This window comes from Antennarius striatus, chromosome 22 (genome assembly GCF_040054535.1).
Source record: "Antennarius striatus isolate MH-2024 chromosome 22, ASM4005453v1, whole genome shotgun sequence".
NCBI lineage: Eukaryota > Metazoa > Chordata > Actinopteri > Lophiiformes > Antennariidae > Antennarius > Antennarius striatus.
The window spans coordinates 2,254,506-2,315,453 of record NC_090797.1 but is presented as its reverse complement, the minus strand read 5'-3'; the positions used below and the strand labels follow the sequence as shown (position 1 = coordinate 2,315,453).

Genomic DNA, 60,948 nt, shown 5'->3' with positions numbered 1-60,948 from the left:
GCCACACACACACACACACACACACACACACACTCTTGACACCCTCATTGAGATTCAAACTGAATCTACCATGACCAATAGGTTGCCCATTAGCTCGTCTGTATTCCGAGAGCGCTTCCTGGCGTTCCACAGGGTGCTCCAGGAACGTGGCGGCGACCCTTTGAATCATGTCCGCTGGTCATTTAGTCGTAACAACTCTTTTTTTTTTTCTTTCCACTTTACCATATCATGTCCCATGAGGGGTCAGAAAACAACAGCATTTTTCATAAAGGCAGACACTTCCACTTCCACTTCCTCCCTCGATGACTGCGTCAACCTCCTGTTATCTCGTCAGCAATGGCGTTCCGCGGCATTAACTAGCTCGCGAGGCGCTCTTCTTCTTCTTCCGCGCTATTTATGCACTTGGAAGTGTTTGTGAATTCAAGTGAGGGATCGCATACGGAGCGCAACAAGGGCCGCTGTGTACTACACAACATCAGAGGGAGCGCCGACATTAAAGTGCGAGAGCGCCTGCTATAGACCCTTCTTTCAAAAGCCATGAAATAATAATGGCTTGTGGTTAGAGAGGTATCCGTGAGTCACACTGGCTGCTTTTCATAAAGTGGAGTTATTTACAGTACAATGAATAAAAGAAAGGGTAGCTGGTGGAGCAGGCCGTTTCCACATGAGTGGTGGTGGTGGTGGTGGTGGTGGTGGTGGGGGGGGGGGGTAGAAGTCCCTCTAATATACAGTGGCGGCGCAGAACTCCACTTCCAGTACGACACGACCGGATGAGAAGCTGGGAAACTGAATGCGACCGAAATTGCGATAATTTCTTCTGAGTGTTTTAAAAGCTTTAATGGAAGGGGAAAAAGCTATAATCCTTCGTGTTCTCCTATTTTGCAGTCTTTATGCTAAAGCTAAGCTAACTGATTGCTAGTTGAAGTTACATCCTGAAGACTGTAAAGGGCGAAATAGCCGGTTTGATTTTGCACGAGTGTTTAAAAAAAGGCCCTTAAACCTTAGAGTTTTCTCCACATGCGGTCTTTGTGCTAAGCTAAACTAGCTGGTTTCAAGTTGAAGTTACATCCTGAACACTTAGCATAGCTTTGCATTTAAAAAAACTGGAAAAGGGGAGAACAGCTGGATTTTTTCAGTGTCACGGTTTAAAAATAACTATTCTTTATGCTAAGCTAAGCTAACTGGTCGCTAGTTAAAGATACACCCTGAAGGCTTCGCTTAGCCTTGCATAAAAAGAGGGAATAAAGAAAGTGGAAACTAGCTGGCTTGACTTGGTAACAAGTTTTTTAAAACTCTCAGTTTCCCTCCTTTTCATGCTAAGCTAAGCTAACTGGTTGCTCCGGAAACAGTTTACGGGAATCCCGAAGTATTTCTTGAGCCTCTTTGGACTGAAATAGGTCTCAAACTATTGTATCTGAAGGAGGTCAAATTAGATTGGCATTGTCTGAATTACACTCGGCGTCCGGGCGTCATTTCCATCTCCAGCGCTGACCAATTGCGTCAATTTAAAAGCGGCCCCCGTCTTGGGATTGGGTGGCACACATCTCCCAGTCTTCCAGTTTATTGATTAAGAACGCTGTCCCTCTCTGTCTCTTCCTTTTCCTCCCTCCACCCCACCTGAACTGATGATGCATGTCGGCTCCCGAGAAGACCCTCGCCTCCAGGCTGCAAAATTGCCTGCTAAATAGTCCGAGGCGATGGCAACGCTAATTGAGATCATCATTATTATAATTACAAGCCCTGAAAAGCGCGTCTTAAATAATTTGCATTGCTCTCAAGTTGATATTGGACGAGGTGCAAAAATAATTGCATAGCTCCGAGGCATGATGCTCTGGTTCGGTGGTGGGCGAGGGGACGCGCTCCCCACTCCACCCAGCTCCTGTAACCACCCAGCCGGTGCCAATTTGGGCGCCACAAGGCGTTGGCGCTCCGCATCAGATGCCATCAGAGGAGTTTTTCGTTTTCATCTCATCAGCAGCGACGTGGGCTTCGGTCCAGACCCCTGGGAGTCAGGGAATCTGATCTCAGATGGGAATAAAACTTCCCATGAGGTCAGACTCCTTCACCTCCGCTCCTAGTGTTGTTTTTTCCGCCGATCATTCGGGTTCTAACGTTCCCCAACTCACCTGCTCTGCGTCTGATTTTCCACTTTGTCGTAGGACTTGCTGAGATAGACAAAAAACACGGAAAAACCGGTGACGTCAGTGCTGAAGACTTCACTCGTCATTACATCAGGAGGTCTTGATGTAAAGGTACGTTTCATTTTGTGCGGATGCGATGCGCTGGTGCCAGCCTGGGTAATATATGCGAGAGAAATGCCTCCTTCTCAGAGTGAAACAAGGGATTAGCTCAACAAAATGGTGAGAAACTGCTGATATTCATGAATTCTCGCCCGTGGCGTTATCTACCACTACTACACACATTCTAGGCCTGCCCCCACTTCACTTCCTGTCTCACACGCAGACACTCACACTAATGAATGCGGTAGGTTTACATGATGCAGCTCATTATTTGTTTGTCGGATATACCAACAAGAACATCGACCCTAGCACATCAAACGGCGAAATTGAGATTAGCTAAATCCTCTTAGAAGCAACACACCCCTCTTCTTTTTCCTCACACCGTACGTACGTCTCTTTCGCTTCACGTATGTCGATGATAAACCGGTTTCAGGTGGACGTCATGCAGGTGGAACAAAAAATAAAAAAAACTACAGTATCATCTTTAATTTTCACCTCTGCCTTAATCGCCAATTCATAATGGAATTTATATTTGAGTGATTTCAATTACCCAGCACCATTGGCGTCGCTGACTTCCGCAATTAATTTAAGACAATGCAATTGTACATCTTTGTCTCAACTTTTAAATATTTTTTAAAGTGTGGCGCCATTTTTTTATGTTTTTTTGTTTGTGAAACTTCTGAAGGAGAAGTTTGATCTTGGCCTCGTGGAAAAAAAAAAGTAAGATGTCTTTTAAAAAAAAAAAAAAAAAAAAAGACGAGGAAAACCTTGGGAGTTGATCATGCGGGAGTTTGGGTGGAGGGGGGGGGGGTAGAAGAAAAAAGAAATATCTAGCATTAGTGAGGAATGGTGGGTTAAATCACTTACTGAAGATTTTTAATGACATTTCAGTGTTCCTCGTATAATTACTCTTCATCCGAGATGGGCCGTAATGCTGTTGGACAGTCGCGGTTCAGGCTCGCTAGCTCGCTTCATTAGCGTGTCATTCCTATTTCACATCAGAGGCTTTAATTGTAATGCTGAATATGCACAGCTCTCCACAGAAGCCTAATCAAAGTGGATCCACTTGTATTATTAATATCAGAAATCAGCCCGCTTGCTATTTTTTTTATAAATAAAAGAATACAGACGCATAAATCAGCTGTCATTTATTAGCATGGCCCTGGCATATCCGCCAGACATGCAAGAGGAAGCGACCCCACCCCACATCCTCCGGTTCCATCCCCGGCATCACTCATCAAGATTTAAAAAGAATAAAAGACAGAGAGAGGAGAGAAGAAGAAGAAAAAAACTGCATTAAATATACATACTAATTCAAACATGAAGTAATCTGATTACAATGCAGGTGACACTGGGTGCAAAAAAAAAAAAAAATAGAAAAGAATAAAAGAAATCAAAAATTGGACAGTTGGTAATAATGAGGGGCTGGAGAGGTTCACTTGGGGGGGAAAGGAGAACAGACGAGGAAGGATGGAGGGAAAAGAAAAGAGGAAAAGGTGAGGATGAAGGATTTACATTCAAAAAGCAAAGAGAGAGAAAGGGGCAACGGCGCAGAGGGAATGTCTTTGGGAGGAAGAAGAAGAAGAGGAAGTGTGTTGATGTCCAGGAAGTGCTGACTAGCCCAAAAAAAGAAAAAGAAAAAGAAACCCCCAGCTGTGATTTGAATCCCGTGGCGGCGAAAGTCAAAGTGGCGCGAACCGCTAATCCACATCAGTGGAGGGCTTTGGTGCTGATGGAGGAGGCACAGGCGCAGGATACCTGCTCCGTCTCTGGAAAGAGATACGGACGCTTTGGGAACTTAACCTTCACTTGGTGGGTTTTCCTTCTGATGAGTCGTGAATTTATTTATTTTTTAATTCGGGAATAAAGAGAGTCACGTGGAATAATTGGGCGTGTTTGTTTTCAGCAGACGAGAGTTAATTTAAAGAAGTTCTTTTACTTAGAAGAAGAAGAACTTGTCGTTTTTTATGCAGTTTGTACTTTGGTCTGGGTCAAACTGAAGGTTCAGGTCCATTTCAGATTAAAAAAAAAAGATAAAACCTCCCTCAAACAAACCTCCCAAATGCTTTTGGACTCGTCTCTGATCTTCCTTTTTGCGCGTAATCAATCAGATCATGTTACCTGTTCTAGTCTCAAACGGTTCCTCGATTGAAATCGCCTCTGAAGTTTTAGGGAGGCAAATCTGTCTCCTCCAGAACCGCCAACACGCGGCGGATGTCTGAAATGTGACAAGAGGACCTGATTAAACACTGATTAAAAAAACGCCCAAAAAGATCTGAGGCGGTTGGTTTCATCTGTAACGATAAGCTCCAAATGAAAAGTCGCTGGCAAAAAAAAAAAAATATTATGTATGTATGAGCTTCAAATCTTTCTCCAAGTTCTTGTATGTTGGATGAAACACGTGATCGACGGATTTAAAAAAACAACTTTTTGTGACTTACGAACTCTGAGAACGCAATATCAGGAAATAAATATCCAGCTTAAAATTATTCATTACCATGACGATATGATGCAGCAAAACATCACACCTCATGTTGGGATACGAGAGATGTTCTGACGGCTTCAGGTGGACAAAATGGACATGAATAATTAAATATACGTTAATTAGTTGTTAATTAAACGTTAATTAGACATTAATTAGACGTTAATTAGAAGTTAATTAGACATTACAGTGGAGTCGAGCCTCATCATCTCCTCTTACATCCACCCATGGAACTGAATGCAACCCGGATGTTCTCACCTTACTTAAACAGTCGATACGTCGCCCCCTATCGATTTTGGTGGTATTACACCATTCCCGCCATCTCTTCCGTATCCTTAAAATCTTGGAGAACGGGCCCGATCATTTACAGAATGAATGCAGACGATGGAAAGACTTCATCCGTATCTCTACCTGGAGGAGAAGTTAGCCTTACGAGGGAAAGAAAAGCTTTTCTAGATGGCTGGAGAGAAACAGAAAGGGAAGGGAGGCCCCCGCCAGGATTGCTTTTCAGCATACTGTACATGCAATAATCTGGGGAAATGATAGCGGCGGCGGGGCGGGGGGGGGTGGGCAATGATCAAGTACAGGTCAGCTCATTTACCCGGGTCCGGCATGTCTGCCTCGCATCCCGAACATACGTATATAACCCCGACTTGATGATATTCTCTCCCAGTCTGTCTCGTTTCCATTCCAAACCTCTTTGATCTGTGATTTGCATTTTATCGCCCACGGGGTGAAAATTATTTGGATGAGATTTTTTTTTTTTGCTGCCCCCCCCCCCCCCCCCGCTGCCTTCTTTTCTGCATCTTCCCCACTCGCCCATTCATCGTACCTGGGGCACGTAAACTCATCTCCCCCTCTTTCCCTTCCCATCATCCTCCTCTCATCCTCACCAATGCCGCCGCCGCCGCCGCCGCTAAGGATCTGCTTTTAATATGCCTCCGAATGAAACAAACATTTGTCCGGTTCCTCACCCGAATGGGCGATCCTCACGGGGAAGGGTTGACAGATGCATCATGGGAAGGTGACGATGATGCTACACCAAATACAAAAACAAGAACTTTTATTTAAAGTCAGGCGTTTACTTCTCATCCACTTTATTCACTTTACTTTTACTCTGGTGAGGCAGACGAACTCTAACGCAGACGAACTCTGACCTCAGCATCCCGCCTTTTTAGCTAAAAAACCTGCCTCCGCCTCCGAAGCAGCAGCCCCTTTGCCCCCTAGTCTCCACGAGTCTTCCTCACGCTTCCGGCTCATTCTCCGATGATTCAAACAATTTATTTTTGTTATCATATCAAAGGGGGGGGGCGTGCAACTATCAAACGCGTGAGGTACACTCTCACCCCCCACCTTCCTTATTCTATTTTATCTCTTGGTTTTTGACTAATGTCAGTAACAGCTAGCAGTAATAAAATGCTTGTTAGACTTTGCGCCTGTGCCTCAGAGCGCCGGCTTTGGATCCTTGTCGGGCCGTTTTCCCCCGTGTTTCCTGATTACCTCGCCACCAACTGCATGTTTATTGATTGGGAGTTAATAAAGCAGCACACACACACACACACACACACACACACACACACACACACACACACACACACAACTTTTTTTTTAGCTAAAGGTGAGGCTTCCTTTGATGTGGAGGAGATACTTTGTCAGGTAAAACGCATTTTGTTGTAGCGTCAGCGTCGCTCCTAGCGCCCTTTTTTTCCCGTCTTGCGCGTGCGACGGCGTGTTGTGATTTTTCACTTTGAGTGTTTTTATGTCATTGTCGGAGATAAATTGAAGGTGTAAGGAAAAACAAACGGTGCCAATTGCTTACTTTTTTCCTGGGTGACTGTATTTTCCTGCCTGTAATGCTGACATGTGATTCCGCCAGGCTGTCTTTACGTGCCTTCATGTTGGGATTGTCACCGCCAGCCTGTCATCTCTTGACTTAATTACCCGCCGGCTTCCGTATCTCCGCCCAACCCTCCTCCTGTACCGTTACATCCTGTCTCCACCATACTCCATCCTTTCCTTGTTTCCTTTTGTCCCCGTCCTTCATTCCCCGCCTGCCCCTTCCCTAGACGCCAAACCGCCTCGTGCGATCTCCCGTCCAAACGCCGCCTGAGCCGCCAGTCGTGTCAAATCAAACATAACATCTTTAAAAATTCCGTCAACATTCCCCCATACAAACAGCGAGGGGCCTCCTTGTTTGGCTATTCATGTATTCAGGTGTACATCGTATCGCGGTTGCAGGTTGCATTCGACGGCGATCCCATCAAAATTTCATGTATTCATCCGCCGTCGCTCGTAAACTCCGTTTGTTTGCAGACGACTGCGATGTTTACCTGAGTCTGGGGTACGGACACGTGCAGATCGGTTTCTTATCAGGCAAAAGGCGGCCTTGCAACTGCTGGTCATGTCCGCCCCGATAGGTCCCCGATGCAGGAGTCGGAGGGGTCGGTCCATCTCCTGGTCGCTCTATCTTGATGGGTTCTTGCATTTCTTTCGTTGGCTTCACTTTCTCGGGGTCAAACCAAAACGGCGCCGCCTCAGCCATGTTTGTTGATCACTTTCACCGCCTATCCATTACAAGAAGACACCCAACAGCTTGATCTGTGATAATATGTAAATAGACGGGGGTATAGACGCCGCTTTAGCCTCCAATCTGGCTTCCGCCGCGGTTTTTCCCTGGAACGCTCCCAAAATCTCATCGTGTCAAAACGGGTTACGAGCATCACAACATTTCTGTTTACAACATCGCAGTCGTGTCAATTAAATCAGATAAATTATTCAAACATTTACCCCCCCCCCCCCCCCCCACTGTGCCTGGGGAATTTTTAATCAAGCCTCCTATTTGCTTTAAATTAGCAGCGCCGAGTGTGCATGAGTGTAAAATCCCTGGTATCATTAAAGATTTATCAATCAGGAATCTGTTTGGGTTGATTTGACTGTTAATTGGCGAGGAGGCGCCTCAGCTTCGTTTGCAACAAGTGTCCTCCGGGTCGGCGCGACGAAACGTTTCCGTCATTTCGGAATAAAACCTTTCATTGGCGCTCGAAATGGCGTCGCATGGAAACGTCGCTCGACTTCCTGTTGGACTCGTCAGTTTGTAACGTCGGAAAGTCGTCTGTTTGATCTACTAGCGTGTGTTTTACTTTGAAAAAAACTCCAGCTGGCCCCGCCCCCTTCACGCGGGGTGGCGACCACATGTCTGCTTAGAGGTCAGACGGAGGTCAAGCAGCAGATCTGTGACACGCAAACCTCACGCGAGTGTATTTTGCCCTCCTTTCCTCCCCTATCCATCCCTCCTTTTCTTCTCTTATTACTTTTAATATATTTCCAGGCGGCTGCCGCGGTCCGGCGGCGGCGGCGGTTCCATGCCCTGCTCTCGTCTTCGCGTTTTGAGTTTTTCCTCGCAGGTTTTTTTTTTTTGTGTTTTTTTTTTTCGGCCTCTTTGAACCAGTTTTTGAAGCCCTATCAGAGTTGACATGTTTTGTGCATATTCTCAGGCGGTTTCCGTCTCCGCCGTAAACGACTGTGACTCCGTCAATAAGCCGAACGGCGGCGCGGCGCTGAAGGGTCCGCGCAGTTCTGACTGCTGTGACGGATGGTAATATTAACCGCCAGCGATGCAGGTTGTTTTAGGGCTTCGGTGACTCACTTCACCTACACACACACACACACACACACACACACACACACACACACACACACACACATCTTCCTCCTCCTCCTGCCAGGTGTTCGTCCGCAGCTCCTCTTCACCTCCAGGCCGCCCGACCGACGCTGATGTTATTGCATCAGAGGAAAAAGTAGCCTAAGAAAGAGAGTGTGTGTGTGTGTGTGTGTGTGTGTGTGTGTGTGTGTGTGTGCGTGTGCATGCATGACCCCCCCACCCCCCCAGAGACATGAAGCAGTTCTGTAGCGCCGCCGCTGCGTGCTTTTAGCGGAGGTGTTGTGAGGGCAATCTCAATTAATGTATTCATGATATTTATATATTTAAATATATTTATAAGGGGTTAAACCCACAGGGGGGGGGTGACTTTTCATTTTCCTAATGACATGCAAATGGGGTGTAATGTTTTGTTCTACCTTTCCGGCGGTTTGAGGAATGTCCGCGATGCGTTCGAACCCTCGCCGACGTTCGAGTTTGTTAGGATTTAAATAAAGTTTTCATGTATTGGATAATCTCAAAACGTACGTAAGGTGAGCTTTAAAGAACTACAAATCTGATTTGATCAATAAATAAATCTAAACACGATTCCATATCATGATATCATTATATTTATTGCCCATAGGTAGGTAAATGCTGCAACCGCTGCAGCGCGTCACTCAACTTGTCTAATTTCCCGCGCAGCGAAGGAGCTGATTGGTCGAGTATTTCCTATTTGTTCCGTCATGAAGCAAACAACAAACATTAATTTAATCGTGGGAGATTGCGGCGCATCGATTCCCCGGAGTTTTGATTAAAGTGTTAGATTAAATTAATTTCCCCTCCCGATGTGACTAACCTGCGGCGCCGTGATGAGACGATAGCGTATCAAATTATTGAATCAGAGGGAAAAAAGCCTCCCGCTGTTAAAGATCTAATTATTGCAAACATGATAAACAGCTTGATTGTTTTTAACGTTTGCCGCCGCCGCGGCAATTCTGCAACATGACACCGGTGCTGTGCTCCAGTCTGAAAACGTGTGTCATTCTGCGTTCTGCATGATTTTTTAAAAAATTTTGCAGCATATCTGCACATTTTAATGTGCATTTTATAAAGATGTTTATTTAAAAATACGGAAAAATAGAAGGTATTTTCAGGACAATTGTTTAAATCTTGCAAAATTTGGTGCAAAATCAACTTATTTTTTTGTGTTTTTTGCAAAAAAAACTAATGGGAACTAAAGTTTTTGAATTTAAAAGAATTGAACTGAATTAAATTGAATTGAATTTAACTGAATTGAATTGAATTGAATTAAGACAAACTTTCACTTTTTGTGCATAAAAACTCCTGTTTCAAGGATTTGATGATGACATCAGGCCCTAAGAAAGGTCACGACCTTTCAGTCAAACCCTTTGCCGTTGCAGTGACAACATCGGACGAGTCATATCTTCCTTTAAATGAACGTTCAGACCTATTTGAGACAAACGTTCCACCGACTCGCGTCTTATTAATTCCGTTCTTCTCCTTTTACGTTCCTGATTTCCACAAACGAGCGACGGAATCTTTGCCGACTCAGCGAAATACAGCATTAATCTGGCCACGAAAATTGATTCTTGATATTAATTCATGTGTTCACTCTTGAAGTGTTCCCGTGATTTAAGCCGTGCCTCTTTTGTACGCCTAACTTAAATTAATTAATGTCATCTCCGTCGCTGCGGTCCGACTGATTGGTCGGCTCATCGCTTACCGTCCTCCCCCTCTCTCCAAATCTCTCTGACATTTGGAGAATTCTTGATTAACATAATTAGACAACATTGATGGGAGATTTACCCCCCACCCCCCTTCTTTACTCCCATCCTGACTTGTTTCCATGCATGTCTCCAGATCTTCGTGTTAATGCTACGCATCTGCGGATTAGATGTCAGACATAAAAATTACCGAACATCACTTTGCGTGTGCGGATTTCTGATTTTTGCGCAAAAAAACAGACGTAAAAAAAAACAAAAACAGACAAGCCGACTCTGGCAGGCTGTTGTTTCTCTATCAGAAAAGGCTTCAACTGTTTATTGATTTTCACAAACCGCTCTCATCGCTATCCCAGGATGCTCAGCGGCGATCTTTAGACACGCAGCACCTCAGGCTGTGATCCCCCCCCCTCCATTCAAACCCATTCATACCCATTTACACCTCCAAACAGGAAGTACCAGGCAGCCAATGGTCTTTGAAGACTATTGGAGGAGTGAACTTGCTTTTCTAGAGAATGAGGAAGAGGAGGAGGAGACTGAAGATCAACAAACCAAACTCAGTTACTTCACTTTTTCCGATGCTTTAAAGTTAAAGTAGTTGGAGTCGGATGTTTAGCCGGTTCACGCTAACAGGAAATAGCAATCGTTTTATCACATGACTCACAAAGGGGAAAAAAAAAAAAAAAGCACCTCTATGTCCACCGTCGTGAAGCGATGTCTCGGCCGCCGCTCACCTTTAGCTCGGGTTTGTCTTTAATTATTGTCGGGGAAGGGGAAAACGCGGCAGCGGCTCATCAACTGGATAAATATTTGACCGCTGCTCCATAAATTGGCATCGTGGGTTTATTCAAACGACGCCTTCCTGTCCGAGCCAGACAGCATGCGTCGAGCGCCGAGCGTCGAATTGGCTCGCCGTAGGTGACCGCCGCTCGTCTCGGCGTGAGGTAAATTAAAACTGCCCGTTTCTGCCGGGGAAAAAGGAGTGATTCCGTACACTTCCTGAATTGGTCTAATCTAATTATAACCTGCGTGGACGCTAATCTAGAAAGCGTATTCAAGGCGTCCAATTAATCAAGAAATAGGTTTGTTGGTGAATTGTGCAGGAGCGTGCACAGAATGCGTGAATATGCAAGCATGGCAGCGCTTTGTTTGTGTGCATATTTGTGTGTCTTCCGTGCAAATGTGGGTGGCTATGATGAAATGTGATCTTGCAACCCAGGGGGGGGTGTCGCTAACAGGACTCGGGGGTACGTGCCGGCGCCACGTGAGGAAGCTCAAAGCAGGACGGGCGGCCTCACGAGGCGCCAACGCCTTAACAAATAAGCATCCCACTGTGATTTTTTTTTTTTTTAGCCCGTGTTGGTTTAGCTTGGCTTATGGTTTATGCTAATCGCTAATCTGCGACGGATCATAGAAATCCAAACAGTCGGATGGCTTTTTTTTTTTTTTTTATCATCCTCCACGCTGGACAACAAAGACGGCAAAGGACACAGAAGACGCCCAACTTCTGAGGAGAAAAACTTTTTGGATGTTTGCTCGTGAACTAATGATTGGTTCAAACGTTGAGCTCCTGATTGGTCGATGTCACAAACTGACACAACTACTTTCTACATCCAAGTTTCAAACAGATTCTAAATCCTCCACATATCTTCAACATATGTAGACAAGGAGCCTGAATAATGAGTCAAATGCAATGTCTGTCTCTGTCCCTTGGGGTGGTTGTCGATAAAGTTTAACTCATTGCAGATGGACGTCAGCTTGACTCTTCCCCAACTTCGTGTGACCCGAGTTATTGTGACAACCACCGACTGTCCGAATGTGGCAGTTTGTTTTCACCAACAGTCTCAACCAATCATCAATCATCTGTATTTCCCTTTCTTTATCTGAAGGATTGATATTTATGAATCCTGGTGTTTTTTCTTTGAAGACTTGCGGCTGCTTTTGAGCGTCTTCTTTCAAAACTTCCAGGTGTGCAGCTGTACAAATAAAGGATTGCCATCATTCCGCTCCCGGAGTCATCGTTCCTCTGAGAATCAGATTGTTAGCACTGAAATGCTAATCGATTGCAACGACAGGTTTGGTTCTGATGGTCGGGCGGTATATCTTTAATGAGTTCATCAGTTTAGAGCCCATTTCTTATCCATTCCTGGCCAGGCAGGCTGATTGAACCTGAAAACACACAAAGTCTGGACCAATGAAAGGTTGAATGTTTTGATCAGACGGCCTCAAACAATCCTTTTCTTGGAGAAAAAGAAAGACTCATCGTGACGCTATTAATCTTTTGAGGGCATCGGGGTCCAGATGGAGTCAAAGTCAACTTCAAACAGTCTTGCTTGTGAAGTCTTGCTCCGTCTGCGATGGACTTGTGGGTAAAATCTTTGAAGACTCCGTCGGCCACAGGTTCCGGTTCTCTCGGTTTAAAGCGACACCTTGACTCTTTCGTCTGTGCATTGAAGTCGACGTGATTGGCCGACGCTGGCCGACTTTCGCAGCCCGCGGACGAATCGACTCGTTAGAGATAATTATGGGTGTTGTCTCGTTTCCAATTCTTGGTTCTAGAGACGTTTTTTGAAGGTGCTAAAGGCTCTGAATGTTAGCACCAGTAAACTAGTCTGGAGATGTGGAGGAAGGTAACCGCCCAAGATCTGGATCACGAAGACTGTCTTCAGTCCTACGAAACTAAGAATCCAGGAAGCACCTTATAGATGATTCGTGCTTTAGGACCGCTTACAGGAAGTGACAGCAGGAAGTGACAACCAAACAATAAAATAGACTACTATGCGAAATCACCCTTAGATTTTGTTACCTGTGGACAAAGTCACAGCTTTTCCCTTCACGTCTGGCCTTTATTGCTAAGTTAGGCTAACAGGAAGCCAGTTCCAGCTACATACGTACTTGTCTGACTCTGCAAGGAAACAGAAATCTCCAACTTTTCGCCTCAAACCATTTTTGAGTTCGTCAAATTTACTGGAGAAAAGTCAACCAAGACTTCCAGCTCTTGGATTCCAGCTTGGGAGCGAGTGGCGGGTTCTATTTCGTTGGGAAATACGTGTTTGTTTGGGGGTTGGGGGGTGGGGGAGGCGATTCCTAAGACGGATTACGCCTGACAGCGGTGCATTCGCCGCGCCGCCTGAGCCGGCTGTATCCCATCGCGGCGTGCGCTCCGGCAATCAGGCGGGCTGCCAAACAAACAGATGAAGTCAACAGAGAGACGCTTCCTGGAATCTTGCGAGACGCGACTGCAACAGACGCAACGCCGACACCGACGCTTGACACGCCGTGACAGCCTACTGTGTCTACACAGCCGGCGCCACTTTGACTTATTTTGAAGGAGGGGTGGTGGCAGTGGCGGAGGAAGACAAGGAAAGGGGGGGGGGTGACACTAAGCACATGATCACACACAAGATAATGTTTGTCAGCAGCGACGGCCATGTTGCCATGTAAGCGAGACAAACGGGGGTTGATTTCACGGTGCGTGTGTCGTCCCTCAAAAGATTACCATATGTTAAGAGTGTGTGTGCAAGGTAGAGGAGGGGGGGGGGGGTCACAGTCAGCTTTTTTGAGGTGCTGGCTTTGATTTGCTCTGTGCATGATTCAATCTCCTAGGTGAACTGTGCGCTATTACGCACCGCAAGGTCAAAATCCCATTACTTAAACGCAATTTTATCCCTGATTTTTTTTCTCGCAGGCCTCATCTCTCAAATCTATCTCCCCCGTTGCCACCCATATAGGCCGGCTGTAAGCGCTGCATGCTGGTTAACAGAGTTCTTGGCTTGGAGCAGCTCTAGGGGATGGAGTGAGGGAGTGTCTGTATCCAGGTAATTACAGTCTGAGGGGGCACAGAGGTCCTCTGTGATTACACATCAGCGCTGTAATGGATTCAACACTTATATACGGAGAGAGAGAGAGAGAGACGCCTTCCTTACCTTCCCCAGCCGTGAAGGCAGGAGGACAGGCGGGTGAGAACAGGCGATGGCGGGGTTGGGGTAGGTAGGTATATCTGCAAGATGGATTACGTGGGGTTTGCCGAGTTCAACATTGACACAGATTCATCGTAAATCATTATGCCGGGGACCCGGAGTGATTTCTGCATTAGGAGCAGAAAATGGAGTTCAGCCAGTCAATGAGGGAGGGCATATTTCACATCAATCACCCCCACACTCGTGTTACCCAGGCTTAAATCTCACTTACGCCGTTAGCAACAGGGTTCAATGGCTGCGATGGCAATCAGCAAGACACCGGACTAAACAACGCTCCGCAAGGGGGGACGCGGCGCCGGGCCGCTATTTATTCAAAGTGAATTATGGGTGAATTCTATAAGAAGAGATACAGATGATAATTCTCTTAGTCGGTCCAACTTTTAACTCACGTTGGCTAAATTTTAAAGAAGTTTTTGAAGGTGTTTCACTTCTATCAGATCATGTTGTTCCACCTTTTAATGTAGGATGTGAAGCAAAAAGGGGAATGGGGTGGGGTGTATTCTCTGGAGCATAACTCAAAAACTATTTCACATTTCCTCACCAGACTTCCTACACACGGGAATCAAACATTGAGGCAGTCGATTTTGCAATTTGGGAACTTTTGGTGTAATTTTTCAGTTTCTGTGTTGACTTTAATCTCGGTTCATTCTGGGTGTGGATTTTGTTTCTTTATTTTACTTATTTTTTATTTTTTTTTAATTTTTTTGCTATTGAACATATTATTATTAAATAAATAAAATGGTTTTATCCTATTCTTTTGGTGAGATTTTATTTTATTTTTTTTTAAATGCAGTGTAGAATAACAAGGAAGGAAGGAGTTGAACTTCTTTCTAACTCCCTTTTCTGGGTGAAACGCGCCATGACGCGCGATCCCGTTAGTTTCACGCTCGTTAAATATAATCGTTAAGTTTCCCCCTAACTTTATTTTTTTGCGGACACAAGTTCAGGGAGGTGTTTGTTCGCGTCTCCGAGTCGCGGGGAGCGCGGAGCGCCTTGACTGGCTGCGCTGCAGGAATCCGGATATGATGAAAACGTTTCGGACGCGACAATAAGCGCAAACACCGCCGCGGAACTCCTGGGGAAGTCGCTCGGATCGTTGTTGATGTGTGTTTCTACATAAAACAACACCTGGATTCACTTTGAAACGGACCAAAAAGTTACTGAAAAACTTTCTGGGGGGGGTTTCCCCGGAGCGTCTCTCCCCCCCCCTCCTCCTCCATTCCTTCTCGGAATCGGTGGAAAGAAGAAGGAAGGAAGGATGGGGATAAATCACTTTTGAAGCGGATTGAGTTGTCATGTTTGGACGGTAGGTTGAGCCGCGTAAACATCTTATCCGCTTCGGTATAAATGTCCCAAACGCGCCGCGTTTTGATAGAGAAGCGGCGGGTGTGCGCACGGCTGGGGCGCACATGGAGAGATTTGCGTGAAAAAGCCAGAGAAGGGAAATTTCCACTAAGTTTTACTGCGCCTCGACGTCACCTTCCTTCTCCTCGGTGTGTGAAAGCTGTGGACTTTCTCAAGTCCACATCCATCCACACGGTGTGGCTTTTTAGCTCCCAGTCTGTGCTGATGGTCACACTGTGGTTCTTCCACAGAGCTGAGGGCTGAGGAAAGGGAGGATCTTCTTGTTGTGTCCCCCAAAAGAGACGATCCTCTCATGTCCAAGGAGACCGTCTGTCCTCCGGAGGGCCCAGAGAGGGGCCCTCCACAAGAGAGGAGCCTCCTCCTGCTGCCGGCGTCTCAAGGTGAGGAATAAAGCAGGTATTTCTTCACTGCATATCAGAGGAAAAGTTCAATCTAACATTGAAATTGTTGCATTTAAAATTGTTGAATGTGTTCAAATTCACTTCATCTGGAAAAAAACAAAAAAACAATTAAAATGTTTGTTTTTTTTAAAAAAAAGTTCTGACCCGTAAACAGTCATCAACGACGACTCTGCGTCGAAAATGAGTTTAAAATTCAATTTCCAGCCCCTCCCGGAAGTAGGGGGCAAAATATATCACCAATGCATATCAGCGTTAATCGTCCATTTTAAAACTGGTCATGTGACCACTCATCCTGCCACTAACCGCGCTCTTGATAAAAAATTTTTTTTTTTTGCATTTTTTGTCCTTAATAAAGTCTGAAGTTACGCCCTGGTGACTATTAACAGCAACGACAGCCAATTATAGTTTTTAATTAACTTTCTAGTTGCCCCCAAGATTATCACATGTAAAGTAAGCTTACCCCACCAACACCCCACCCCCACACACACACACACACATCCTTTTTTCATTTTTCTTCAAACAAACCAATGAACTGTTAACCATCCTATTTATACGGAGCATCATTATGGGCACTGTCAAAAAATAGCAAAGTAGGACAAAGTAAGCAATCACTGGGGCTTCTGGATCGCCGATGGATTTTCTCTGGACCTTCAAAAGGCTCTGGCGGTTAAGACTGGATTTGCCCTCTCGTGGGACTGTGAATGTACTGAGAACAGGCCAATTTATTTCTAACTGCGATCACTAAATAGTGCGATGCATCACGCGGCAGCGGCCGCGCCGCTCAGCCGCCATACATCAGCTCCCAGTTGAGGCAATCTATCTTGGGGCAAAACCGCCGGCTAAAGGGAGAGTCTAGCATCGCAACTAACGCAACGAGGTTTGCTAAACACAATTGGGAGGGTTTTTTTTTTTTTGGTTTTTTTTTGTTGAATCACCTCTTGCCGAGTTGCAAAGAAAGTGTTGAGGAGAACTCGAGGAAAATTCTGGCGCCGAAACGAGCGAATGTCGTCATGGCGGAAGGTTTTATTTGTTGAACAAAGCGGAGACTGTGCGACCAGCAAAACGTCAGCGAGTGGAGAAGCCAGAGGACACGGATTAGAGGGAGATGAGTGAAGCTGTCTCGTGTTTTTTTTGTGTGCAGCTATCAGCCCTGGAGTTTTCTGCCCAAAGGACTCTTTCCAATTTAGATGAATGCAGCCTTTATGGCAGAGAAAAGGAGCTTGGCAGGTAGAGCGAACCCGGGATCACAAGGAGAGAAAATGAGATCCAGAGCTCTGGCAAGGCCTTCACCTGAACCCCCCTCCCAACCCCATCTCCATACACTCCCCCCTCCCTCTCTGAACTGTGTTGTTGGACCGTTTGCCAGCGGTCTCTGCTTATTCTGGCACCCCCGTCTCCTCCAGCAGTCTCCATTTTGGCGGTAGAAGTTGTCGCGTTTCTGCAACAGGCGTTCATTTAGCTCGTGATAGCTTAGCATTAAAGTAAACAAGCCAAGTCGTCCCCGGTTACTGCTTAAAATTAGCATCCGACAGGTTTAACGTTTAACTTTTAATGCTTTAACACTAGACTCCTGCAATGGGGAACCAACCGAACCAACGCCGTCACCCAGGAAGTCGGCCAATGAGGGACAGAATTGCTCAACGGAGGAGCAGCTGAATTGTCGGCAAACCGTAAGAAGTAAGTTTTAACCACCCGGGATAGTCGCACTGGGGGGTATGCTGGTGTTGTTTTGAACAATAACAACCACAATGTGCCGTTTCATTGGTGAGACTGCACTCCGTTGGGCGGTTGCGCATTTTAAAGTGTTTTATTCGACACCCAGAAACATCCTCTTTTTTTTTTTATGAGCGCTCCAGACTGTCAGGACCCGTTGTTATTGTGACAGTGGCGCGGCGTACATGTGAGAGGCGGGGTCAGCTGGCCAACTAAAATATTAGCTGTAGTGTTTCCAATTAAAATAAGATAGCAGCGAGGTCTCTTGGCAAGTCGGCGGCAGCATGCCTGCTCCCTCATTCCGCTATAATGACTGGAACTTGGCTCATTTCTCCAATTTGCTTCTGCTTCCAAGCCTCAAGTAGGGAAATCCTGTTTGTGGGTTTGGACGCACTGATTGCGTCTTTGCTGCAATGTTGTTTTCCAAACATTTACCTATTAGAAAGGACGTGTGTGCTGCAGCTAAAGGCATGTTTCGGTTCTACTCGCTGTCATTCAACTTTCAGAGTAAGACCCAGTAAGACCCAGTTTACTGCAAATGGAAAAGTTTTTTCTTTGCATTTTCAAAATAAAAGTTCACACAGTAGCTTTTTAGAAGGGATCCACGAAGTTCTGGAAAAAAAAAATAGTTGGAAAAAGTTGTAGTGTGCATGCCAGGACAGTAGGTGGCGGTGTGATTGTTCAAAATCAAGAGCACAGAAAAAGATTATAGCAGTTCACGAAATGCACGTGAATAAAACCCAAAAAAGTCTGCAGCACGAACCGAACGGAACCCCAATTAGTCAAAGTCAGCTTTATTGTCAAGTGTACCATATATGCATGACATACAGCACAGATGAAAAAGCAGTCCTCTCAGACCCATGGTTAGCAGGCAGTACAACACAGGCAGTACAACAGACAGTACAACACAGGCAGTACAACAGGTAGTACAACAGGTAGTACAACACAGGCAGCACAACAGGCAGTACAACACAGGCAGCACCACATAGACAGTACAACACAGGCAGTATAACAGGCAGTACAACACAAGCAGTAAGTAGTGTCCGTGACGTGGTGCAGTGTCGTAGTTTTGTTTTGCCTGTTTCGGGCATCGACATCGAAATATTTGCTGTTTGTCACAAATGTCTTCAGATAGGGTGGATTTACTCGATAGAAACCAGCTAAAAGTTTTGTCTGAGTGAGTTTTGTCGTTCTTAAGATGGATAAACGTATTAGCTAAGGCTACTAGCCCCTGATTGGTTCCATCCATTGCTGTAATAGCGATGGTGTTCGACACAACAGGTCTTTTGTTTCAAGGTTTTCCAGAGTGAATGTTTTTTTTTTTGGAATAAAGTTTAATGACCTGCCGCTGGGTTGTTTACTGAATCAGTGACAAGTCGCTATCTAACACACACATGCACACACAGTCACACACGCTGTCAGTTGAAAGGGAATTTTAGTCTTTTACGAAAGCATAAAACAGTCATTTCCAAGACAGCGCCTCAAATTTCACATCGTTTTGTCATTTCCTGTTAGAAAGGCGACATTCCAATGCTTCACCAGGAAACAGGAATTTGTTGTAACTCGAACAGATAATGTCCACTCTGTTTCAGATTTTCTTCTTCACACCCCATGTCCTTGTCTTCCACCCAATCTAGCATTATAGTCATTGCGCCACCTGCTGGCAACAGGAAGTAAGCGCTTTATGACAGTATTAGTTGCACGAGTACATATCACCAATGTGCAGATTCAGTGCTCCCTGCTGCTGTAATTCTAAATCCTATTTGTACATTAAGCACAGAATAAACCGCATAATTCATCATTTTCGACCTATAAAATTATGAACTTTCATAAAGTCACACGATGGGGAAAAACGTTCCGGCGGTTTTCCCGATGGCCGCGGTTACTAATAAAGTACATTCCTGCCCTTCCTCTACGGCTGCCTTCAGTGAACGGATCCTCTGTGGTGCCGCCGTCCTCCAGGGGGGTGGAGGGTGAGTCTTATGTGGGAGGTAGACATTCCTCAAGAGACCGTTCTGGGTTTTCAAGCAGCTGATATCTCCTGCAAACAGGGCCTCGGCTCTCCAGAATAAATTGCTACCACCCAGCGCCACTTTTAGGACTTAAGTCTTTACATTATTCACCGGATTGTCAAATACATCCTTTTTTTTTTTTAAATGCTCCTCTTGTTGATAAAGATGACCTCACTACCTCTCTGGGAACAGGTCTGTTTTTTCTTTCATTTTTTTTTTTTTTTTTTTTATCTCGGTGAAATTCTGTAGTGAGAATGGAAGGTCAAATAACACGACTCCTTCTTTTTTTAAAGAAAGACATTCTTCCGGCCGTTTTGTGAATCTCTGATTGGGCTCTTTAGCGGCACTCCTTCAAAGTTATTACCCGTTGGTGGGATTGACCTTTCGGAAGTGAATTTTTGAACCCTGGTAAAAGCAGTAAAAGGGATTGTTTGAATGGAGATTGTCTCGCATTTGCAAGAAAAAAAAATGCTTGACGGTGCAACAATTAAGACGATCAGCTCTGAAATATTTTTAAACACCTAGTATTTCATACATACTGTATTTAAGACTTTAAAGCCTCTTCTTCTAGGTATAAGTCCTTCTTGGCGATTGTTGTTCTGCAAGATCCATATCTTTATTTTAATCTTAGAGCTCTGTAGAAATAATGCATCTAAAGCGCAGACCTATTATAAACTGAACCATAATTTTCAAGTGATTACTTACCAGTGGGTCATGGAATCAAAAACTGTATAAATAGGGTGAAATGCTAGTGTAGGGGTTGATTAAAATGGCCATTGTAATTCTACCTCTGTTGTAATTATTTTCTCATTGTCTTGCTGCAGATAGATTTCATATGGGAAATTTCAAGTGTGTTAATTTGCATATTTTACCCAATTTGCCTGAGCCAATTCATTGTTAATTTTTTTTTTCATGGAGATATTCAAAATAGTCCACGCAGATGATTAGATAGACCTCAATCCGTGGATTGCAGGCCTCTAAGGGGGTTTGTGTTGCATGTATGGATCATGATTGTGGAGGAAGGATGAATTTTTGACTCTGGTTATAAAGGGAAAGTTTGACTTTATTACATAATCGCCTCATCTCTGTTACCATCATTAGAAACGGCTGGATGAAGGAAAACTCTCGCACGATTGGCCACCATTAATGGCTTCAACGGGTTGCGCTTATTTTGCCACGAGTGCTAAAGACTGGACTCTCACACTCAATCAATCAGCATCTATTGATTAGCAGCAGATCCAAACGTAGCCAAATAAACGATAACCTGTAGGAATCAATTTCATGAATTTGCATTAAAAAACTATTTGAAACCACCGATGGATCCAGCGGCGTATCCGATTGGCTACGACTGCGACTGTTTACCGCTGCCGTGTGCGATGGGGTCGATGGTTTTCTGAGAGACTAAAAAAAAAAAATCATCCAGTTCAAATGAGAGCGGCGGAGGGGGATTACTTCACCTCTAACAGGGTTTTGACTCCAACATTAAGGTTAAAACCCTTTTCTATTACCCAGACCTCTACTGCTGTTGCCCCCCCGCACCTGCCTTGAACCCCTTGAGCTCCTTGCCCCCTTTCGTGTTTGCAGGTTCAGTGCCTCTCCGGTAGGTCATTCTGTCTGACCCCCCCCTGATCACTAGAGGGTGACCAGGGACCAGGGGGGCTATGGCTCCCTTCCAGACTCCCCTCTCCTCCCCCATCCTCCCCTCCATCGTTCAGGCGAGAGCTAAAATCGATCGGGGCATCTCTGTGTTTAAAAAGCCACTCACAGGCAAACGAGCGCTTCTGTCCCGGCGACTGATCTCTCAGCTTAAGGCCCTGATTGGCATCCCGACGGCGGGGGCGCTGACCCACAGCTGTCCCATTAGTGGGGGGTTAATGCTGAGATTGATGCCGAGCAAATAAAGGAACTCAGTGTAAGGGTATTTTGATAGACTTGCCTGCCCCCTCTGACCCAGAGACGGGCCTCTGCTGTAGTTGGACTTTTTAGGGAGCGGTGGCATATTTGCCAGATCCTCTCGCGTGGGCGAGACTCCGCCTGCCGTAGTGTGTGTGTGTGTGTGTGTGTGTGTGTGTGTGTGTGTGTGTGTGACGTCGCATTTCAAACATGTGAGTTTCCTGTGGAACTTCTACTTCAGCGAGGAGATTTTTTTTTAAGCCGGTGGAATATTTGAGTCATTGATTTAACCGAAACTGAAAATACCCCCCCCCCCACACTCCTGTTAACTCTTCCTCTGTTGCTCTGGTTTTGTTTTGAGTCATCAGCGAGGGTGGAGCACATTTTTTTGGGGGGGGGGACTGGCAGGTCTCTCAGGCCTCCTCTGAGTCACCTCATAATTGATCTTCCTAGAAGTTGCGGTCGCTCGCCGTGTAACGTCTAAATCCGTGCAAGATGTGCAGCTTTCTAAAGATACTCTACTCGTTTGCCTATTTTTGTTACGACGCTCTTCCTCCCTTTTTGGATTGGCGGGGAGCAGATGAGGGAGAATAAAAAAGGCGCTTAATGCGGAAACAAGCTCGTGCAAATTTGGCTACTCCCACGGAAGCTAGTTTGCCTAACTTTAAGTGCTCTTCCACGTTCTTATGTTCTGCTACATTAGTGGTGCTCGAATTAGCACCATGCCAAATTCCACACAACAGTGGGGAGACCAGAGTCTTCTGTGGTCAGATATCAGCGTTGGGTTGGGTTGGGGGGGGGTTGGTGTAATGAGTGCGAATGACTTTCCCTCGACATGATTCATGCAGGAGAAAAACGGCATCTCATTGGGAGTTTCGGTGATTTAGATCGCAGTCAGACATATTAATCTGAGAAAATGTTCCATTTTGAAATCAAAGGATAATTGATGACCCCCTCTCTCCGGCGTTCGTGCGCACCTTGGCCGGCCTCGGCGCGGCGCTGAGAGGTTTGTCGTCAAATCAAACTCTTGTCTTTCAAGTTGCCTTCGCGACTGTAAAATGTAATTAAGCAGAACAAGGTCCAAGGGGGTTATTTTTCCACTCAATCAGCAGCGAAATTTGAAATTAGTAAATCCCTGACGCCTTGTTGGGTGGAGGCGGCGCCGGTAAGGAGTAGAGGAGGGGGGTAGTTTCGAAGTAATATTAAGCTCCGTTTTGACGTCTCCCCTCCCCCCACCCAAGAGCAGGTTGGAGGAGACAAATGTGAATGACTGTCACAGACGATTAAAACGAGCTGAATATAAGTCTGTCGCCGCGGGAAACCCAACCGAACGGTACCGAAAGACGGACCGGTCCAGGAACGGGACGGAAAAACCGACCAAAAAAATTTGATGTCTCCCCGTTTAAATGAGATGCTATACGATATTATCAGACCTGACAGGTGAGACCGCTAATGGAGTTCTGTTGTGGGTTCTCACACACACACACACCCACACACACACACACACACACACACACACACACACACACACACACACACACACATGTCACTTCTGCTGATGAGGATCCAATATCAGAGCAGGTAATTTAGCTATCCTCAGCGGTCATCAGCATCCACCACCACCGCCGCCTTCGCTGTCGTCATTGCTTTATCTCGGGTAAATACACAACGCTGTGGCGTGTGTGTGTGTGTGTGTGTGTGTGTGTATGCAAACTGACAGGACCAGGATTGCCATGTGATGTCACATTTAAAAAAAAAAAAAAAACAAACTCGACTGTTGGAACAAGTGACATTTCTGTTAGCTTGCCCCTTCTGTGCAAAGTTTGCTCAACGCCAACGCCGCCCAATCTCTCGCTCGAACGTTCACCCGATTGGCTCTTATTTCTCGCTAAAATCCATCTGCGTTAAATCAATGTTAATGAGTTGTGGTGTGTTTTGTTGTGGAATGATGATCCCAGACTTATTTTTTCTCACTTCATCTATTCCCTCCTTGAAAATGAAGGAAGTCCTTGTCCCGTAGTTTGGAAGGTCAAACGGTAAACGAAGCTTTGATACGCCCAAGGAAATTTTCAATCAGAGCCCTTTTGTAATAACATTCATTCCGCCATCTTCCCTCCCTTTTCTCGCTCTCTCTCTTTCCGGGATAATTCCCCTGGTTTTGCGTCTATAAATATGGACAGGGAAGATGTATAATTTCTAATGAGAAAATATATCCCTTTGGATTGAAAGGCAGGGGCTGTTCCACATGTTTGTTGGGAGGAGAGATGATACCTCAGGCTGTTTTGGCGGAGGGGGGGAGGACGACGGCGGTGGTAAGAGGAGTCTGGCTAGGGCATTGCACATTTACAAATTAGCATTTCAATCATGCAGGTAACACGGGCAGCCGAGCAGAAAATATACATGTTATTTTTTTTTTTATATAATGCAAAGTGGAGAAGATAAACAAGCCAAAGCATTTTTCAGTTTCCTCTTCGCTTCTTCTTCTTCTTCTTCTTCATCTACTTCTTCCAAACCACGTGGTGTTAAATCCGGAGCCCGTGGCATTCTGTAATAACGGCTATTAGGAGATAAATGCAAGATGTGGATTGTGGTGTTTATTTGGGTGACATGACGTGATGTTGGAATAACTGTTCGCTGCCTGTGATGGGCGTTCTAATAAGACTATGCAAACACCTTTCCTCTGTCTTCTCCTTCTTTCTCCTCTGTCTCGGGGGCATTAATATTAAAAAGAGCTTGTGTTTTTCTTCTTCCTCTTCTTCTTCGTCTCCCCCCCCCCGTTTTATCTGCAAAGCGGCAAACGAGAGTCTCCGCTCTGACCCGTTTGACCTCTACGATATATTTTTACGTTCTTTACTATTTTAAAATCCTTGTTTATACGGATCCGTTTCACGTGTGCATATCCCATCATCCTAATTTCCAGGTGACGTGTCGGTGTGTGTGTGTATATATATTTATATATAGACATATATAAATGCTCCTCCTCTTCTTTCTTTTGTCTTTTGGGTGCAACTTCCCGCTCCCTCCTGTAGGACCAATTTTCCGGAGATGTTTATACGCTCTCGGTTTTACATACGGAGCGATCTCCTGCACGGCCCCGGCGCTCTCCAGGCGCTCCCGGTACTCGGTTCCCCCCGTGTGGCGCATCCACTGAAGACTCTGTGACAAATGGCAATTATATTTGTGTGTTCTTCATGAATCCATCAAACACTGGCCTTTTAAAAATGCTCCCCAGATATTTGAGGCTGTCAGCTACTAGTGGCTAGGACCAAATTGGGATGCTGCTTAGACAGTCAAGAACCACTCACCCCCTAGTTTCCCTTGTGATGTGTGTGACAGCGTGTGCAGGGGAGTACCATGTTTTATTCAACTATAAATGTACACTCTCAACAGTTGTTGATGTGCTCCAAATAGGGAGGTTACAAGTCTAATTTGAAGTGTGTGTGTGTGCGACTCTTCCTCCTTAACGCGGCGTTTTAATGCAACCTGTCCGGAACACCTGTCCCGCTTGTCTCCTCAATCTCGCGGCGCGATGTACGTACGAAACTTTGCCCGGTGTTGTTAAAACCGTGTTCCCTGCATCCTGTTTTTTTCATCTACTTGCACATGTCGCGTTTGGTTCTACAATCGGATCGTCTTATCTCGTGAAAATTGGCTCAAGGAAAAGACGAACCTCTGCGAAAAGTTTTCCGATCGTGCAAGAAGGTTGAAATAAGATGCCCTGATGGGATCTTTGTCACGATGGAAGGAGCCATATTGTATGTAATGAGAAATCGTCGTGTTCACTGGTCAAATATGTTATATTATTGTAGATTATAAGGCTGAATCTGCTTTTTTGTAAAAGAGTATAGAACCCAATTTAGAAAAGATACTGCTAAAAGTTCACACATGGTTGTAGTAACATAAAAGTGTGGTAAACAGAATTAAAATACACAATGGGTGAATGAAATAACCAAATAATCAATCTTGAGTGATTAGTGATGACAAGAAAAGAAGGCAGAGCTTCAGCTACCCGTTTCTTTTCGTGCAGTGAAAGTTCCCGTCTTCATGCTTCCTCTCTTTATGTCTTCATTCGTCTCCTGCCGATGTCTGTCACGGCCGTCTTTGACAGGACGGTCATTACCGTGATCAATGATTATGAATATTACTCCTCTGCGTCCATCCGTCTCCGTCGTCCTGTTCATCAGGGTAAAAATAAAGACTGTCCAAAAAAAACCCGGAATCTCGCCTCTCTGCCGACTCCAACGCCAGACTGGCGGCGTGTCGGTTGCCGTTCATGTGACCCTTGTTCTCCACGGTGGTTTCTTAATAACTATATATACTTCAGTAAATTGAAAGGTCTACTTCCTCAAAAGGAAATGTAATTATGGGTTGACTTTGGCTTTCTTGTTCATGAATACTCTATATGTGTGTGACTTTGTTTGTGCGTGGACAAGTCGATGTGGCTAGCTGTTTTTTTTTGTATACATGAGCTGCAATGAATGATTAATTTGTGATGGAGCTGTCATCCCTGAACCGGACAATTCTAGAGGTGGTAGCGTGGGGCCGCTAGTTGTGTGTTTTTGTGCATTTGTGTGTGCAAAACCAGTTCGGACAAGCTAATCATTGGCTAGGGAAAGTGACTTCCTCTTGAACTAGATGAGTGTCAATCAAAGGGTTGGGTACCAACACGCTGTACTGAACACGATCCAGGTTTAACGCAGCCGACGAGCACTGCTGTCAGCAACCTAGTCGACAAAACTGATCAACCGGAGAGACGATGCAGAATTTGTCATATGGCAGTGAAGAAAAAGTCCCGTTTGGTACTGAATCCCTTAAAAAATAAAAGATATTGCATCGTCAATTTTTTATTTTAATTGAAAAGAACTTTATCGACGCGCCCGTCTCCCTGCGTTTCCCACGTTGAGCACAACTCTCTCGGCTTTAGTAATTCTCAGCAAATCTCGCCGCCGTTTCCTAACATAATAATATCGATCACATGGCAAACATTTCAAACCGAGGCGACGTTGGCTGCGGCGACGGTGGGGAAAAGCTCAGAGAGAGATACCGGGAACCTCGTATGTGACAGGTTCACAAAAAGCCAGCGTCGTCAGGCAGACGAGTCGTTTGCCGTTTGCCTACCCCAGGTGAGTTGAGACGGTTGGCGGGAAAAGACAGATTAATGCAGTCAAAAGGGAACGGCAGCCTGTGATACTGTGCATATACAAAATAGCTGCTGTCTGCAACAGTAATGATCTCCTTTCCTCTGAAAGCTCACAGATGGCCTCAACTAGTCTTTCTAAGTGCGTATGTGACAGCCACAGAAAAGTCAGGAGACAGCGACCTGTCTGATAAGAAAGGAGGCGACGGATGTGAGTGAGCAAAGGAGGTGGCAAGAACACCTGCACATTCAGCTCTACTGGGAGTTACTCCAACATTACCTTCCCTCCACTTCAGAGCCATCGTGCATGTGCACGAAGCGCCGGTGCATGGTTAACTTGAGAGTTGGTGAATTATTCATCTCTTTTTAAGTCTGTCTGAGTGAACCGTACTTATTCATTTCCTCCCATCCTACACTTTCTTTATATACTTCGAACAGGAGATGGCATAGTCGCGGAATTCCTGTCGACCCCTGTTGACGTGGGTTCCTTTTTTTTTTTTTTTTGCGAACGCACAAATAAACTCATTTACCAAATTGGATGCAAACGTAATATAGAAGTCGGTAATTTCTCTCCATCCCTGTTTTGCTGTCAACTCACCAACAAGTGCAATTACAGTTAACAAGAGAGTGCTGAAATAAGAGGCCTGGCTTTTTTTTTAAACATCATATCACCATGGGAGAGGTCGGATGTGAATGCGGATGTGAAACAAAGCAATTAAATACAAACGCCGGGTTCTGTCTTCTCCTCATTCGGGCTCCTTTTCATGCTGCTCCGATAAACAAATATAGACTACAGGGATCAGGATTCCGTGCAATTTGAATTAGACAACTGGGTAGCACACGATAGAATTCATTATGCAGTGATTTAAGACCAGGTTGATGGATTTTCCTCTCCAAAAGACAAAAGCCTCACAGCCTGCCTATGACAACCAACGTTTGGGGGGGGGGGGGGGGGGGGGGGGGGGCGAAGACTTGCTAACAAGGAGGCTCGGCAGAGGCTACATCTGTTGTTTCTTCGCTTTTACCCCTGACAGCGTCAACAGGCCAAAATTTTCACTCCTTTTTTTAATAAATGCGATCTGCATTTGTATTCTCCATAACACTTACCAAATCTTTATAATAAAGGAAGCTGAGAACGACGCAACCGTAGCAGGGTTGGACAATGTTGACACAGCGAGCCTTGCTTTTTCATTTTGGTGGTCAAGGTTGTAGAGTTATTTTAATGACTTTTTTTTTAAATTTAAAGTCTTTGAATTTACCTCCCAAAAACCAATCAGGCTAACATTTAATATTTATACCATTGGGAGAAGTTGCCAATGCTTTAAAAAAGTTGCGTTGACCGCCAAACTCCACCACATCCGTCTGTTTCCAGTTTTATGTGATTTTTGTGTATTAGCTGGCTAAGCCTTACCTTCCTCCAACTCCCATTAAAAACCAGTTAAAATAATTGCGCTAAACTAGCTCATAACTCCTTACAAATTAAATCCCCTCCCTTCGTTTTTTCCCTCCAGTTCAACCTCAGCCGGAGTCTCATCCGTCGTCTTCGAACGCCGCCAACGGAGACGCCGCCAAGGACCAGAACGGCTTCCGCCACAACAACGCCGGCGTGCCCGTGCTGAGTAACGGCAATGGAATCCAACCTGGCGCTGTTGGGTCGACACGCACGTGCTCCTGCGGCGCCCTGATTGGCACGGGCGAGACGGGCGGCAGGAAGTCATCGGCGCCGATGGCGACGGAGCAGCCCGGGAAGCAGCCACCGATGCCCGTGTCGCAAAGAGTGCAGCGGAAACTGAAGTCTAGCTTGTCGGTCAACAGTGACAGCAGCCGACGCAGCAAATGCAGTTCCAACGGGTCGCAGAAGCCGCCGTTACCGGAGGGTGAGTGTCGACACGCGAGGCGGTAATCCAGACGACCATACATGTCTAACACGCTTGCTTGCATATTTGTTTTCATCTTCTGTTGCTTATGCACCCAATACTTTTGCAATCTCTGCAAGGCATGCTAGTCGTTCTGTAAAACCTCACATTTTATGTCAAAAATTTGAAATTAACAAGTTAAAGCAGTTTAAAAAGTATAAAAATTTCAGCATTTAATCCAAAATTCAAACAAAAAAATGTACATTCTATACCCTTGAGCTATATTTTGGAGGAAAATGCAAATATAAAACCTAACTCGATCAAAATGAGGACAAAGGCACAGTCGAAAGTCATTTTCCCCGGTCTTCAGAGGTGCCGCTGAAATGTCTTCTCGATATCGATAATAAATTCTTACCTTCTCTCACCTTTTAATGACCAGAGTGCATGACCTCTCATATTTATCACCCCCGTCAAGCAAATGACATCCTGACTCACCCCCGTGGACTTTATTTTCTTTAACAACAAGTCAAAGAGTCCGTTCGCCATGCAGGGTAGCCGTCATTTTGTCAGGTGCAATGCCGATGTGAGTCCATTAATGAAGGTGGTCCACTGGTCCTTTTCCATTGGGGGAGATAGGTGTGACCGTCTAACGAGGACTGAGAGCGCGGGGTGCCTATTAAAAAACGTGACCAGCTATCTTCGGGCCCGGCACGGCCCCTCACACCTCTACGGGCCCCTTTCTGGCTCTCCCTGCATCCCGTCAGCACCACCCTGGCCTTCATTAACAGGACTCCGTCGTGTCCCATCCCTCCACCCATGCCTGAGGTCGTGAACATAGTTGTATTCCCTCCGTGTTCCGTAGCCATACATAGAAAGTACCTTGGTTCAAGCATGTCACGTTCAAGTTGAAGGCCTGAGATATGATCACAAAGTACAGGTTTGATTGGACTCTAGTTGCTTAAGCGGTCACTCCTTCATTGTCTGGTCTGGAATTTTAGACTCAGTTTGATCTGGATTTAAAATCTTGCGAAACTTCCTCCCAATCCCAACACCTCGTCTTTAGTCTTGACAAAAAGAGGCAGTGTTGATCTCAATCAAAATGAACCGTTTGTTCACAGTGTTGAGCGCGTAATTGGACGGAGCTATGAGATCTGAATGTGAAGGTGTGGGAGACGCAGACCACTTAGATGACAACAACAGGAAGTAGGAATGCGAGGAAAAGTAGGAAAACGTAGGAAAAACCTGATCCTGCTGCACATAAAGTCATTTTATCGTGTTAAAAAAATTCCGTCCTTCAAATCTGAGAAGTTGTCAGTCAAGATACATTTCCAGGACTGAAGAGGTGAAAAACTCTGAAATATGTTAAGCTTGAGCATTCACAACTGTCAGGTTGAGACATGAGTATAAATAAAGGAAAAACAGGGGGCAGACGAGTGTCTGCTTGATGATGCCTTACTCGGAATTTTCAGCGCTTCCACAAAGCGCCTCTCGGGTGAGAGGTTAGACGAGTCTGCCGGAGACACCCCAGCCTCCTGGACGTGTTTCTAACATCGTAATTGCTAAAGAACCGAAGAAGAGAGGCGGCGCTGCTCCAATGAAACAACAGCAGCTCAACAAGTCTGTGCCCCGACTCGCGTGTTGCTTATTTGCGGATGCGAGCGCTCTCAGAATAAATATGTTCGCTCTCGACTGTTTATTTCCCTCCGGAAAAAGGAGCCAAGATGTGAGTGTTTACATGGATTAACATAATCTGTTTGCCTGTGAAATTAGCCCCCTAAACAGCCCCCTGAACACAGGAAATAAAAGGCATAAGCTAGCGCTAGCTGTAACTCTGGGGGGGACCCTGCGCTCTCCGGGTTTCTTGGCACGTGTTGTTGGCGCCGGAGCCAATCCCCGATAACACCGCAGCTTCTGGGGAGTGATTTGCCACGCTGCCTTTGTTTAACGCGGCGGATTGTCTCATCTGTTGTCATCTCGGTTGTGTTTATTTTGTTGTTTCATTAGTTGAGCGTAATCAGTTTAACCCTTCGAAGGTGATAAGAATTTACCAACAAGACCGACCTAAGCTGGAAACCTCAATGTTTGTCTTTTTGTGTGTTTGCGTAGCTGCATCCCCTCCAGCTTTTGCTTTGCTCATCAGTCATGGATTAAGTGTGTGTGGTCGATCTCCCGTATCCCGCCCACATCCGCCGCCGTCTTTACCCGTGTTGCTCCTTTCTGTGCATTCCCACAGTCGCCCAGGGTTTTCCTGATCAATCTCTCTCTTTCTTTATCTTTGCAAGTTTGAATGTTTTGCTTTGAGGCCCATCCGGCTTGTTTTTTTGTGTCACGCCGCTTCCCCCTTTTTCATTTCTATCCTTGATGTTAGCTTTCCAGATGTCTCAGACCATTTCCTTGGAGGCGCCGCTCGCTGACATTAAACAGGATCGTCGTCCAGCGTCCGCCGTAGAGTCTGTCCGTTGCTTGGTTTCTCTCGGAGACTCTGTCCGCCCATCCGTCTGCCTCGCTTTCTGTTTTCATGGAGATGCGCCTCGAGTCCGGCTCTCATGTGTACACTACACGACCCCCACCATCACCTCCCTTCCCTCCTTCGTTCCGGCTTCTCTAAGATCCAGGCTAATCGCTGGTGTTGAATTATACATCCAAGTGAATAGCTGAGATGGCTAGCCGCTGCTCAATGTTTGTATCCCATTCACAGCCGGCTGGAACATTCTGAACGTTTTCACGCCTATAAAACCCAACGGGTCCCTTAAAGTCGGGATATTTGTGCGCAAAAAACTGTGTCCGGGGCAACGGGCATTGTTCTCCTTGGCATTTTTCAATGCTGAGAAGACTGTACAAAATGCCACCAAGGGTAATTTACAGCATCTGCATGTCAGATATTTGGTAATGAAGGGTTTATTCTCATGCATCTTCCGTCCCTGACCCCCCAGATAAGGATAATAAGATGCATTCAAACTTCAGGCACCTTTTTCTCACACTCGTTTCATGTCTCGGCTATCTTGTTTGTATCACAGTCGGCTAACTGCTTCTGGTCAGCGTTGCAGCCCCACCCCCCCACCCCCGAGCGCTTCAGCTAAAAAAAAAAAAACGGAATAAAAAAAAAAAACTTTGATTAATCAAACATGAGCATCCAGCGCTCCACAGCTTGCTTTCCCCATGCCGTCCTCCACGCTCTCCTTCTTTTTTTCTCCTCACTTTTTTCCTCTAACCCAATCAGTAACACACTCTTCTGACAGCTCAAGATGGGCTGATGAAAGTTATGCAAATGCGTCCTGTTTGTAATGCTATTTTTCTGCATACATCCACATCATGTCTGCTTTAACACACCAAAGCAGCGGCGCCGGGACTCAGTTCAGAAACCAGACAGCTGCACGCAGTGTGTGCATGTGTGTGTGTGTGTGTGTGTGTGTGTGTGCCAGGTGCACTTACTGCACGATAGTTGGCGTGATTTAGTGACTCGGATGCAACTACACAAGCTTTCCGTGTGCATCCGGCTTCGTTTACGACAAGATAAATTGCATACATTTATCCTTTATTAGCAGAGGCATCTCTTCTTGTGTTCTTCCCTCTTTTAACCCGCTCATTCTAAATTTAAATACGGCCGGCTTCAGCTTTTATTACATGACAGATGGGTTCAGATTAATGAAGTAATTGTGTGTATTTTTTTTTTATATATAAAGCTTGGGTGTCACTTTGCAGTATGACAACATTTAAATATAAGTTCCTTAGGAAAAATGTAATTCCTTTCTCTTAACATATTCGACACCGAAGCGACTAATTTACTGATTTATGACAGGTAAGGGGCGTGTTGGTAATTTCAAGCGGATTTCTTTATTGCAGCAAAACAACAATCCAGTGTTTTTCTTCCCCAAAGAGGGTCTGTGAGAAGGTTAAATGTTGATCAGAGGTGTGAGCGTCGCCGGCATCAATCCACCTATTTACCGGGGAGAGATTCTTTGACCTCGCTAATCATCTTTGCGTGGTCAAACTGACGTTTTGCATGATAATGACACAATTATTTAACAGTCCTTTAATCAGAGCTGCAGGAGAGTACTTCATTGCTTTGAATTTCTCTCTTTTCGCCGTGTCCTTGCTCGCTTCCTAAGTTGCTTGCATTCCTCCATCAAACCACCTTTAAATCGTATATATCTGTGTTTTATTCCATCTTTTTTTGCCCCCGATTGATTTTATTCGTTTTTGCAACCTCCCGGTCCGGTTTTTCCCGCCCAGACTGCTGCGTCCACTGCATCCTGGCTTGCCTGTTCTGCGAGTTCCTGACGCTGTGCAACATGGTGGCGACTCAGGCCTCGTGCGGCGCCTGCACCTCGGAGGCGTGCTGCTGCTGCTGCTGCGGCGCCGACGACCTGGGCGACGACTGCAACTGCCCCTGCGACATGGACTGCGGCATCATGGACGCCTGCTGCGAGTCGTCGGACTGCCTGGAAATCTGCATGGAGTGCTGCGGAATCTGCTTCCCCACATAGGGGGAGGGCGAGCATCTCTCGTTTTCCTAAAAAACGTGTCGTTCCGGGTCTTCAGGGATAACTGGATGTCGGACGGAGGGATGGAAGGAAATTGCTGTCGTTTTGAATTCAGCAGAAGACAGGAAACAAGTGTGTGTGCATGTGTGTGTGTGTGTGTGTGTGTGAGAAATGATTGACATATGGTGAGGTTGAGTAAAACATGCTTTGAAACATGTATTTTTGACACTGGGCTTCTCCATCAAAAGCAGCTCAGGAGGGGCTGGAAGTAACTCCACATATACGAGCATGTCCCTCAAATAATTATAAATATTAATAATTAATAAAATAGCTTTGGGTTCACTCAGTATTCTATTCTTTGTGTAAAAAATATAACAGTAAAGATTTAAATGTAACATCAGGAATGCTGTTTAATTTTAGGCCCGGTTCACACATTAGCCGCGGCGCTACATGCTATTATATACATGCAGATGTGGCTAAATTTGCTAACAAAGTTACAGACGAGTATATGCATTAAAACAAAAATCATTCACACACACACACACACACAAAGAACAAACTGCTAACTGTTAAGCTAACGCTGCACGCAAACTTGCAGATCCCTTGCAGACTAGAAAATCAGGGAAGGTCACGCATCGACCGATCGGAGTGTAAAAGGTTTATGTGACGCGTTCCGAGTCGCATTCGCTTACATTCACACATATCTACTGTAGAACCGTTCAAAACTGGTGAAATACTGAAGGTGAATCGAGAACGCCGCGGAATTTACCCGATAAAACCGACGGTTTTTACCTTATTTCTTTCATTTTTTTTTTTAACCAAACCTGCACAAAAATGCTTGTAAATATTTGCAAAAATCTAACAGTATTTGAAATTTACTGGAAAATTAAGTGCATATTTACACGTTTCTATCCTGAACAGAACTATTGTCGCTGTTCGTCTAGCGTTCGCCATCAACAATGAGGCTTTGTTGCATGTGAGTGTGTGTGTGTGGTACAAATCTTTTCCTGTGATGCTGTTATTACATGCACACACACACACGGTGTGAACGGGTGTGCACGAGGAGCGTGATAAGGATTTTTTTTTAAAAGGGGTGACCCTTGTCGCCGCGTAATCCGCTTTTGGGGTATCAAACCGACTCACAATACAAGAAAAGGAATGACATGAAGTGTCATGAAATGGTAAACTAGTGCAGGGCAAAGTACCCCCCCACCCCTTTTAATTCTGTGCATCTTCAGATGAATTTGTAGTGAATCACCGACGGGAGTCATCCCCCCCCCCACCCACCCACCGTCTGGGAGATCCGCTTTGATGCTGTTGTGAGAAATGATGCTTTAATTCTAGGCCCTCATTAGCGGCGCGTGCTAAACGCTAACAGAGGCTCAGATAATGTGCTGTCACGTGTGTCCGGTATTAACGGCGCCGCCGTCATCCCGTCTGAGGGACGCCGGACAGCAGATAATGTGCAGAAAAAGCAAAAACCTCATTTTCACGTTTTTGAAGCGCCGGGAGTGTAGAGAGAACACTTTCTAGAGATAATGTGAAGACTTCATCCAAACAGAACCATAGAAATATGTAGCACGTGTAGCCGTCGTTGCTTTTATTATTATACTGTTATGTGTGTTTTTACATTTTTTTATATATTTTTTTTAAATTTCCTGTCTTACACTTGATTCCGTGCTCGTTTTCATCTCATCATATCGGAAACTTCTGTTTATTTCCAAATCTCAAAGAGAACGGATTTGTAAAAAAAAATAAAAAATAAAAATATTATCAAAAAAATACTATTATTGTTTGGTATGTTTTTATCACGCCATGCTTTTAACAGGAAGTTCCCAGGTAGGACAGGAAGGCGGAGTTGCTCCCCCTGGCTCCGCCTCCTTCCTCACCTGGCAACAGCGCCAGTGTTAACGCGGTGGTGGGGGGACCTCCTGCTGGCTGGAACAGCGGTCTGACCTTCAGCCGACACCACCCTCTGCTCACCCCTCAATTAACCTCCACGTCGCCCCCCCTGCTGGGAGAGGAGAGCCGACTCCCCCCCCCCACCACCACCTCCACCATCACGACCCATTTCTTTTAAATTCTATAATTTCTTTTTATCATTTTCTGCGTGGATTCACCCTCAGCCCCTCGGAAATTACCGCCTTATTTCACTGATGCGTTGGGGAAAATACCGCCGTCCAGAAAGTCTCTAATCAGGCAGGAGTCGTCCTCCTTCATCCTCCCTTCCTTTCACTTTTCTTTCCATCAGGAGGACGTTTAAAAACTCCGGCGTTCACTGACCTTTTCCCCAACTTGTCCACCTTTTCCACTCCTTCAATCAATCGCCGTCCGATTGCATCGCCGTGTGCCGGATTGTAATGTCACAATTAGGGACGGCTCCGTTGTTTCTGTTTGCCGTCTGAGAGGGGGGGGTTGGAGGAATTCGCCACCTCTCTGATGTCAAGGCCATTTCTCTTACATGATTAAATAAATCAGGAGGGTGGCGGCGACGGCCTGCTCCCCTGACCGACCATCCTTCCTCTACTCGCTTTGGAGTGGGTGAAACTCTTCGAGGGAAAGTTTCCTGCGACAAATCACTGCTCTCCTCAGAGAATCGCATCAGAACCTTGTTGTAATTACATTTAACGTAATAATAATGCGTTATAAATCTATGTATTTGCTGTTTTCCCCAAATGCAACGTCAACATTCTTTTTCGTAAACATTTTTTCCCCCATTTGCTCCAAGGAATCCACAATAGCATCCATTACCAGGATGTTAGCATTAAGATGTTTTAATAATGGTATGATTAAAGTTGTCAGCATGCAGGTTCCTGAACGCATCATAAATAACATCAGGTGTTGCATTGTGGGTAGTGAACATAAGGACAGGAAGTTTGTTGTTTTCACTCCACGATGTTAAAGGAAGATGAGATGATTTTTCAGAAGGCTGCACTAGAAAAAAATGAGTTCAAGTCATGTCGCTTTCAATTAATCTCCTCAGGTAGCGCCCCCATTAGTTGCCCCACCCACCACCACCACCACCACGCACACACACACACACACACACAATTCGAATAGGGTCGTTACCTGAGGAGTGTAATTGACTTTGACAAGAGGCCGAAGAAGAAGCCTTCCTTCCTCCTCCTCCTCCTCCGCCGCCCCCAGTTATTTGTTTGCTTATTATTTCTGCCGCTCAGATCATTGTTGTGTTTTTTTCCAAAGATGTGCGAGGCATAAATGTTGCATTAGATGCGACAGAATGAGATCCTGTGCGGAGATTTACATCTTTAAATATACTTTTCACACATAAATCCCAAATTCGGGCGAGGAAATGTAAATGATTTCTTATTTTTCTGCTCCCTTCTTCTTCTTCTACTTATACCTTAAATATTTAAAGACCTCCTTTTTGTAAAGCTTTGCCGTGCTACACGGGTCTCTAATCTCCTTGTTACCTGGAGGCGTTGCCACGGTGATGTGAGGATAATGCGGCTGTTAGCGAGATCACGCGACTGGAGCTTGAAAACCTGCTGGTTGAGGGGGGGGGGGTAAGGTGGGGGGGAGGGGGGCATGGCGAGGTTCAAAGTTTCCGCCGTGAAGTCGACAACATCGGAAAAATGAAAGAAGTCACTTCCTTTCTTCCTCAGCAGAAAACAACCCCCCAACCCCCGCCAACCTTAGTTCATGGAACCTTTGCTTCCAAGTGCAAGAGGAATCTTTTATTTTTTTTGGGGGGGGGGGGCTTTACAGCACCTGACTTCGGACTTATAAATAAGACATCGACCCAAAGTTGCACTCTTTTAATTTCCCCGTTCTCCTCCCGCCCCCTCCATCCGACAGCCAATGGAGTGTGCCAGATTCAAATTGGGGGGGACACTCCAACCGTGGACGTCTGTTTACTTGCTTGTACTCCCTCCTTGAGCTATAAATCACACGTCACCGTTGCTACACGTTGTTTGTCGATGCGGACGCGTTGCGGTCGTCGCTCAAACGAACGCCGGCTCCTCCGGCCTCCGGTTCTCTCCATCAGACTGGCAGTTTGTTTGGAAAGGCTTTCCGTTTGCGTTCCGCACAAACAGGGCAGGATGTGTTTCCGATCAATCGCTCGTGTCCTTAAAAAACACCCAATTAAGTGTTTTTGAAATTTGGATTTCAATCAGGCAAACAATTCTCCTGGATTTTCCTCGCGTCGCTGAGCGAGTCCCCCCGAAAGAAACTCTTGACGGGTTTGGGATTGTTTGCTCTGCGCATAACGTTCTCTTCCTCATGCGTAGGCCTGTTTATGTTCTTTGGAGATCAAGTGCGACCTTTGTGTACATCAAGCGGAGTTTATTTCTCGCAGCTTCCACCAAAAATCCTTCCGACCGAGCATAAACATGAGCAAAAAATGGAAAGTCGTCCCTCATGGTGGTGTGAATAAAGGATGTTTACAGAGCTGAGATGTGTGTGTGTGTGTGTGTGTGTGTGTGTTTGTACGCCTCTTTTTAACCCAGACACACACCATAGAGAGAGCATCTACTAGCTTACCTCCCTCCATGCAGAAAGAAAACACGGATCAAGGTCTTAATAACGGCAGCCATTGTGGCAAATATATAGGACTTAACTTTCCGCTTGGAGCAGCCTCTTCACATTGAGTTAACATGAGTGACAGCCAAAGCCTCTAACACACACATATACACACAAATAGGCCGGCTCCAACATGCTTTGTAACAAACAGACAAAAGATCAAACAAGTGTTCCGCGTTTTGTTGTTTTTTTCCTCCGCGGTGTCAGCGACGTGTTTTTCTTCCTTTTTTCCTTTCGCAAATAAAGCGCTAATTGTTCGTCAGATCTGCTAAAGCGTTTCCCGCCGCTTTCATGAGTCGCGCATAAAGACGCAAACAACGACAACAACCCGTTTGCACCGGCAGATGCTTCCCCCCCCGTTTCATCCGCCTGTCAAGGCGTCCTTAATTGTTTCATCTGCTGCAAATAAGCACATCTCCTGTTGCATCTTTGTTTACGTGCAACAAACAGCCGTGGCGTGGAGTAAACGCTACCTGTAAGGCAATTTGTAGGGAAGTATACAGGTGTGCATTGGAGACACCTGCTCTCACCGGGATAAGAGCTTCAAGAACTGTAAATTAACATGTGTAATGCATTCATCGGGTAAAAGGAGCTCCAGTTGACGCGTACGTGAAGTTTTATTTTGTTTGAAGCTTTACAGAGACTCACAAACAATTCATTTGGAGTTTGTGCCCCTGGTGGTCCGTGAAGACTTCCGCGGAAGGATGTGGGTCAATATCTCGTTCAAAACCGCTCCCACCGAGATGATTTCATTGTTTGGACTAGGGTTGACGTCACTTCCTGTGAATCGAAGCTCGTTGCCGTTTTTTTTTTTTAATATTCTATGTTTGCCCTCGTTTAAGAGGAAAGTCTGGAGGAGAACATCTCAAAGTTGTAGGTGTCTCTTCGAGGTAGACGGATAGAGGAAGAGTAAGCAGGGAGGAGGAGGCGGCTACGCATCGAGAGACGCCACATTTCATATGTTGCACGGTGATGAAGCGCAGCTATCTGCCCTTAAAGAATGTGTGCCCTGCGGACATGTGTGAGATTTATGTGTCTTTATTCCTTTTTTCTACTCCCGGCTCCGGTCTTCAAAATTCAAACGCGGCGCAACAAAAGGCAGGTTTGAAACAGTCTCACCCCCCCACCACCACCACCACACATACACACCCCTCACCCATGAAAGAATATTCAAGATGATTGAGCTTGCAGGTTAAAAATGTATATGCAAATGCGGGCTACATTAGAGCATGCACAGGTTGTTAATAAATTAACACATGGCAGAAATAATTCAGTTTAGCGTGATAATTCTTGGGTGCGAGCTGTCAGCTGTCGCATTGTTCCGGATAGAAAGTGACGCTGAGATGGCAACACGAGCAGTGAACTGTGATGTTTTAGTGTACCTTGCTCTTCAGTCCCGATGCTCTGACACAATAACTGTCTTTTTGCTCGCATGCCTTCGCTGTTTTTTTTGCATTTTGGAAGAACAAAAGGTTTAATTAAGGATGTCTTTCAAAGACGGGTTGACACTAACCACGCACGCATGCACACGGATTATCTCAGAAGGGTTTTTTTTCCCGCATTTTCCCCCTTCGCACAAACACACACCGACACACTTTCATACAGTCAAACTCAGGATGCAACTTCTTTTTCCGGAAAGTTAATTCCCCCCACTTCAGCTTCAAAGACGTCGGTGATCGCCTTCCAGATGTGGCGAAAGAGGTAAACTAAACCGCTCCGGTTGCTAAGCCACCGATTCTAGGGAGGGCATCTTGACGTTCCAGGCGGGGAAGTTGTACGATGAAGGCACTTCCTTCCCTTCGCCTCATCTTTGAGATTTGCATAGCGGGAACCCGGGGAGCTGACACTCTGTTTATGTAGCTCAAGGTGCAGCGGATGTGTGAGGTGTCAAGTGACTCACAGTCAAGTTTTTAATAAGTGCCATTTGTTCAATCTGCTGTTTAAACACTCCCGTCTCCTCTCAGTATCCTTAAAGACTGTATGCTCCGCTATCTTTTAATTAAGTCTCGGGCTAATGTGCCACTTAATTGACTAATCTGAGAGATTTTGTTTTCTCTAATTTACTTGAAAAACCATCACCGGCTAAGCTTTTTAAAATTGGCGTGATGAGGGCGGATACTTTAGAGGATGCCTCAGAAGTGAGTGCAGGGGTAGGAAGACTACTTGACGGCGAGAGAAACAAAGTAACGCTAACTCCGGCTAATTCCTGATGGGATGACGGCTACCCGGGCCAGTGTTGAACCTTCTTACGCTAACAGGGGAAACAGACGACTATTGTCTGCCGCAACCTGTTAAAACAAAAAAAAGAAGCTATTTCAAGCAATATTTTCCAGTCCAGATTGGAACACTGACCAGTTCAGACATTCCATTCCCTCTTCCTTCCTTCTTAGCTTACATATATGCATCGGTTCTTCACATAAGGGTCTCATATAATACTTTATCCTCCTGTATCACGCTTGCAGCAAACTGATCCCTCTACCTGCTCGCATGCAAGTGTTAGAAGTCACCCGGCTAGCATGTGCTAAAGCAGTTAACTTCCAAAGCTGCAGCCCCTGGTGGTCAGATTATCACGTGGGAAGACATCTCGGGGAGGAAACGCGAGGCCCGGTCTGGTGTCACGTCGCTGATTGAATGGAAAAGCAGCGTCAGAACTCGGGTGATAGGACGGCAGAGCGAGAAGACGGCAAACAATGACTCACCCCCGCGAGCTAGGAGGGGAAGGAAGGAAGGGGAGGAAGGCAGCCGGGACTCGAGAGGAGAGAAGAGTCTTTCTGGAAATACGTAGGAATGGAGTTCCAAACAACCTCGTGTTCATGCACGGATCATTTGCCAACAACACAACACAAGCGCACACACACACACACACACACACACGCCAAAATCCAATAAATAATTAATTCTCCAGTGGCTGCCCTCGCAACTACAGTGATACATTAATTGGGCAAAATTAGCATGAATTAAAGCAAATAAGTGTAACATGTAATTTATTACTTATCAAGCGTAGTTTAGCAGAGGAAGGCTCCGATTTCCCCCCAGATTGCTTTAACAGCTATAATGCATTTCTTAATTTACTCTGTGGAAAATCAATTTTTTTCAGAGTTCATTAGGCACCAATATGTTACAATGCAACTCCCCTGAGCGCCCGGCTCCAAAAAAACATTATGCAAATTCACGGCGATGCATCTGTATGTAAATAGAAGCCAAGGCCACAGACAATTCTCCATGGGAAGCTTTGTTAGCGGGCCCTTTGTTTCTTTTCCTTCATGATAGTCTAGGAAATTAGGGAACGGCTCCGTGTGACAGGTGAAAGCAAACATCCATTAGAGCAAATCTTGATTCTTCAAGTGATTCCAACAAACTTTATTCCAAACATCTGGGGCTCGTGTTTATTCCTGTGGTTTTTAAGACCAAGCTTTCCCAATCAGAGTTGTGTAATTAAAGCTTGTTGTGATGGATAAACTAGTTTCGCCTCCAAAAGACGACATTCTTGCCCACGAGTCGTTATAAGCTTCTCCTCCATCCAAGCTGACAAATTGCATCTTATCCGCGGTAACGACTTGATGGGTTTTGGTAAATAGACGTAAATCTGGAGTAATCACGGCGAGTTGTTGGACCGTCAAATGTTTGTGTGTTCGGTAAGCATCCTGCGATTTGGCTGCCGGTGAAAAGAGAGCTGTGAGGGTTAGTTTAAATACGCCACTTTCATGCCTCATAAACTGTCCTGTAATTGTAGAAAGAGTCGCTTCATCACTTGCGACAAAAAAAAAAGTATAAAGTAGAAGACGACCAACAGAATCCTGAAAGTTGATGGCGTTTTATTTTGAAATTTCTAACATGTTAGCATTTAAAACATTAGCATATGGGCTAAATTCTAACTTTAATATCCATCCCCTTCAGAAATGACCTCCATTCATGTTTTATTTTTATTTCTCTGCTTTCCGTTGCTAGGATACAGTCGTCGTGACATCATGTCATGCGTTTTTCTTGGCCACGAGCCGGACTTCATTGTTTTGCTTGGTTTTCCTTTCCTCTTTCTGTTCATTCAGGTCCTACTTCCCTTTCTTTTTTTAAAAAAAAACAAAAAACATTTTTCCCCTTTCAACACATTTCTGAACTCGCAGGAAAACGATCCCCTCCCCTCATGAAGCCCATCGCAACAAAAACACCGCTTCACCTGCTTGGCTTGGACGCTCTCCACGAAGCAATTCTCTCCAAAGCCCATAGGCCATGTCGACCATATGGCGCTACAAAGTCTGATGGTTGTTCTACACAGCGAACATTCACGGCGGCGACTTAAACAGGAACTAATTAGCGCCGTCTCTGGAAATTCCATTTAATCTTTAATTTCAGTTAATTGAGTTGTGTACATTAAGATCGTTAAAGCAAAGGAGGAAATGTTCTCGGAGAGGTTTGGGCCGTGAGCTTGGCTTCTTTTGGAGCGCATTAATCTTTCCTAGCTGTGTTAGTAAAAGTAGATTATTAGAATTATGCTGCTGTGATTCTGCTCATTTTAAGGCTGCATGCTGGTATTTTTAACCCTGTAAAGACATTAGCTTGTGTTTAAAAAGGAAATTCTGAGGACTTCCTGTTCTCCCGAGGTGAAGTTTATTATTTACTTCACCTCAATACCAGATATTTACCTTTCAATAGCGGGAAAACATGACCGGAAAAGACTCATTTGAGAATTTGGTTGGACTTCAACTCTGTTTGACTCGTTCTAGACAAATAGGAAAAATCAGGAAACGTCAAAAAGGCAGCACGTGTCACTTCCTGTTTAGCCTCGGGTCACTTCCTGTGTGTGCTTTGTTACATCCTCAGGATTGTGCAAGCCTCATTGAAGCCCCAGTTATGTAATCAGTTACTTGATAGATCATTTAAAAGATTATAGCATTGAATTATTAATATATCCTTTGCTTGATACTTTTATTTTGAAATGCATTGATGGTTTCACATCAAAATCACCTCTTCTGCTGTTTTTTTTTAATTAAAATCGACATTAGTTTGTTGCGTTGCATTGAATTTGACTGAAATAAACACAGAACCCACATGCTCAAATCTTATTTTCATACCATACCCCTCATTATCTCTGATTCTTCACCACACAGATGCATCATGGTCCCGCTTTGCGTCCCAGAAGGCCCGTGTCGCGTCGTATACAACTTAACCGTGTGACGTACAGTACGCTTTGTTTGTTTTCTGCAGTGTTTGTGTATCATAACTGCTTGTTTGAATCATAGGCATCCGCCGCCATTCCCACCTGGGGGAAACATCAAGTATTAAATGCCAACGCCCCCCCCCCCCAGCATGCTTGTTTGAGTAAATTACACTCAAACGAATGTCATCTCTCGTCTCCAGGTGGTCCTTCCTGCCACGTTCGAGCAGACGCCGCTTCGATTCTGATGGCTACACCTGAGAGATTTGCCCAAATGTGTCGACTGTTCCCCAAAGTGGTTTCTGGGAGTTTCCGCTCTGGGCTTGTTTACCAGTAAAAAAAAAAAAATTCTTTTTTTCTTGTCATTCCCCCCCTAAAGCGCCACGGGAGTTGACGCTTTTATTTTATTTTCTTTCTGTCACAATAAAAGCGGCGTTTGTTATCGGGTCCCCCCCCCCCGCCCGTTTGTTCTCCAAAATGTCTGGATGGGCTGTCAGTAAACAAAATCCACTTCCCATTAACCTCTTATTCCCTCTGAGGAATCAGTAAACAAGTCGAGCGATCTCAAAACACACACACACACACACACACACACACACACACACACACACACACACACACACACACACTCATGTCCTGAAGAACAATATGGAAATAGTCGTCCTTCCTCCCTTCCCTTGCTTAGCCCTGGTGCTCTAGCCGTCTGTTTTGCCTAATTGCTTTAACACTAGCCTGGCATGCTAATTGCACTGCCCCCCACCCCCACCACCACTCCCCCCCTGTCACCACATCATTTACATGGCCTGCTTGATTTGAAATTTAATCTGCTTGAAGGGTTTGTGTTTCATGCTCACTTTAAATCCTAATGCTCTGTGGGATTGCAGGCAGTCGGCATCAACGCGAGGCTGTAAAATGAATTCTCGTTGTTATTTTTGTTGGGTTTTTATGGTCTGAATTTTATGTCTGGACTGAAACTCGTGAGGAAGACGATAGTTTCAGTCTACAAGGAGCAAAATAAATCTCGGAAACACCACTTTAGTTTCACCGGGTGATTAAATCAAAGGGTAAAATGGATGAGACGGTGGGCAGCGACGTGTCGTGGATGGGTAGGGCAAACTTCTGGGTGAGATGTGAGGGTCTTGGTCGGCTCTTGTTTTTGGACCGGTCTTTTTCTTTTTTTTTGATGTGTAGCTGAAAGAGACGGGGCTTAGACACAGTAGTGAGCCCACAGAGCGCAATTCCATCAAAGGCCAAAAAGCTATTTCAATTTCTTAGAGGTCTGGGCGGTCCTAAGACCTGCGCCGGTGCCTCACTAGAGCTTCATCGGACTGCATGGTGACAATGCTGACAGCATCTGGAAGTGCGCTACATTCCGAGACTCACGGAACGCAATGTGTGTTAAATAAAAACTTACAAGCGTTTAAACAATCTCTTAAAGTGTGTGAAAAGGTGATACGGATACAAGGTGGTTTAATGTCAGTATGGGGAGGGTTCATAAATGTTTGAATTACCGCAAATAATAAAATAAATAGTTTGGCGCTATATTGCGGAATTTCGTTTTTCATGGGCGGTCTTGAAACGCATTAACCGTGAGTAACTGTATTCCATTACAGGAATTAAAGTATTCCATTACGCAAATTGATTGACATTAGCGATGCCTTCAAGGCTACCTGGGAAACGGAGTTTAATTTCAACTTGTACACAAATGCTGAAATGCTCGACTTTTCCCGTACCGTTCCAAACGTTTGCCCTTTTCCCCAGACTGGGCTCCAATCCCGGCCTCGTTCCATTTCATTGGCGTCATTATCGAAGATCCGGCCCGTGTTTCTGTCAGCTTTTATAAGGTGAGCGGCGTGACCTGAAAAAGACCCGACGACGGGTGCGAAAAAAAACAAAAAAAACCCTGAATGTCGTGCTTATTATCCTCGTCCTCAGCAAAGGGGAAAACAGGCCGGCGAGCGGGATGCGGCGCACAGCAAGGGGAGCGTCTGTGAAGATGAACCGCATTGTGGTTTTGTGTTTCTTGAGAAATTAAAGCTTCTTTTTTTTTTTTTTTTTTTCCCTCTGCACAAGTTCAACCAAACAGAGAGAATGCAGTCAATATTAAGTCAATTATAAATATTTATAATCTACACATTTTAAAAATCCTGCCAATCAAAAAGATGTGGGGGGATAAGCTCACAGCAGCCGGTCGGTTCCGATGTGATTTGCATGCCGCACAAAGCCTCGGCTTCCATCCCCGTTTTGTTTTTGACTTTGCATGCCTGCTTGTTCTCAGCGCAGATTAAATATAGAAGTTTTGTTCTCGTTGAGGATAGATGTTTTTTTTTTATTCCCTTTTTCCATTGCACACACACACACACACACACACACAGGCGGTATTGACACCCGATGCTGATGGCGATTCATTATTGAACAGGAAATCGTCTCAATATGACTGGAGTTTGTTATGGGGGGGGGGCTTTGTTCTCGTCATCTATATTGCAACGCATCTTTCGTCAGTCGGCGCCGCTGCCGGATCCGTTTCTTCCCTCTGTGTTTATCTGCGTGCGTTGGAGAAAGAGTTTCCGCTCTCTGTAGTGTTTGTCAATGTTACTGTCCTAATAACTAACTGCCTTATTTTTTAGTTGTTAGAAAACTTAGTTCAGCTCGCTGTTAGCCTCGCCGCTCATGTTCTGTTCACTCGGCTGTGGTAGCGGCCTGTTTTTTAGTAAAACTTTGACTTAATGTGACTTCTTAAGGAAACACTTCCTGTATAAAGATGTTTCCTGATACCTTTCGGTTATACAGTGATCCCTCGTTACTCGCGGTTAATCTGTGTTGTACAGCCTGTGTTGTACTGCCTGTTTTGTACTGCCTGTGTTGTACTTCCTTTTGTACTTCCTGTTGTTCTACCTGTGTTGTACTGCCTGTGTTGTACTACCCGTTGTACTGCCTGTTGTACTGTCCGTGTTGTACTACCCGTTGTACTGCCTGTTGTACTGCCTGTTGTACTGCCTGTTCACCGTGGGTCAGAGAGGACTGCAATTTCATCTGTGCTGTATGTCGTGCGTATATGGTACACTTGACAATAAACCTGACTTTGACTTTAATGCGTCCCAGGAACCTCACACGAATAACGAATTCTGCAATATAGCTATGAACTATTTATCTTATATTTTCCGATAATTTAATCGTTTATTAAACCTCCCCATACTGATACTGATATATGTAGTACACTTCCAGATGCCGTCAGCCAATAGAATGTGCGTACGGTATCATGTGACTGCCGACCAAAAATCCATGATGAGGTGAAGTCGCGAGTGTTGATGTATGTGATCAATTAATTAGAAATAATCCGGCAATTTTTTTGCTTTTTGACCTTTTGGCCCAGAAATAACCCTGATCAGATCATTGAGATCAGATTCATCGAGCCACAAACGTAGCATTCAATTATAAATCCTATTTATAATCAATTAATTTATTGTAAATTACGTCTTTTCTTTAATGTGATTTCTGTGTGTGTTGCGGCATTGATGTCAAAGAAAGCGTTTGAAATGATCGATGCGTCGTCTTTGCGTCGAAGGAAAACAATAAACCGAGTGAAATTTGTGACGCCGCCTCTCAAAGTCACATTCATGCTCGCGTCGAGAAGCCGCTGCGCGTCACTTTAGCTTAGCGTCCACTTGATTTCATCATTTATTCAGATGTTAGGATGTGTCCCTGCACACGTCAGTGTTTGCTTGTGTGTGTGTGTGTGTGTGTGTGTGTGTGTGTGTGTGTGTGTGTGTGTGTGTGTGTGTGTGTGTGTGTGTCCACACTTGCATGGGTGGGCGAGCTAGCAAAGTGTCCCCTCGTAAAAGTGCTTGTTGTGTGGCATTCTGTCTTGATTTCATGCTTTGCTGATGGAAAATTAGGCGCCAGTTTATCTCTACATGAAGAGGAGGTGTAGGAGGAGGAGGAAGAGGAGGAGGAGGAGGAGTGCTGGTGGTTGCTGTTATTGCCTCGGGTCACTCTCCCCGACAACAAGAAAACTAGAGCGATGAGGAGGGAGGGAGGTGGTGTCACAGGCTGCTAATGCACTCCAAACAAGACGATGAGACATGTGGAATCCCCAACGCGACGCCGACAAGCCTCAGAAAATAACGGATCTCTCTCACTCCCCGACTGTCTGTCACTCCCAACTTCCTTCTTTTTTTTTTTTTTACCCCTTTGCATTGTTGTATAGTGTCGTTATGTGTCTGGCATTCTAAAACATCTTAAATGCGCTTTTTTCAATGCTATGTAGAAGTGTCGAGGAGTTCATTTGCATTTTCTTCCCCCCCTTTTGTTGCCTGTCTGTTGCCCAATGAGGATAAAGTGCTTAAAGGACTGCAGGCACTTCACTTGAGTTGTTTGGTTGCTCAAAGATACGCTACAGAACACCGCTAGTTGAAATGCAGCTCAGCCCCCACTGTCAGACGTGTGAAGAACGTTTTCAAGGAAAGAAAAAAGTTATTATCCTGCTCTGTTATGTAAGTAGAATAGGAGGATTGTAAATTGTTGCTTGCCTGTGTTCGCCGTGTCACCAAGATCAAGTAACGTAAAAGTGATTAGAAATTGGCTTTTTGGTTTTGTTTGGTTTCAGGAGAGGAGTTTTTTTTTTGTGGGGGATGTTTCAAACATCAGTTTTGGTTCCTTTGGTCTCAAAAGAACCAAAAACTCAACTCAAGGTGGGTTCAGGGGCAACCACTTCACCTGTCTTGCAGGTTTTTTGGTGGTGAGGTGAAGCCAGAGAACCTGGGGTAGGGAACCTATGTAGATCCAGATGCTACCTGCAGATTCCTTACAGATTAGTCCCAGGTCCTCCAGTGGATTTGAACCCATGACCTTGACTTTACAAGACAGAGGTCAAGCTCACTTGAAAGACATTTCCCTTTCAGTCCGGCACCAGTCAAGGTCGGTCCGCTGATTGAAGTTATGATGAACTTTCACTTTGAGATGTGCCCACCTACTGGTGGAGCTGGCTTGTCCGGTCTGTAGAACTCAATTAAAGCTTCTTCTCATCAAAAGGACTTTTAATCAGCGGGTCAGAAGCTCTCTGTGGTGTAATATTCTCTGGATCTACGAACCAAACTTTCTCTTAGAATCCTTACAACTCTACCACACTGATTTTCGGTGTACTGGTCCCACTCATCGATCCAATAGCTCCAACTTGGAACCAGCTAATGCCAGGAAAAGGGACTCCTGGTGAGGTCAGATGGATCTGATATTCAGAGAGACAATAGGACATGACACCACCTGTTCCAGTAGAGTTCCAGTAGAGTTCCTTAGTAAAAGTTCCTATTTGAACAAGAACCTCTGCATCCTCTGACTGTCTTTGTCCTTCCTGTTGAAAGATTAACCCCCCCAACACTGAGATCGCTGGTCACGGAAAAATCCGCTCTAAGCTGCATTCACTGCAATGCATCCATTTACAGTCAGAGTGTGTGCATTGATGTGATGCGTGCATCCCAGAAAGTAGAAAAAAAAAAAACCTTCACCAACAATAACCCCTATATTTGGGCACTGGTGTTACGCAACAGTGTGGGATTTTCCCAACATGCGATTTGTACTGGAAAACCTATAAAAATCCTGCTGCTTTGGTATATAATTTATTCTGTAATCCCATAGGTCCTCTTCTGCTCCAATGTCACAATGTTTCACCAACTCAACCGGGATACATTATCCGTGATTCCCATCAGTCATCGTCTTTGTTGATATCTTAAGGCATCATTACCGTCTTGTTACCATCAGGAACTCTCATCTCCAAAACAAGACAAACGGTTGACATGCATTGTGGATTTTGCACAGACTTCTAGACACTTCTAGAGTTGATACCAAACTACAGACATTTGGCAGGATTATATTACACTTGCATGAAAGCTGCATCAACAAGAACAACCAGTGTTGTTGTTTCCAGAAATGCATAAACCTGAGCACAACAAGCGCTTGCCCAGCCGCTTTACAGTCACACTGATTACAGTACAAGTCAGCAGTTTGTTCAGTTAAGTACAAATCTGGAGCTTTACGAGGAGCTTTTGGGGTTTCCACACTGTGATTGGTGGTCAGCAATGTATTTCCCAGCTTAAAGGGGGAAAAACCATTTACTTATCCAAGAAATGAGAAGGGATGGAGTGGGCAAGGGTAGGGAGAGACCACAACGGGGTCTACAAGTAATATTGTCCATAAAACCCGGGGCCATTCAACAGAATGACGCACAAAAAAGATCGTCAACTATCTGGACCAACAAACATCAACCACATCTGGACATTCTACCATCACGGTGGGCCCTCTTTGAGTGGGCAGCTCCGACCAGATGAGGCTTGACTTTGGGCGATGGATGACTTTTGGAAGTCTTTGTTTCAATGTCTATTCCTTCTTATGTTCTCCAGCTCCTTAGCCAAGATCTAGTTGGTAGGAGTTTTGTTTCATGGACTATAAGATGAGGACTGAAGATACCAAAGGAAGCAAAGGAGGAAATGTTCGAGATGGCATAGATATACTGCACATTCATCAATTGGTCGTCTCACTCCAGAATCCTGTAATTGAAGTAAGAACAAGTTTAGTCTCTGAGATTGGCAATCTTAAGTGTTCGGTCGAACCCTGCACTTTCCATCCACTGCAATTACTGAAACTCTAATATTCTATTTCCACAAAGTAATCACTGAGGAAGTTAGGGGAATCAAACTCATTCCAGCCCATCTGAGTCCACAGATGGATCGATATTCACTGACTGAGTCTAATATTTGGTGTTGGTTAAGACTTTTTTGTATAATCTCGTGAGAAATGGAGCAGAGAAGGACTTTTGTAGATGGAGGGGAAAGACATTTGAACCTTAAAGGCACAATCCACGTCTGTGAGCCAACACTTAATTACAATGACCTTACAAGAGACGAGTAGCCTAAAGCCATGCATTTAGGCTAACCAAACGCCCCCCCACCAGTGCACAATGCACCCCCTGCCACCATCAGACCTGATAAATGAGTTCCTTTCCCTGATTGCTGCATCAGGACCGCGAGCAGGAAACCGTCCAAAAAGGAGAGGGTGAAGGGCAGAAGGAAGAAGAACTGGGGATGATGTCATGGAAAAGAAAAAATAATTGTGTATCTCCAGGATCTATTTGTTTTAGCAATTTGACATCTGAGTGAATCGATCGAAAACTCCATTGGGTACCTCTAAGGGAACGTCTTCCCCTGATTGACCAGACCTACCACTCTTACATGAAAGAGTCACTAAAATCTATGACTCAGTTTGTCTTCATTCTTTCAGTTGCTCTGGTAGAGACTGAAACAATGAGATCATGAGTATAAGAGACAAAAATACCCTTCTTGTGTGGCGGGTGGGCTCAGCCTTGAAGGTAGGGAGAAGAGCTCGGACGTTCAAAAAGGGAACTTGAAGACGACCCGGTCCTGAATCAAAAGGAACCATTTGATGGTCCAGGTTACGTTGCCTCATAGCTATTTCCCTTTGTCCTACTGGGAGGAGACCCAGAGGTAGACCTAAACTCGCCAGAGGGATTATTTCTCCGGTCTGGAAAGGCCTCAGGAGTCCCCCAAGATGAGGGGAAAGTTTTACTTGAAAGACAGACATCTGGCAATGAAACTTGACCCCCCAATGATGGATGGATGGATTAATGCATGGATGGAAGCCCATAGAGACCTCTACAAGCCAAGCCCAGTTTAAGGAACGCTGTATATACGGGAAATAAGCGTGTCTCGGATCCGTATCCTTGGGACAACACCTCAAAAATACACGATTGTTAGGTTGCACAAATAAGTAGCACTTCTTGAAAAACTGCGACAGATACGCCATTGGGACCTGACAAGAAAAATATGTATATTCCCACTATTGTTACCGTCACGCGCCGTCTCATTGGTCCAATGGAAGCGCTTCACAGACGCTGTAACTTATTTGATTTTTACCAGAGGCTGATTTAGTCTCATTGAGAGTTAAGCAATACTGTACACACACACACAGACACACATATATATACACATATATATGCACACACACGTCGTCAGCCTCCCAACATTTTGTAATTTGCATTCCGCACTCTCTCCATTACGCTCTATTTCTAAGATTCACTGGCTGCCATGAGTTGAACTTGGTTTTTGATTAAGTGTTTGTAGGTAGCGCCTCGGGCCTCGTCTCTCATAGATAAGAAGCAGTAATCCTGGTGTGTGTGTGTGTGTGTGTGTGTGTGTGTGTGTGTGTGTGTGTGTGTGTGTGTGTGTGTGTGTGTTTTTGTGTTTTCTGGAGGATTCGGTCGCTGTCTACCGTGGGACCAAGAAGCATTTTCAAATTCAAGAATTAAATTTCGTTTAAAAAAAAATAAAAAAATTCCCCAGCTAAAAAGTGTTATTAACTTCCTGTCCCCACTTTTATTTTTTGTATTTATTGTATTATTATTTTTTGAACCAGCCCTTTTTAGTTCCGAAGTTGATTACATGTCAGATTTCTTATGACAAAACAAAATCGGAAACTGACTCCAAGCAATTAATCTCATTCATCATCATCATCTCTCTCTTTAAGATCAAAACATCTGATGAGTAGATTATTTTTTGCCTTTTTCTTGGATGACGACCTCCCCCGTACCCCTTCAAAAAAAAAAAGAAACCCCTTTCAGGACGTGTTCCTATGTTTGACAGCATGGCAGCCTTAACAAAGGGGAAATGCTGAGTTCCCTTTAATAGATGTATATTCATTTTCAAATGAGTTGATTAGCCAGCACAATGTCATTGGATTCAGGGGCCCATTACACATTTATGATGGTAAATTACTGAACATTTACAATCCAAATGAAATTTCATGAGGAGGGGATATTGAAAAAATGGAAAGAGAGAAACGCTTTGCGTTCATCCCTGTAGCCTTGCCTCATTGCATCTCTCTTCCTCTCCCCCCCCCTTCTTTTTCCCTCTCTTTTCCTCTGTCTCTCACTCCCTCTCTCCAGTCTTCACCAGTTTCTCCCTCACATATCACAGCAGTGCCCCCTGTGGCGAAAAGCAGGTACTGCACCGTCTCCTCTCGTCTTCTCACATTTAAAAAAAAAAAAGTGTGTTTGCATGTCAGCAATACAAAAACCACATCGGCTCATCTGCAGGTGAGCTTGGCAGGTAAACGTCGCCACGCCAACGGTTTTTTACTTTCTAAAGGCGTGGCGATGCAGACAGACTGCGGCGAGAGGACGGATGTCTGGTTCTGAGGAGAGTCGTTTCCCCCCGGTGTAGTGTTACATGTAGGTTCAAACATCCTATAGATCCCTGAGCAAACACCTCTCCTTTCCAATCAGCCCTGGGCGCTGTGCAGCCCTGTCACTGCGTCCACATCAATATTTTATTTTGGCAAATTTGCGGTGACACGCATTAGTACAATTAGGGGCAAGTTTTTTACCGGGATTGCCATCTTCTACAACGGAGAGAGAGAGAACGATGAAGAGAAGCTGAACTCTCTCTCTCTCTGTCTATCTCTCTCGCCCTCTCTCTCTCTCCAGCACGGCTGGTTCGTTCCTCAGCCCTCCACCTCTAAATAATTCATCATCCAATCAATCATTTTCTCTTTGTTTTGGGCCCCAGTGCCTGAGATGAAACGGCCTGCTGCCAAAGCTGCTTTGCCTCATCTGAGGCCTGGAAAACATGATCTGCTGCTGAGATTACAACACACACACACACACACACACACACAAACACACACACATCTAGCACGCTAGTGTTTGTGCCACATACTCACTGTTGGCAGTCGTACACATTCGCAGAGATGAAATAGGCGAATGCAAACGCGGCGACGGGTCGACGTTTTTGTTTTTTTTTTTGTTTTTTTCTCACATTTGTCTCCAAAAATTTTAACCTTTGTGACCGAACATGAAAAAAAAATGTTTATTTTACATTCACGTTTTTATTATAAGTACAATGTCAGCTCATTATGAGACATAAAGCAAGCCATCTATAATGGATGGATTAACGGCCGTCTGCAGGACTCTTTCTTCTCGTTGTCATGTCAAACGGATCGACCGTTTGCTGCGTTGTTTTTGTCAGATTTTGCTCTTTGCCTTCATATAAAATACGCGATTTCTACGTGTTTAACAGTGTTAAACGTTGAACTTTTTTAACGACGTAAGGGAGAGAACACGCAGACGGAGCGTCTGATCTCCCGGCTCGAACACTCGGGTTTGGTTAGCTTATCTAAAAGGGCCTGTCTCCGCCTTAGAGCCCGCGTGGAGGCAGTCTTAATAGGGGGAAATGTCTTGGACAAGTGATTTGAAGATTTTGCTTCATCCCTTTTGGAGCGCTCTGCAGGTGATGCCGCCGAATGTCTCCTCCGTTTGATGTGGAACAACACAGATTCCGCTATTGAGTGATCGCTTCAAATGCGGGAAAAAAGAGTGAGACCCTACGTGCCCACCCACCCCTGCTCGAGCTACATCAGAGAAAACTGACATCTATTATGGTAAAGAAAAGACAAGTGTTTGAAAAATTCAAGTACGTACGTTGCACAAGTGTCAGGATTTTTTTTTACAGAGTGCATTTTTTTTTCGTTCGATCTTTTTTTTTTGTTAACAAGGTGGTTTTAAGCCAAGCATGTCTATATGAACTCTGTTGGATAGAGCATGAAAGCGCGCCGCTAGCCTATCAGGGTAATGTTTTAGCCTCCGAAAAGGAAGCAAGTCCCTGGAGTCTTTTCTAACAAGAGGAGATTAAACTGAAAACTTCCAGCTCGGATTCGATGCGATCGGCTCAAAAACTCCTTCGGTCCTGACGATCCGTGCGGTTGATTGAACGTTCGCTTGGAGTTCCTGCACCTGAAGTACTTTTGTCGTCATGAAACTCATGAAAGTTTTTGCTCGGTTTGCATCCGCTGGTGCATTTCTTTTCATTTCAAGTCATCGATTTTGTATTTCTACAAGTTTCTAAGGTGTAGAAAAGTATTTTTCACGTTTGGAGATAGTTGGAGAAGAAAGGGTTATATTTAGGTCCTGGCCAAAATTAATGGGACACGCAGTTAGGAAAAGAGGCAATAGAATTGCAAATTTTGCTGTTACGTGAGGTTTATCTATGGAAGTTTTCCCCCCTGTCTCATGACTAGTTGTTGAAGTGTTCCATTGGGGATGGGGGGGAAGTCTGACAAATGGCAGAGGCGGTCGAAGAGACGTTAACTCTAAGCGTTGTGGACGCCGTAAAAAGACAAACAGCTTTATTTATCAGCCTGTCACAAACGCGTTATGGAGACGGATGAAAGTCGACGGCGGTGAATGGAACCGGAAGAGGAATAAAGGAAGGTATAAGGAGATGGATTGGGGGGTGGGGGTGGGGGGGGCAGTGTCAGGCGGGAAACTGAAGGATCACCCAGGGCCGGGTAATCACGCCCCGTAGGGCTCAACGTCAAGCAGCTCTAGTGTGAATGAGCGATCACACCTACCTGCCCCCTGTTTGTCCCCCCACCCCCCCAACACACACATACGCACACCCTGTGCTGTAAGTGCAATATCTTGCCCACTTCATGAAATAAATTGGCCTCCGACCAAAGACGGCGAGAGCCAGATTAGATCCGGTGAGAAGTCGGCTATCGCAATTATTGTTACAGAATGTGTCGAGAATCTGTTCAAATATGTCATTCCGAAAGGCCCGCCTGCCCCGTGGATTGTAAGATATTTATTAACAATTATGATTTAATTGAAGAAAATATTTGGTTCATACGTGTCAGTGTAATTTAAGCGGCGAAATGTGATGAGTTCTTGGTTTTTATTAGAATACCATTAACCCTCTTGTAATTAACCTCGTTCAAAAATTAACCGCGTTATTATCAAACCAAGCAAATAATTGAAGCAGCAGCTTAATTTATAATTTGACAATTTGCCACCACTTTTTTTCTTCTTCTCTTCCTCCCGCTTTCATGTATGCCTTTAATAAAAAAAAAAAGAGAGGAAATAGAGAGAAACATTTAACGGCGGAGACTTTAATGAAAGTGTAGGGTGGTGAAAAGGAGAGGATGAATTATCTGGCAGTAATGGCATCTGTGTTCCGTCCTCTTAAACCGAACTGTGTGACACACACACACACACACACACACACACACACACGGAGGCCACATGGGAACAGGATGGAGATTCATCCCTGGTGAATAAGACCAGCGTCTGTACGAAGAAATAAGGCCGATTCGGTTTTTATAACGTTTTATCGAGACGATTTCCGACTTGGATGAGCGTGTGTTGTCCATTTTCATCTCTGCTTCTCCTGTCAAGCTGTCATGGAATAAAAACCATTGGAAGGACTTGTTTTAGGCTTAAGTTAGGGTTTAGTTTAAGTTAAGTTTAAGTTAAGTTTATTTACTCATTTATTCATTCAAGTTTATTCAAGTTAAGATTTATTCATCCTTCAAAATAAAAGCGTCGCGTTTAAAAATGGTTATTGTCGCGCTTCGAATCATCGCCAATTATCATAAAGTTGATTCTAATTACCGATGCATTAATATCGGTACAATTTTAATGCAGCAGCAGCTACTAGTAGAGGTGGGACTAGTTTTAATTACTGTATATGCTGATGACTGCGTCATACATGTGTTACGAATCTGTGAAGTGACTAAAATCATCCAAATTGTGAGATTCAAGCTCTTGAAGCTGCTTAAGCCAAGTTTCAGACTATTTTGGTTGAAGTACTTTTCATGTCTGGAAGTACTTTCCCCCCACTGGTGACCTCAGGTTGCCCCCCCCCCATTTCATTTCCCCCCCATCCCTCGGAGGATAGGGAGTGGCCATCCGCCAAATCCGCCTCATCATTGACCTCGCCGCCGTGGTGAGTCTCCGGGACAGATGTTTAACTGCCACACAAAACTCCACGGCTCGCTGCCCCTCCAGTCACTCATGTGACAGTTAACGGCCCGCGGTGGCTAATGATTTCCTGTCATGTTCGGGGCACGCTGGGAAAAAAAAAGGAAAAAAATGGAGGATTAAATATCGGCCGACGATGGACACATCAACCTCCGCGATGGCTTCGCCCTCCCTCTCCCCCCTCCACCCGTTGGAAAGGAAGTGAAGAATGGGGCCACCTTGGGCCGCTCACACGGGGGCTACTTCATATCGCGCCTCCGTCCGCCAAATCGCACGCTTCATAGGTTTTGGGCACTTTGGGCCAAGTTCTGGAGGATCTTAATGTGTCAAGATGTGAAGAGAAAGGCATCGCGTGTTGAATTATAACCCAGGTTCACATTAAGACCTCCATTTAAGGTGTGTGTGTGTGTGTGTGTGTGTGTGTGTGTTCACTATGAATCCACTTCCTCTTCAAATTTCCCAAAGAGAGAGAAAAGAGAGTAACAAAACAAAAACCACACACACAACTTTCTTTTTTTGCTTATGTTGCAGTTGTAGCACCTTCTTCGGGGATGTCAGTTATCTGTGTGTACACAGGGATTGAAGTCTCTTGCTCTGGAACCCCCCCAACACCTCCTACCCACGCCGACTCCCGGGTTCCTGTGTTGTGTCTTGAACACGGTTCTCGCATTCATCCGGGCGCCTTCCTCCTCTACACATCAACATCGTTTGCTGGACGGGCATCTCTGGCCAAAGTCGTGTGGAAACTTGGGAGTATTTATTATTCAAAGGTCTTGTTCCCTATGCTGTTTTTGTAAGGGGGAGCAAAGGTGTGTGTGTGTGTGTGTGTGTTTTATTTGGTGTGGTGGGAGATGCCGTCTTGACACAGTGTCACCGACTGGGAGAGCTTCAAAATCTCACACTCGACTTCCCCCCATTATTTGTTCCAGTCCAGGAAGGCAGAGGCGAGATCACACGGCAACAGTGCTGTGTGTATGTTTGTGCGTGCGTGAGTGTGTGTCCTTGCTTGGCATCTTTTTTTTTTTTTTTGACTGCCTGTCCTTGTTTGCCATTTTTTGACTGTATTCCCTTGCTTGGCGTTTTTTATTTTTAGCCTAGAACACGTATATTTGGGTGTAAGCTACGGCGTCTTTACACAGGTGAAATAATTGCGTTTGATGGCGTCGATGGCGGAGCTTTCACTCACCTGTCATACCTGTCTGTTATTTGCCGACCTCGGCAGATGAGTCTCCAGGAAAGAGGTTTTTTTTATTTTTTTATTTATTTTTTATCGAGCCGGACCAAAAGTTTATTCGCGAGAAATCAATCCTCATCGACCGGTTCAAGTCATTTGTGGTTCACACCTATTGGTATTTACCCAAAACATTGCATTAAATCAATCAAATTAATCACTTTGGTGTTGTGTCTTCATCGCAAGACAAGCACACACACACACACACACACACACACACACACACACACACACACACACACACACACACACACACACACACTTTCCCTTTTGCAAACAGTCATAATGAAGAGCGCCGAATGTCTACAGCCTTCAATCCTCCCTCCGTCTCTGCAGGCTGGCCCAACTTTGCACACTTAACATACAATATTCATGCCATGTCTGAGAATGAGGATTCACGGTCTGGTCATCTTAAAAAAAAAAAAAAAAACTAAAAAAAAAACTAAAATAAAAACCTGGCAATCAGTCTGTCATCGTTATATGAAAGGGAATAATTCTTTAACTCGCGCCAAGTCGGTTCAAAAACAGCTTTTTTTTTTGATGAGTGACACTTCCTGTCCTCGGGATGCTTTTTAAGTGTCGAACTCATTAATAAAGCAGCACACCCCGGAGAGCGAGACCGGGGACGCCAGGAGTGTGTGTGTGTGTGTGTGTGTGTGTGTGTGTAACTTTTTGTCGTTTGAATTGTCAGGTGCGATTTGGGGACTGTGATCTTCACACAACAAGGTTCAATCGCTCGGGTTGTAGCGCTATTTATCGTTTTATTCTTCTCTGACAATCTAGCGATTTTCATTCCGAGAAAAAGAGGCGGGGTTTTTTTCTCTCTTTTTTGTCAAACACTGAATATTAAAAGAGTCACAAAAAAAACACAAAAAACGTGGAATTCCCTGCAGTGAGGTGTGTTTTCCCCTCAAAGGAATGAAGGGGGGGAGTGAGAATTTAAAATTACCGTAGATGTGTTTCTATTTAGTATACGTCTGTTGTTTTATTTTTTTTGCTGCTTCATCCGCGGCGGCTACGTTAGCATCTTTTTTTCCCGCCCTTTTTTTTTCTTTTTTTTTTTTTTCGTCAAAACAGTCGAAAACCGCTTAATCTGTGGCGGCCTCGTTCTTTTGCAACAAAACACACGAGAACATCGCTGCAAATTTACTTATCAATGCATTCTTTCAAACTTTTTTGTCTGGTAGCTTTGTTATAATTTTCAAGAATCAGACGTGATTTGAAAGAGTTTAAACGGTAATCTCTGCCTGGCTTTTGTGTCCACGCCACTTCAGTGTGTGTGTGTGTGTGTGTGCTTTGTGCTGCAGACTGAGCATGTGTTTAGGCTTCTCAGGCATCCGTATTAAAGCTTAATGCACTTCCATTCTAATAAGACGTGGGGGTTTTGACAAATGCAATGAGTGCATGTTTTGAAGTCGTACCGTATGCACAGCAGCATCTTATCTATGTAATGCAAGAGTGTTTATGAAGCCTTGAAGCGCCAGGATGTTTTCTAAGTGAGCTTCTCGGTGCAGAATGCATCCTGAGTGCTTTAAACACCACGATGCATGAGCGCCAAAAACACATGCACGCCAACCCAGTCAAGCACAGCAATTTAGAACCGCAGGCTTTTAATCAGCATATTAAATGTGTCAACTCATAAAGTAAAATGCTGTAAATGCTTTTAATATTTATATTTGCGTATTTGTCAACCCACATTTCATAACGAATTCATGAAAAAAGCCTCTCCAGCTGCATGCTGGGAGAGGGGCTTTGTGCAATGCATACATTTTTGAAAAGACAGCATCCATTTAGAGCTCATCATCGGAGATTTGCATCCCGAGCCTTTGAAAAGAAAAAAAAAAAAATCAAGATAAATATTTTGTATCATGCATTTTTTAAAAAGCACGCTCGGAGTAATTTCTTGTTTTGCGGGAAGAGTGACGCTAATGGACTCTCGTGTCACTTTGTTTAGTGAATAATTAACACTTGTACAATATGCGCGATCAAATGATTGTATTATTGATCATTACAGTTGTTTTTCGGCTGTGAATAAATAGCAGCCTGTAGCTGAGGGCGGTGCCGCTTAGCAAGTGTGTTTAGCACCATCTGACTCTCCGCTTTTCAAACGATTGAACAAAAAGCCAAAAACCTGTTGTGATATTCTTTTTACAGATTACATATCAGTATATTTCCCTTCTCATTTTTCATATACTCTTATTTCGTAGCTTTAAACTTCCCTAGACGCATTCGTTAACTGATGACTAACAATTAATACCTTTATTTTGTCGGTCAGCCATTGCTTCCTGCAGATGGTCGCTCATTCCAACTGAAGCTGACCTTCTATGCGTCACTTCTCAGATTTAATTATCTTTTTTCCATCCGTGGACCGCGGCCACCTGTGTCTCGTTCCCGACATTCCCCCACAATTTTTATTGGGAACCGGGTTCGGGGGTGAGTGCCCGTATCCCAACAGTTGGAGGTTTAGCCTCTATCCCAATAAAAACACATTCACGAGCATGTGTCATGGGCACATGGCCCAAAATGTAGAAAACAGTCTGAGTGAAGTCATGAGGTTTGGGCAAAGTAGGTGTGTGTATCTTTGTCACTTAGAAACTACTACCTATAAGAATATCCAGGAAAACTCTGGGACAGTTGGAGGGTTGGAGGAGGTACTCTTATCCTCTACTTATGTACGAGTACTCCGTACTACTGCCCTTAAATTAATATTTAAGTAGAATGCTAACAATGAATTGGAGACACATTAAAACCCAAAGGGTATTTACATTATCAGTTAATAGAATATTTAAGTGTCTGTGTGCGAATGGGTCCAGGAGGACCGGTCCATGAACGCCTCCCAGCATGGAGTCGCCGTTAATTGCATTTGGATGGGGAGGGAGGGAGGAAGAGGAGGAGGAGGGGGCTTTGCTGACAACAAACCCTTTGCATATTATTTTTTATTACAAACAGTGATGATGTCATGTCTGCTTGGTACATTTGAAACCAGATTGAAAAATCATTCTGTTTAGGTGAGATTATGGGCTGTTTCTTTTCCTTTTTCCCAGCCGATTCTTTTTTTTTTTTTTTTACAATCCCTGCAAACCATTTTAAAAGACATTAAAAAAAATAAAAAAAAGACATTGGATGTCCCGGATTGGACCGGTACTCTAATCCTGCTCTCCGTTTCATTCACAATGCGTTCATAAAGTTGTCATTACGATGAAGACAATGCGGTTGCGGAAACTTTGCCTGGATAAGAGGTTGACAAATAGGACGGTTTGTTTTGCGGAGCGCCATCCTCAGCCTCGGAGAGACCCCGAGGTTCTAATTCTTCTGCACAGTTAACCTTTTTCATTAAACCGTCCTGCATGAATATGGCGAGTCATCAGCATCCTCCATTGTTGTTTAATTAGCCAGCTAATGTTGTTACTCATTGTTACTCGGAGCTGCAATCCCGTTCATTTGTCTTCCTTAAGGAGCCTTTCTCCTTCCATTACCACAGGGAAATTGAGTTTATTTATTATAAGAGGAGAATATGCAGCGGTTGCAGCACGCCGGCTGTTAAGTCTTAATAAGCTCCAATTGCGACGGCTAAGATTGCTCGCAATGACGCCATCGTCATTTGTGTAACCTCGTGTACAGGAAGTGAGCTGCACGACATTAAAAGTGTTTGTTTTAATCCGTCAAACAGAAGCTGCAAAGTCCCACAACCCACCCACCCCCCCCACGTGGTGGCATTTCATATGTGACTCTAGTCAAGTGTCTTGAAGGCTGTGGTGGACTATACGTGAAGTTGCAGACGATTATCGATCCGGGCGATATTCTCCAACACTTAACCTTTACACTAGCCGGACGCGATATGAAGTCCTTTATTGAATGTGTACTTTTATGTTCTTCTCTGGTGACAAGACTAATCAATAGTCCCCCCCCCTCCTTGCACTCATTAGGGGCGAGAGCTTCCGAGACTATCCTCAGCCTCCCGAGATTATCTTCAACCGAGAGCTTCCGAGACTATCTTCAGCCAAGAAAACTGCCAACTTTGGACGGCGCGAGGATCGCCCAGGTGAACTAATTGCGCCGCGGTTGAAGGTCTTAGGAAATCTAGTCCAATGTGGAAAAAGATTGCTTTGTGTCCGACGGCAAAAAAAACAAGTACAAACTTGGAGGGTAAAGTTCTCTCTGAAGCCAAGGGGAGGCACTTTTTTAATGCTCATGTCTCTCGGAAAAGAAAGACCTCGACTTTCACTCTCCTAATCTTTCTTTTTTTCCTCTTATG

General features: G+C 44.8%; 1 protein-coding gene across 1 annotated transcript; it reads left to right on the top strand.

The window, feature by feature from the left end:
- The first annotated feature begins 15,050 nt into the window (after positions 1-15,050).
- mdfic (MyoD family inhibitor domain containing) lies at positions 15,051-34,695 on the top strand. Its single transcript, XM_068307453.1, has 5 exons — positions 15,051-15,390; positions 15,680-15,829; positions 17,417-17,527; positions 28,117-28,482; positions 32,695-34,695. Exons 2-5 carry the CDS (start codon positions 15,742-15,744, stop codon positions 32,946-32,948), a joined length of 819 nt encoding a protein of 272 aa, XP_068163554.1. The 5' UTR covers positions 15,051-15,390; positions 15,680-15,741; the 3' UTR covers positions 32,949-34,695.
- Positions 34,696-60,948: the final 26,253 nt, after the last annotated feature.

Coding starts and splice junctions, on each gene's coding strand:
- mdfic (XM_068307453.1), top strand. CDS start 15,742: ATGTCCAAGGAGACCGTCTGTCCTCCGGAGGGCCCAGAGAGGGGCCCT. Junction 17,528..28,116: donor TTGTCGGCAAACCGTAAGAA/GTAAGTTTTAAC, acceptor TTTTCCCTCCAG/TTCAACCTCAGCCGGAGTCT. Junction 28,483..32,694: donor GAAGCCGCCGTTACCGGAGG/GTGAGTGTCGAC, acceptor TTTCCCGCCCAG/ACTGCTGCGTCCACTGCATC.